We start from the raw sequence: 72,089 nt of genomic DNA on the forward strand, positions 1-72,089 counted from the left end.
GTAGAGCAACCACGCGCACCCATTCAGTGCTCTCATGAGAAGGGCTTAATTACTAAATCAATGGTTTTTCGTGCGCTTACCTCGGAGGCGTGCTGCATGGTTGCAATCCCACACGATTACGAAATCAGTTTTGCACCGAAAAGCCCTCTCCAACGGTCGACGCCTACGCTGACGCCACCGGGCACTTCTGAATGAATTTGAGCAGAGGCCTTGTTTGAGACCTACGTAGTATGCAAATGTGGCTCGGTTTACCGGGTGGGAAGTTGTGCAGTTAAGTATGGTGGTTAAATTCGGACGCCTTCTCGTACGGCTGCAAACTTCCGGTGAAGATATCCTTGAAGTGTAAACAATATGTCAGCTTCTATCTCGAGAAGTTGTTCTAAGAATTAGGGCTTGCGGAGTCGGGGAAAAATATTCCGACTTCGACTCGGACTCGTGCCCTAATTTCGAGCTTAGGTATTTAGCAGGGACGGATGAAAATCGATCGACTCCTACTACTGCTCCTCTAATTTAAAATTAACCGACACTGACGCCGACTCCTTAACATAATCTGTCAATGCTTCAACCAAATTTATGACAAACGTTGCGACACTCATAAATTTAAAACTCATCACAGTTTCGACCACTATAGCTTAGAAAAAAGGAGATATTCCACGACTTATAACGAAATTGATCACAACTTTCAAATATTTTTTCCCAATCAAGTGGTAAAACGTTTACACACAGTTTGCCCCACTTTTAAACCAAATTTCCATTATTTTTAAACGAAATTGACAATATTTCAAGTGAAACATTGAACAACTTTTACCGGAATCAACCAAAAAATTTCACCAGTTTCAGCTCAGCTTTAGAAACAACCGATCATAATGTTCAAATAAACAACAGGACAAACTGTTAATGGGGCTGCTCATAAACAACATAGACAGTTTAGGGGGGGGGGGGGGTGTAAATAATCCACGGCCCATACAAATTAAATAAAAATTGTATGAACAATTATCTAAGCAGGGGGACCCGGTCAAGAATCCCAAAAATACTGTCTACGTAGTTTTTTTTTCCTCTGTTCGGAACCTAACACCACTGCGACAAGTAATTTTATATATTGTAGTATATCCCGTGTCCTTAGTTTAGTGCATTTCGTATTACTCCATCACTATTGAGAAATGATGAAGTATTCAATTTTTTTTACAGTTGCCACTCTTGTATTTATCGCAAGGATCCGACTCTAATTGAAAGGTCCCGCTATTTATACCCTTTGGAGTGTTGAAACACCCTCCGAAGACACGCCCCTTTGTCAGTCAAAATTGAATTCCTTAGCAACAAAATTAAGAAATGACACCGATAATGCTACCATGCATCAGAACCCTAGTCTTAACCACTTCGAACTAGGGAACAACGAATAGAAGATTAGGAATCACATAGATGAAGACTAACTAACTCATTTTATCCTTGTTTCAAGATCATCCTCGAGCGGCGCCGGTGGTGTAGTGGTAAGCGTGATTGCCTTTCAACCCCGGCAGGCCTGGGTTCAATCCCAGTCGGCGCGCCGGGATGTTCTGAGGCATAACATCTCTGATCACGCCTTCCTTCGGATGGGAAGTAAAGCCGTTGGTCCCCGGTTCATGAGTTGATGGATCGATAGGTAGGGTCCAGGTGTGGGAGCTGTCTCCCTGGCGTCGGTAGCATAGGTGCTCAGCACGGAAAACAAGATCGACGGAAAACAAATCAAAAGAAAAAAAAAGATCATCCTCAGTCCAGGCAACCCGAGGACTTATCACTATCAACAAGGCATAAAAAGTACACGGCCAATCATACCAACTCAGCGGCTGAGAATAATTGACTCAGAAATTTACTCAGATTTGGAAGAAACTGCAGTTACTCATAAGCTATGAGTAACTGCAGTTTCTTCCAAATCTGAGTAAATTTCGTATGGAAAGAAAATTCTCTGAGTCAATTATTCTCAGTAGCTGAGTTGGTATGATTGGTCGTGTAACAATCACTAAGATGTGTTCCTTTGATAACTGAAAAATCCTGTTCCCCTAGTTTGAAGTAGTCACGACTAGGAATCAGGCATGGAAAATCATTTGCATTCATTTCATACATTCATTTACATTTATTTGCGTCTAACTTTTTTCATCAACAGCATTCCGCAAAATGATGTATAAATCTTTTGTAGGTTTTGTTATAAGCTACAAGTTTTGCTCATGACTCAAATCTGTATCTCTTATGCTTTACGATCTAGAGCGGGCAGAACTTGTTGCTGTTTTTCAGTGAATGTAAAATACATTCACTGAAAACCAGTAGTGGCTTCTGTTCGCTCTGCTTTGTCATGCATAAGAGATACGGATTTGACTTGTTAACAAAAGTTGCAGCTAATAACAAAACCTACAAAAGCTATATAAATTATTTTGCGGAATGCTGTTGAAGAAAAAAAGTTAGAGTCAAATGAATGTAAATGAATGCACGAAATGAATGCAAATGATTTTCCATGCCTGCTAGGAATCGCTGGTAGATCTTACATCCCGTAACGTACCACGAAAAGGGGATCTACCCACGTTACGGGGCAATGGTCTACGTAGTTAATGAACAGGCCCTAATGAGATTGATAAAATTAACTCCAAAATTGCTCACAGTTTGCAATAGAATGCCGAACTTCTTTTTTTTTTTTTTTTTGATCGCAGGTGCAAAAGAAACTGGTCGCAACATTTATTGAAATTAATCATAATGTTTAACGAAATCTACAGCTTTCATCGAAATTAATCACAACTTCCAACATAATTAAACGAAAAACTGGCACTGGTTCGAAGGATATTTTTTACCATTTTAACGAGCAAAGATGTCTTTGTCTTTGTCACAATTTTCAAATAAAAACATAACAAACCTTGGTCTAAACTAGCAAATTTTATATTTTTTTCGAAACCGAACTGAACTAGTAAAGATGTGCTTTTGAGTGGGATCTTTCCTTTTAATTCCGTTATAATTGCTTTTCATTTGACAGATACGCGTATTTCGTTCACTACTTGGCAACATCTTCAGTACCAAGCAGGGTTGTTGATGCCGTTAACGTCCGTGAATGAGTTAATGAGAGGATTTGATTAATGTCCTCAAATCCACAGGCAAAAGATATGAAAGAGTGCGCGTCTGACTTACTAATATACTGTCTGCGGCAGTGGAATAGTTCTAGCGACGTTTTATCACCAAAAACTCCAAGTGGCATTTTTAGGCGATGGTTTGTTATAATGCAACTCTTCTTTAACCTGCTATTGTTTTGCTTCCAACGTAGTCATCTCGAGGTAGTGATAAAATGTAACTAAATCTATTCCACAGCCGCAGACAGTATACGAAGAAGTCAAACATATCTGTTATTGGTCAAATACATTCGTAGACCATAGGTTCACCGTTGTATAATTGGAAATGTGTACTAAATGGGAATCGAGAGTTCGGCATATCCAAATTTTCAGTTTTGTTATTATTGACCATGCCAATTTAAAATTAGGTGGCAATGGCCACCTAATGTCCGTGAAACTGGTTTCAGAAGTCCACCAGGAAGTGGCCAATCATTGATTTTTACACGCAATCCAACAATTTATAACATTCAATATTAGTTGCATTCCCTATCATCTTCCGCAGCGGATACCGCTGAGAGTAATATAAATTGGCCATGCAAACGATACAATGATTTTTTATCTTTTTGATTTCGTGTTTTGTCTACTCTTTCGTCTAACTGAGGCAAAAGAACGTAAGAATTACATAATAGCCACAAGAAATCGATATGAATTTCATTGATTTGCCTTATGAAAAATAATATTGACAAAAAATGAAGCAGACTGGAACCGAACCATGGACGTTGCGATTACGGAGCCCGTGTGTTGACCACTCGTCTTTCAACGATTGGGAAAATAAAATGGTTAAAGGCGTATAAGAGTTACCTCATGTTAGACGAAAATCATTCATAAGTCACAATTTAAGTCATGCAATTCATATACCAAGTAACGATTTTTGGTTTTATGAGGGTTCTGTAGACCATGATTTAGAATTGTAGCATGCTATTAAACCACTATAAAACTTGCAATGTTACTTGGGATGCGTCGTTCATAAGTCCAGTCTTATGGAATTCTTTTCACCAAGCTTTTTATTTATATCATCGAAGAACGACGTGCACAAACGTGCTTCGATTCTCTCCAATTCTCGTTTATCAGAAAATGCATGCAAAATCAAATGATCGTACTATGAGCGCTTCTTTCACAATAGATCAGAAAAATGGCCGCAGCTAAAAAAAAAAAAAAAAAAAAAAAATGAGCGCTTCTTATTTGCTTTTAGTTAATCCATGTTTCGAAACATGGAGAGAGCAGTGAAGAAAGCACAGGTCTGAAAATCGCAGCGTTCGTGGTTTGAGTCCAGTCAGCACCCTTTGTTTTGTTATAATTAATTTCTCTCACTTATACACTTCACATTTCTAGATAAACATTTCAAAATGTCCTATCTGTATTGATCGATTCTCTTCATCGACTTTATTTTTCGTCAATAATTCAGCTGCAAAACCTGTTGTATTTGACGTTTTGGACGATAGATAAGAACCTCCTTTATCAAACTATGTGGTAGAATTAGCGCGAAATCTGTTTGCACAGCAGTGGTTAAGAAAAGAGAAAGTCGATGAAAAAAATCGATCAAAGCAGATAGGACCATTTGAAATGTTCATCGAGATTTTTCTTTCTCCGTTTTCTTGCAATGGACCGCCATGCATGAATCCCACATAATTTTAAGCATATTTTACATCCCCCGGTTGGGGGGGAGGGGGTGTATAGAATTTAGTCATGCGGCATATTCAGAAAGTTGTAGACAATGCATTCGACACACTGCCAAATGAGCATAGTGACATTAGCCACCCTGAAACAGGTTCCGGTGGTCCCATAGGAAGTGTTCAATCTCCTGTGGTCTTTTTCTGATTTCAACAAAACCAGAGGTGTGGTAAATCGAAATTTTCAGAAATTCCTGGCTTATTCATTACAGATCATGCCGACTGAATAGAGTGACAATGACTATCTGAGGTCTACGGAACTGGTTCTGAAATTCCAGGAGAAAAGTTCTATCAATCTATTTTTACTGGAAACAGGCATGCAGTTTACCATGTAGATTTAATAAATATGTCATTCGAAACCGTGCCAATTTACAAGATTGAAAATGATCATTCGATGTGACAGCATTCGACCAGCAAACATGTTTGCAATACATGCTGATTCTAACCGTGAATTTATTTGAATTAATTAAAATATTGTTATTGTTTTTATCATGACTAAGAAAAAGCAGTAAAGGTTCAACCACACTTGTATAAGTCACTTTGATGTCTAAATAACCGTTATATTCCGTCAAGAAATGCTTTGGACTCCAACTTATCAAAAACATTCTGAAAGCTTTGAAACACATCACGGCCTGAAGAAACTTTTCCAGGGACATTGGGTGGTCGTTGGCATTCTGCTCAGTTGGCATGTCATGAATGACATATCTAAAACATTCTGACATTTTCGATATGGCATATGATCAGTTTTGTTGAATTTAGAAATTGACCACTTCCTCAGGGGCATCCAGAAACTGTTACCAGCACGTTGGGTTGCCATTGTCACTCTGGTTAATTGGCAGGAAGTCTAATGAATTATGACTAGATTTTTAAAAAAAATCAGAGATTGACCACTTCATATGAGGCATCCAAATCCAGTACCAGGGATATTGAGTGGCCATTGGCTTTTTTTACCTTGATTTGTCTTCCGTCGATCTTGTTTTCCGTGCTGAGCACCAATGCTACCGATGCCAGGGAGGCAGTTCCCACACCTGGACCCTACCTATCGACCCATCAGCTCATGAACCGGGGACCAACGGCTTTACTTCCCTTCCGAAGGAAGGCGTGATCAGAGATGTTATGCCTCAGAACCACGCTTACCAGTACACCACCGGCGCCGCTAGTGGCCAGTGCCTTGTTCACACAATTTTGAATATTTTTATATACCACATGACAAGGTTTTGTTGAATTAAGAGATTGACCATTTCCTCTGGGGCTGCCAAAACCTGCTTCAGGAGCATTGTGTAGTCATTGTCCCTCTGCTCAATGGATGGTCAATAAAATTCTGAAAATTTTGATACACCGCATGACCAGATTTTGTTGAAATTGGAAATTGGTAACTTCCTCCGGAGCTTCCAGAACCTGTTCCCGAGCCATTGGGTGGCCATTGTTACTATGTTGAGTTGGCATGGAATCCAATGACGTAGAATGGCCACTTCCTCTGGGGCTTCCAGAACCTGTTCCCGAGCCAATAGGTGGTCATTGTCACAATGTCACATCATAGGCTTATTCAATTTGTATCTCATAAACACTTATGTACGATATGAACCTTAAAGCTTCTTCAAAGGGTAAATAATTTGCCTACTTCTTCTTTTTGAAATATTATTCGATCATCATTTTCTAAATGGATCGGTAAAATTCATTGGAAGTGCATGTCACCACGCCAAAACTGTCCATGTTTCATAAATATCAACTGGTATGGTGAGGGGGGTTTAACCATCTCCTTTCTTCCTTCATTTCACTACAACAGCAAAAGTGACGTAGACGTAGACAAAAAAATCATATTGCCAGACCTCGCTGTATGAAATTGTGTCTACATCCCTGATGGTGGTAAGCTCCAACTGGCATTATCCTCGGATTAAAATCAAATCCTGATCACGAATGTCACGCTGTTATGGTTTCGATGTCGATGTTAATCCTTAACAAACATTTCGCACATCCTTTAATCAGGGCCGGTATTGAAAGTTGATCCTAGTTGGAGCTTACCGCCATGAGAGGGAAAGTGAATGATAGGTTACGTACACTGCTGCCATTTTTCCTGTTAGTGTGTAATCCAATATTAATGTGACTAAAATGATCGTTTTTGTTTTATTTATTCAGTTTTTGATATTTATTCACCATTAAATACATCCACTCATCTATGTTAATGAGTCAATCTTCGCAATCACTTGTTTTAATAAACTTAAATTCATTGCTAGAGGCAATACATCTGGCACCACTGTTTCAATGATACTTTCACGATTGCTAGCAAATCAGTAGTTGAAGTGGTTTTCTTTAGGATAAATTTGGTTTACCAAAGCATTTTGTGAAGCAATCGTTTTGAGTTTCGTTTATTCGATTGCGTGTAATTGTGCTATACTTTGAAGAACACAAGTAAGTAAATACAGTGAATGTCTTTTATCCAGGTAATTTTCGATCTAAACTCATGAAATACATGTTTTAAATTTTCGTATTCATAATGTATGATTGTATGTGTAAACTAATGATGATGATTGAATGATATTTAAAAAAGAAGAAGAACACAAAGTTACTTACCCTTTGTAGAACCTTAAAGCGAAAGATGCAATAGAAATGTTGTGACCAAACTTCCGGTGTTAGCCAGGGTGCCTACTGCCTGAAATAATGTGAAAAACCCGGAATTTTATTCTTCTTGAAAACACCTGGAAGTTTCAGGGAATCTCTTTTAAAATAAAAACATTAATTTTTCCTCATTATTTTCATTCACACATTGAACATTATAGATCCATAGTGGAGCAATCTTCAATAACAAATAAATTTGAAAAAAAAATCAGAGGCTTGAAATGCTTTTTTTTATCTGGTGTATGCATTTTTCCCATAAATTTTAATGTTGAACAAGTTGTTGTAATTCTGGCTCATGGAATTTTATTATAATTTCAAAGTACATCGTGTCAAGGGAGTTCTGGAAAAAAATCTTTGAGAAAAACAAGTGCATTCTACTTATTAAGGTAGATCTGAAGATTTTACGATTCCATTTGAAGCCTGAGATAGTTTTGAGCAGAATTTTAATAAAACCCTGAATGGAATTCGAAGTTAATTTTAATGAAAACTCATAGAATTTTTAAGGAGCAGATCTCCTGTGAACTTTAGTGGAAAATTCCAAGGACAGAATACTTAGAGGGTGAGAGGGATGCTACAAGGAGGATTAGAATTGCATCTGAGCATAACTCCTAGGGATTGTCAAAGGAGTACGAAAATTAATGCCAGGAGAGTTGGGAAAACAAATTATGAGGAGAAATCTAAGGAGGGAGTGTGAGTGCGAGGAGAAATGAAAATTAATTCTAAGGATACTTTCAGTGTGAGTAGATCCCAAAGAAGGAGTGAGATTCAAAAGGAATTCCGACATTATTTCAATAAATGTTCTGAAAATATTTTTCTAACGGTTTCTTACTGAGCAGAATTTTAATGTAATTCAAAGGAAAATTAAAAGAAAGTTGAATTCTGATGATAGTCCCAATGGAATTGTGAAATGTATTCTAAGTTTATATTGGTGATATTTTTTGAGAATTCAGAGAAGCGTTTCAAGTGACTTTCTAGAATAATTTCATGAGAGTTTCGGGAGTACACTTGAGAACTTGAACTGAGCGAATTTTCATGAGAAATCTCCTTTGAATATGGAATGGACTATTCTGAGGTTTTCAGAACTAATTGGTAGTTCCCATTTTTTCTGAACTTAATTCAACTGCCTTGAAGTTCTTTCGCACTTTGAGAAACTAGCCAGATGCGCACAATATTTCTTATCAAATTTTTAAACTTTCCTGAACTTTTTCGGACAAACTAAAGTTTCCTCAATTTTCCCAACGATCATGGATCTTCTCTAAGGTTTTAATAATTCACTGAAATTATCTAATCTTCATTAATATTAATTTGATTTCTTAAATGTAAACGGAACTGCTGTGAGTTTATCTGTTCTTTGCTGAGGTTCTCAAAACTTCTCTAAAGTGTTTGCAGTTCTCATAAAGTTTGTTGTGCTGCCCTGAATTTAGTTGAACTGTCCTGATTTTGTTTTTGCTCCGTGAACTTCTGATCTTATGTGAAGACCTAAATAATTTTCTTAACTCCTCTCTGACGTTCTCTGAAAATCTGGGACCTTCATAAAATTTCCGGCAATTTTCTGAAACTAATCGAACTGAAATCCCTCTGAAATTCTCCCTATTGTTTGAGCTTACTTAACTTCTAAGAAATGCTCCCGCATTTTTTTGAATGTTCATGAAGGTTCCTGAAGTTATCGGATCCTCCCTTAAGTTTCATATACTTATATGTAATTCTCGAAACGTTTAAGAAGACTATGCACTTCTGTGAAGTTTTCGAAGTTTTTCTTAAACGCTTCTGAAGTTTTCGGACAAATCATATAATTCTCGGGCATCCCATAATTCCTCAGAACTCCTTGTAGATCGCTGCAAATGTCTTTACTGGGATTGTTCTGAGGTTATCTGATCGTCCTCGAAGTACTCGGAACTCTGTTTAACATCATGAAACTATCTAAAAATAACTAAATATCTTAGAAGTTCTCTGGAATTTCTCGAAGATATCGGTGGTTGCTGAAAGTTCACGAATTGTTTTAAAAATTAATGGAACTTCGTCGATCTTTCAACTCATCTTTCAACTCAATCTTTACACTGATTCTCTAATCAACTTTGCAAAATTTGCACAACTTTTTGAAGTTCTTGAAATTGCCATGACATATCACCATTAAAATACTCTCAAATTTTCCAGATGTTCATATAAATTGTATTGCGTTTCAGGAATTATCTCGGTTCTTTGCTGAATTTTCCGGAAATAACCTGGCCCTTTGTTTCTCTGATCTATTTTGATGTTCTCGGAAATAAACTAAATTCTCGGGAGCACCTTTTAACTTTCCTGAAATCCTCAGGACTTATGTGATCATCTTAAGGGTTCTCGATTTTTTTCAGCACATCATGAAACTATCCTGAATTTTTCTAAAGTCTGGACTATACTTACGGGAACTACCTTAAAGAACTCTGAAACTCCCCAAAGATATGTAGTCAAGCGTTTCTGAGGTATTTAGAACGTCTGAAAAGTTTCTACAATTTTCCTCAAGTTCTATATATTTCTGAAGTTCGCTTGACACCGGTAATCTTCTATGATATTCAAAGAACTTCTTCAATGTTCCTTCAGTTTTTTGAAAGCTTATAGAACCACTTGAGGTTCTTAAAGCATCCAGTACATTCAAGATGTTAATTTCCCTTATGTTACCGCAGATTATTTATGAAGCTTCACTGAAATACTCAGCATTTTCTTTTTATTCCTCAAAACATCTGTAAAGGACCTATACTAGTTGTGAAGTTATTGGAACGCTCTTCATCTTTTTTAATTTCTTCATCTGAATTACAAACTTGAAATAAAGCATTTATTATTTCCGTAATTCTGGCTCAATTTTCAATACCTTGAACTTGCACATGGAATATAATAATTCAAGGTTGTTTGGATCTCAGACTTACTTATATTATGTAAGTGTTAAAACTCGACATTTATTTAATGAAATCTGGTTCTATAAAACTAACTGTCATATCTTAAAAACGTTTTCGGTAATTGCTGTTGTCGTTTAAAAATCATTCGCCAAAGTTCTGAAAAAACCTGGAAAACTCAGGGAACATTATTAAGTCAACCTGATATAGAAAGGCAATTAAAAGTGAAAAAGCTTTATTGAAGCACAACACCTTCGAATTGTAGAAAAAACTAGAATAAAATGTAGGCATCGATTAATTGGACTATCCTACATGCTGCAAGAAAATTTATCAATCCTGAAATAAATTTACGCTAAAAAAGTTGAAAATACTGGCCGATTATAATAAAAAGTGACCACAATGACTTGACCTTGAAAAATAAGACTTTGTAGTGACTGGCTTGAAAAAAGTGACCATGTCACTAAAAAGTGTATCGCTACCAGCCCTGTCTATATCATTCTTTTCCAACGATGGTTGTTTCACAAGACTGCAACAATCGAAAATTCTAGCAGGCTCAGCGATCTTCTATGTAAAGGGAAGACAAGACAATTTTAAGCTCAAATTTGTATTCTGTAAACGCGTTAGGTTAACGGGCGCTTCTTGTTAGTAGGCATGAAAAGAATCATTCACGTAACGTTCAATTTTAAATCACCAATGTACATTTTTCTGATGTGATAAACAATTTTTGCAACCCTGCATGTGAAGAGTTACACGATCACTCAACAGGAGAAGAGAGAACGTAAACATGAAAAGCTTGACAGTGTTCATTGATGCTTAAGTTCGTCCATTGATTCATTCCTACGTTACTTGCCTCGCATTCTGATTGATTGTCAAAAAGATTCCAAATGAAAACATTCTTTCGTTCGCATAGATTCTTCGAGAAACATTCGGATCGCATAACGTGGCCGTGTTTATTTAGCTAGAAGTGTACTTCTCCTGTTTTTTCACATTCCTGATGAATGTGGGCGTCTTAGTGGAATACCGTCCTTCTTGGCACCTTGTAGTTAGCTACTGTCAATCACCTCCCACATTTGTTCGCGGAAATAAAAGGATTCAAAACACTGGTAGGTCCTCTCTATGAAACCAACGGAATCACTGCCACTCGTAAAACTTTGGCCGGTTTAGTGGAAAACTAAGCATGTACAGCTCGGCAGCTCATATCAGCAGAAAAATCTCTTCAAATGTTTTTAGAAATTCTACAGGAAATTCTATTGGAACATCCCTAAACACTGATTTTCCAATTATCATAAGAATTCATCGACAATTTTAAAAACAATTAATAAAATTTCAAAGTGTCAATATCTATGCCTATATTCATAATCTTGAAAATAGCTACCCCATAATGTAATGATAAAAATTCTCCTTAGAATTATGAATTCATCCTTCATCTAAAAGTTATGATGAGTATTCCCCTCTCTATCTTCAAGTAACACCTAGAGGCGACTACGGACCTTCTGTTAGGTTTCCCAATATCTTGAACTATTTTGTTCAATCTTAAAAATCTTCTTTAAGATGAGTTGCTTTAACTGTTTCAAACAATATTATATCTTACGTTCTGACAAGTTCATCAATAAATTGAAAATATGTTTTTATAAACACAAGTATAGAGTCCAAATTGGTTACGGTAAGACTGGTGCTTCCATCCGTAGGAATCAGCGGCTGAATGGTGGTCTACAAGAAATGATTTTTCGTCCTTATGCATCTGATTTCTATTTGACTCAAGAATGCAATCGTGCATTCATAGATAACAATAAATCGATTCACGTGTGAACGTTCACGAATCAATCCCTGTGAATCCCATCTCGACTAAAGAATGAAAATCCTGCGCATTCATCTGTTTTGATGTCATTCAGTTTCTCGACTCATTCCTTTGGGGGTTCGTCTGTATCCGCGTTCAGGTTAATTCATTTGGAGAGATTTCATCAGTTTGTGAGCAAACGGAAAGTAGCTGTCGAAACAATGAACTGAGTTACCAAGATTAATGTGAGTGAATGACCATTGCCATCCTTGCTTGTGGTCGTAGAAGTAAATTATATTATATTCCGAAAATAACAGTACATCATACAGCTTTAAAATCCATTTAATACATCACATTCCATTCCATCATAAACCGAAGGAAGACCTCGACTATCACTATGAAGAGGTGACTAAACACCACAATCATAACTTCATATGACTGTGGATAATAACCATCCCTCGGCGGCAGTTGCTCAAATTTTGTCGGTCAAAAATGTCTCTTTTTTGCGACTTCATTCGACTGTCGTTCTCCGCAGTCGCAATTATCGCCCAGCCGTTGTCGCAAGAGTGATGCTCCCATTGAAATCGAAAATATCACTTTGGGGGCCAGCGAGCTTTGGAACCCGACGCTCTTACACCAAGAAACGTGACGAGAATGAATGCTGGCTGTGGACGGTTGTGGATAATAGGCCCACCGAAGATGAAGGCAACAATGGCAAAGATGCCTCGAGGGAAACAAAAATGGATCACACAAACGAAAAGAAAAAAATCATATACCAACTCCAAAACTCGATTGTCCCACCGATTGGGATTTAAAGCTGAGAAAGTGAAAAGATGAGCTCTTTATAAGCTTACTTTAAAGAGCTGACGATGACAAAACAGATCCGCGACGCTTGCTCTGGAATGCACACGCGGATGAGCGCAAAATCGACAGCAACAAAAAAAAAGCAGCGTCATATTCAAAAGTGTAGAATGACCGAAAATGACAAATGTCTGTGCAGTTGAATCGTGCCATTTGGCGTAATTCGATACGGGGAACTTTTCCGCGAAAGGAAGGTTGATGTGATTCTTATGTGCGATTATTCGGTATGGGCAAATGTAAAATTATGTTATCGTGAATTAATGTTGTGTGGGAGAGTCAATCGGTTCAACGATCAAATTACTTTACTTCCTTTGATTGAAGGTGGAATCGAGAATACGAACACAAACATTGTGCAGACTTAGCAGAATTGAAGAATTTAGAGAACAATATGGATTTCAATTTATGATTGGCTCACAACATGCAGATCGTTAGATTTAGATAAGCAGCTTATACAGCATGATAGAATTAATGGAAATCGACTCACAGCTTTTAATGGGAATAAACAAGAAGCTCAAAAATTCTTCTTATCACGATTAGTGGTTTGCTTCTATTACGGTAGAATCAGCAACCATTTATCTAAGACTGACGTCAGCTTATGGTTCCGGTGATGGAAGAACCATTCGTGATTAACGTATTGCACTTTTTTGCCCCTTTGATTTAATTCTCTTCCCTGCCATTAACTAAGAAGAGAATTCCTTTCTGCTTCACGGTTAACGCCCGCGACGACCAACTACAGGGAAAAAGCATATAGACTTGACACACCACAACGAATCCGTGGTGCACATTGTGCACATATAGTTGCCTATATCTTACCATTGCCAATCCATCTTCCCGACCCGGTAGCAAGAATTGCCCTTCGTCTTCGGGAAGATATGGTTTCCAGCTGGACCGGCCGCCTGTTTTGATTGCAGACATTGTTGCCAGTTTGATCTGCCTGCTCCATCATCGTCGTCGTTCTGCCCTAATGAATTTCGTTCCATTTCACCACGGCCACATCATGATTGCTCATCGCAGCCAACCAGAGTCGGAGTCGGAGTCGGGCAATTTCGGGTTCATTGTTCGACGGCTGTCGGCCGAGCGAATTGCTAATTTGGCTTTGCGTTTTTTTGTCAGCTAGCCCTTTCTCGCCAACCAACTAGAACCAACTAGAAGCCCATCCAAAACTGAATCATCTATCAACTACCCGCTTCCCAGTGGATAAGTATATGAGGGTTGTGATTAAAACAAACAGCAATCGTCATTAGCGGAATAAATGGCGTGTGGAGAAGATATACAAAGTGCTTCGCTGCTAAACACGGAGAGCGTGCGGTGCTAGAAATGGCACCTAGGGGAGTCATATCCGGAAAGCAATCGAAATGGTACTAATGAGTCGTAATACTGGTTGTATGTTACCTGCTAGGAATGCTGTGAATCACGTGAACATTTGAAAACGCGCTGCGGCAGACCATAGCTATCAATATTTATCGGCATGGGCTGCAGAATTATTGGCCTAGTCATTGGTTCGGGATTGCTGCATAGGTGATAGCACTCGGAGCGGGAATAGCGGCTATGAACTTTGAATTGAATAGTTGAGTTATTGTTCAGCTAATGTATGTTGATTGTTTAATACATTTATGTCAGTGCTGAATGGTCAACGACAGCAGTGAAATTGGATATTGTTTGTAATAACTTATAATGGCATGAATTTGTGAATTATATGATTTAGTAAAATCGTACAAATTCCAATCCCAAAATAATTTTGTATCTGTGAATCGTTTCTTCCAATTTCAGCAGATAGGGATGACAGAAGGTTTTAGAAAAAGTCTTCAAGAAGATCGAAAAATGGTGAGTGGAGAGGGCAGAGTGTTTCAATATCTCATTTTTGAAATTGATGGTAATTTCACAACTTCCTGAATCTTGACCCATCTTCTTCTTTTGCTTTAGTACGTTCCTACTAGAATGCTGGCTCTCAATTTAAGAGCTGGGTTCTCACTGATTTTCCATATTTGCTCCCGACTATCTCAAATCCAAGCGCCCCCTTTAAGGAGTGACATAATTCCGGAGGGATTTGAGATTTGGGCGTAATTGTATTTGTAAACAAACAGGTCAATCGCCGATTTCTCGTGAATAAAAGCTCAATCTTATAAACAAACTATACAAAATGATAGAGGAATCATACCTCTACCTCATAGTGTTATTAGTTTTCAAAATTGAGCTTTTATTCGCGATAAATCGGCGATTGAAGTGTTTGTTTACAAATACAATTAGCATAGCATAGCATAGCATAGCATAGCATAGCATATGCGATTGTACAAATCGTGGGTGGCTATATAATGGTCAACTAATACGTTTTGCAGAAAATATCGAGTGTTGACACAGAAAATATCACTTGGGATTAGTGATTTTCCCCACACGAAAATAAAATCTACAATACAAGCATCGCATTATACACCTGGCCACACCCTTACAATCGCAAGGGAAGGGAGGGAAAGTTAATCCAACATCTACTTAAGAAGGTGCAGGGAACCCATACTACCTTCATAGGTGTCACAGGAAGGAAAGAGTTGTGTTAGTGGGAGGGTGAATGATTTTGCAACTCTATTCGTCAATATAGAGCATTTGATAAATCAGTGACAAAAAATAAAATATAAATAGATAAAATGGAAAGATCTCACCCGATTGGCCTAGAGACTTTGCAGCGTCATGTTTTCAGAAATGCTTTATTTAATTTTCCTTGAACCACCGCAATCACTGATAACGCTCTTCTAGCTCGTACGTACAAAAGAACGCACTCCACGCATAATCAAGGTCATCAGTGTTTGTTTACAAATACAATTACGCCCAAATCTCAAATCACTCCGGAATTGTAATTTGGGGATTTGGGACACACAATTTAGTTACCTCTAACTAAACCTAGGGCACGGGTAAAACTTGACTGCAATCAGCTGGCCATAAAACTTAAAAATGCTTATCTAAACGTTACGACGTTTTAGTTAAAACGTTTCGGTCTTTGAACTTGGCCATTCTCAGGGGACAAAAAAGATATGCCGGCTTTCGTTCAGTGCAAAAAGTTCTACGATCTTAATGTAAAACTAGCACTAATGAAAATCTTATAGCTCATCCCTGGATCGAAACGATGACGTTGGTAAAACTGTGATCAGCGCTTTTTCTTGAAAACTGCTTGAAATGCTGAATCAAAGTTATGATAGATTTTAGTCTATCAAAACTTTTCAGTGCTTCCATGAAGTTAATGGAACAGTTTTAAAGATCTATAATCTTCAATACACATCTCAAAACTTCCCTTAATTTCTCAGAATAATGTAAAAGCTCCCGCAATTTTCCCAAAGTTGATACTTCCTTGAAGCTCACAAAACTTCTTTTAAAATCTTTAAAATTCCCTGAGCTTCTTTGAAGTTGCCTAAGGTTTCCGTTTCTTCATAAAGTTCCCTAAATTGACAAGAAATTCTCGGACCTTCTCTTACGTTATACCAATTTTCCTGATATTCATGGAACTACTCTAAAGACCCCACAGTTTTTGGATCATTTGAGAAATTCTCGTAATAATCTATTATTGCTCAGCCCTTCTCAAAAGTTCCTGCAATTAAATAAAACTAGTTTTTTGGACTGCCCTGAAATTCTCCGACCACCGTATAGTTTCTCAAAACTTTCCTGAAGCTCATGGTGCTGGCCTGAATTTATATAATTTAACATTAACAGATCTTTGGGCTAATTAGTATTCTCGCCCAAAAACTACAGATCTTTAAACTTCCCCGAAAGTCTGAATTTAAGATCTTAATATCTCTGAGCTTCTCCTGAAAGGCCCCTCCGCTTGGCCGGGCTTAATTTCATGCTTTATGGTGGAGTGTTGGAGACGGTAGGTTTATGGCCGGCGTTGCTGGCTCATGCCGCGATAGAATGGCGCCATCGGCAGGCGATGGGGATTACTAAGCTTCCCCTCTCTGATAAACCACTGCATGAGAGAACCAAAGATCTAGTCTAGCAGTGATAGTATCACACTTGTTACTCCTTGGATTGAGAGCCGCGTCGTAGTACGCTTACGTATAGGCACTGACGTTGGGTGTGATACTGGCGAGTTTTGCCGCAAATCACTCTTATTTTATTTATTTTTACGCAGATAGATTTATTTGGGTTTGCAAGGGAATTATACTATTGAAATATTTCAGAAAGTGCCCAACAGTGTTCCTTCTATTTGCTTGACAAGCTTTCATTGTTGTTTTCATTGAAGTATTACTCAGGAAACAATGTTAAACATCATTTTTGTACATGGTATTGTAACTAATCTTATATGTGCTTCATTTTGATTTGGGATAAGTGTTTGAACTATGGCTCGGGATTTCCACTGTGGCGTGCTTCTATTGTGACATACTCACTTATACGTATTTTTTTTTGGTGCGATATAGTGGAAGCGTGTGAGCATAGTTGGAGCATATACCGTATATAATTTAAAAATCAGCTAAGAAACTAACTTCAAAGTGAAGCATTTTAGTCACTGGGTAACCTGGGTCGAACAAAGATATAATAAATAGGTATAAGCTAAAATCAAAAGTACTCGAAACACGTTTAACTTTAGCTTAGAAGCACAAGTGCAAGTACTTAATAAAGCATGGGTTATGATTGATTCGGTGAATTAGAGATTTCAATCTTTATTAAATTAGACTAATGAGATATCATAATCATCAAACGAACTTAAATAAGAAAATTCAGAAAGTCTAATAACATTAGGTAGATTAACAAAAGAATTAGCAACTAACCTTCAAAGTTGTAGAATAAATCTTCCTATTTAGTCTTGAACTTCAATAAGAAAACGCAAGCAAACCAATAACATTTAGCAAATTAACAAGGAGAGGTATAGTTTAGGAAAAAAGTAAAAGTAGAGGTATGTGACAATTGATAACTTTTTATCTTTTGTAGGTATTGTTTTCCCCTGAGTTTATTGTACTTGATAACTATATTAATCTCTCAATACGCGAAATCTCTGATATATGCGGTAAAAGCATTTCAGTTAACTTATTTCTTAGTGTTCAAGTACATACATTTGTAAACAGCAGTCAATGTTAATCTATGAACAAAACCCTACGTGACTGTAAAATCGATCTTTTCTTGTGTGGTATTGACGCATCGATGCATGTTTAACTTTTCGCGGTTGTCGGATTCAACGCGCCTACGTCTACGGAGCTTACGCCGAAGTGATACGCAATTCGGTAGAGCTTGCCAAAAGTGTTTTGAGCTTATGTAGTATAGAACTTGTTCGGTGCGGCCGCAAAATCTTGAAATGATTGATACGTTCTTTAAATTAACTAATTTGATACAAAGCTCAGTAGTAAATAAGTAGAATATCTAGGGAGGAAACCAAAATTAATCAACTTGTCAACATAGGCTATCACATTTATTTTGGTGGCACTCTTTAAATGATAATAAGCCTTTTCTTCTCGATTCGATTTTCTCGCACGGCTTTCGGAATTCGCTATCTTGAAACAATACACACGGAATCCAGTGTCCAAGCTGCCAACAAAGGCTAGTCTTTCTGCTGTATTGTCAAAGATAGAAGCAAAATGTATTCAACTGGGTCAAGTCTTGAAAACTATGCTGTCACGCAGCTCCAGCTTGATATCCAATAAAAAAATAAAAATAAATATATCTGAGCTTCTCCTGAAAGTTTACACAATTCTCCTAAAGTTCTGCAGACTTCTCAAATGATTTCCTCACATCTCTGAATGTCCCTGAAGTCATAGAACTTCTTAAAATATTCCTGCAGTTTCCTTGGAGCTGATGGATCCACCTTGAAGTTGAAGATGATATGCCCAAAATTTTACAGAACTTCCCTTATTATCCCACAGTCAGTTCATGAAATTTCCCCGAAATCATCGGAAGATCTCTTAACTTCCAGACGTTTTCTGAATCTCTGTGAAGTTTCCAAAATGTTTCTTAAGTTCTCCAAATTTCCCTGTTGTTTTCAGTAATTTTTGAAACTCCTACGTTCCCACTGGATTTCAAAATTCAATTCTCAAAATCCCAAGCTGCACACTTCCAACACAATAAGTCGATTGTGGATTCCCGATAATTCCCTCAATTTTCCTGATAATCAAGGTCTGAGTTCTCAGAACTACTTGAAGCTTACCTTACCATCCCAATCAGGCTGTCTGCTGTCCGATGAAGTCCTCTCCACTCTGCTCAATCCATGGCCACACATCGCCAGCCTCGTAGTCTGCGAAGGGTCCGCAGGTCGCCTTCTACTTGGTCGACCCACCGTGTCCGCTGCACGCCTCTTCTTATTGCTCCTGTTGAGTCACTTTCGGGAACCATTTTCACTGGGTCGTCGTCCGGCATTCTTACTACGTGCCCAGCCCACCGTAGTCACCTGATTTTTGCAATGTGGACGATGGATGGTTCTCCTAGCAGCTGGTGCAATTCATGGTTCATTCGCTTCCTCCACGTTCGGTCATCCATCTGCACTCCACCGTAGTTGGTACGCAACACCTTCCGTTCGAAAACACCAAGGGCGCGTTGGTCCTCCACGAGCACAGTCCAGGTCTCGTGGCCGTAAAGGACCACCGGTCTAATCAGCGTTTTTTAGATAAGCAGGCACGATTCCCTGCCATAACGCGTCTTTGAATTTCTCTGCTGGTATCATTTTCGGCGAACACCAGTGAGCCAAATACACGAACTGGTCGACCACCTCGATTTCGTCACCGTCTATCTGAACTCGGGGTGTCCCTAGAACCCCTTTCTTTCATGTATATCGTCTTCGATGCGTTGATGGCAAGTCCAATGCGCCTAGCTTCAGCCTTAAATATGATGTACGTTTCCACCATCGTCTCAAAGTTCCGTACTACGATGTTGATGTCATCAGCAAAGCCAAGAAGCTGGATGGACTTCCTGATGATCGTGCTACTTGTGTCTATCCTAACCAGTGGTGAGATTTGTCATTGTCATTGACAGACTTTTGCGCGATATTGACAAAATTGTTCGTCACATAGTCACTTGCAGACTTGATCCTCAAAAAAACCTTCGTCAAAATCTCATTCATGTTTTCGTCAATGACAAAGATACACCTAATCTAATCTAATCTAATCTAATCTAACACCAACACAGCCAGTTCTTGAAAGCATCCTGGAAAATAATGGATATACCTTCATAATTTGTCCTGTCTATTTGACATATGTTTCACGTCGAAGATGCGTCACACATATCAAAACGGCCAGGCCTACTGTGCAGCATTTAAAGGGCAAGATGATTCAGAAAACATCGGGCCTGTTTAAATCGATTATTTAAACACGATGCTTCAGAATCCAATAAAAGGATAAAACGTGGACATCTCGTGCCGTACGTTCCGATTTTGGTAATTATATGATTGGTTGGTCGTTGGAAGCATCAAAGCTAGAAAGGTTAAGTGATGCTCCATTTTCTTCTGACGGTTGGGACATGAGCACTAACTCTTGTCCTAGCCTTTTATGGATTATGGCTATAGTATCATTACTCGCTTTCTGAAAAGAGAAGAGGGAAAGGAAAAGGAGAAGGACAAAGGGAAAAGGATTATATAAACTCTATGAACATAATCAATATTTTAATTTGAAATATACAATATAGACTTGCATATTAGCGGTGGTCACTACCAGGGCTTGAATAGGGAACGCATTCTGCCTGTGACTGCATGAACTTGTACATTTTCCGCATCATCATTCGCAGTGATCGGCATTCACTGAACCTGATGAAAAAACAGTCGCACTGAATGGGATCTAAAAACAGTCAGATTTCCTTTCTACGCTGCATTGTGCTTTGTGCAGTTGCTTTGCAGATGCCGATTTTTAAATTCATTCCTTCTGCTCTGGTCAAGTTGATTGCCAACTGCGAGAGCTGTAAATTCAGACGGATTACCTATCGGCTACCGCACGGAAGTATTTCGCACACACATTATTTTCCTTTCCAGTGTGAGATAGCAGGGCTTGGAATATATACGTATGATACGATTCATCTCGATGATATCTTTTTTTATATATCGGCAGTCATATTAAGCGGGTTAAGCGTTGGAAAACAGCGATCCGCGACGCGAATTTCGCGTAAATGAAGGACTCCCGCACGATTAGGCAAACAATTAAACTTGTCAAATACCACACAATATGAGTATTTTTTGAACCGGTGTGACATGTAGATGCAGGAAATGGAAGTTTGACGCCATTTTGGAATCCAAGATGGCGACCTATGTTTGCTATAAAACTGTGAAAACTCGTCAAACATTATGCAATATGGGTATTTCCGGAACTGGTGCGGAATGTAGATGCCAGAAATGTATGTTCGGCGCCATTTTGGAATTCAAGATGGCGACTTCCGATATTCTAGAATATTATGAATACTGGATAAATACCATACAATATGGATATTTCCGGAACCGGTGCAGAATTTAGATGCCAGAAATGGGTGTTTGACGTCATTTTGGAATCCAAGATGGCGACTTCAGGTATGCTAGAATACTATAAATACTCGTCAAAAACCTTACAATATGGATATTTCCGGAACCGGTGTGGAATGTAGATGCCAGAAATGGATCTTCGACGCCATTTTGGAATACAAGATAACGACTTCCGATGTACTAGAACACTATGAATCGCAAATACCATACAATATGGATATTTCCGGAAACAGCGTAACTTGTAGAAGTCGGAAATGGATGTTTGATACCATTTTAGAACTCAAGAAATCTATTAAAATATTAATATTTACGGAGCTAACGTGACTAAACTCGTCAAATGTCATACGATGATGATATATAAGAACTCGGCATGACATTAATAAGTCAAAAAATATACAAACATCTACTCTTCTTCTTCTTCGCATTTCAAGCTTATTGCTTATCGCATATTAGCTTATTGCGTGCTCTCAACTTAGTGTTCTAGATGCACTTCCACAGTTATTAATTGAGCGCTTCCGATGCCTGTACCATTTTTGCAGTAGTATAATTGTGTGGCAAGTCTAATCATACTCTATGCCCAGGGAAGTCGAGAAATTTTCCAACCCGAATAATTCCTAGACAACCAGACCGGGAATCAAACCCAGCCACCTCCAGCATGATCTTGCTTTGAATCTGCTCCTTTACCGACTGAGCTAAGGGAGGCCCCAAACATCTACTCTACTACTTGTTGAACTCAAATAATAGAAGTAATGGAAGGGTGATGATTTATTGAACTTCAGGGCAACGTGCAATCATTTTTAACAACCAGAGAAATAAAAACCTAAGTAGAGTAGACTTCTGGTTGGTTTATTTTGATAGTGAGAAAATCTTCTAGGGTGTTTTCACCCAAGGATGTGCGCTGATCTAAAATCGTTAACGCCAGAGCACTGAAAGCACGTTCCACTGATACTTGCGTCGATGGAACGGCGTAAATTACAGCAGCTGTACCCAGTACTCCCAAACGTTGACATGGTGTGGTTGTCGCAATCCAACATTCAACACACTTAACTGTTCTGGAAGCGTTTTGTTTGGGATACATTTCGGGTCTCCGCTTGAACCTGCTAGACAGCCTCCAAACATGTCCGCTAAAAAACTGTCCAGTTCATCCTGTTGAACAGCTGGCTCAGTAAACGTGGCATGCTGAGTGCAAGGTCTGAAATCCGTGCAAATGTATTTATGATGAATTTCTAAAAGGTAGAAGTTAATAGGTTGACAATTTAATAAAAAACTACAAGGGACAGCCCAATGGGGTTGTACGCAATGATGACGTAGGACTACGTGGTATGATATAATATATGTTTTTGTTAACTGCAGCAGGAGCTTGTGTTTTATGTAGGAATAGGAATTTTAGCGGGGTTCTTTCTGTTTATACTCTTTAGTATGACTATGATTGCCCTGAAAAAAATCTTTTGATATGAATTTTAGTTGGGACATGTGCAGAAAATTAACTCTTTTGGAAAATGTTGGTGGCCCTGAAAAGGGCCGATGGTAGTACAGGCTTAAAGCCTTTGCAAGATGATGATGATGGCCGCAGCGAAGGAAACCTCAACCTCGCTACGATGAATGGACATTCGGAAGAGTCTCGGCGCGGCTGCTGCTGGACACGGGTTGACTAGGTGGCTGCGACGGGTTGGAAGGACGCAGTGAAGGATACCTCAACTTCGCTACGAGAAATGGGCACTCAGAAGAGTCTCGGCCGGTTGCTTCAGGATTAGAAGCTTAGTTGCTACTGTTTTGCTGGTCCCTCTTGCTGATCGTCACGATGGTTCTACTTCCACACAAAGGTTGTTGGTTATGTGACTAGATGAGTGAAAATGAAAAATACATCAGAGATTTTCGAAAATGTCATTGAGGTTTAGTGTTTACCTATGGTTAATTGATGATTAAATAAAAATTATTGCAGAAAGTAGGGGCACGGTTTGTTGGTTGTGAGGTGCTACGATGAATTAGCACTTGGAAGAATCTTGGCCTGGCTGCTGCTGGACACGGATTGACACGGTGGCTGTGACGGGTTGCAAGGGCGCAGCGAAGGATACCTCAACTTCGCTACGACAAATGGGCACTCGGAAAAGTCTCGGCCCGGTTGCTTCAGGATTAGAAGCTTTGTTAATTTTGCTGATCGTCGCGATGTTTCTATTTCCACACAGGGGACGTTGCTTTGTTGGTTGTGACTAGATGAGTGAAAATAAAAATGCATCAGATTTTCTAAAATGTCATTGAGGTTTAGTGTTTACCTATGGTTACTTGATGATTAAAAATAATTGCAGAAAGTAGAGCACGGCTTGTTAGTTGTGAAGAGGCGGTTGGCTGGCGACTGCAGGAAGTAGAGCTATGTGGCGTTTTGTTGTTTGTGAAGGGGCTCGTTTGTACCGGAGGAAACGTCGAGAGACTCAACAGGCAAAGGCAACAGGATGCTCGTATTGATATTTTCAGAACAAGACAGAGCTTAACCGGAGGAAGGCCGAAACCCTCAACCGGCAAAGGTGACCCGACTGTGTGAAAATTAGTGCAACACGAATTGGCAGCAGACAACAATGTGAACAACAGCCGATGGTACGAAAAGTACGTGATGTATCTTTTCTGTGTAAGTGGAGCAGTATCCTTTGCAAACACCATATCTATACACGAGCCCTTCAACGTGGTTGGTTGCTGGGAATCCGAGACCAAGTTCAAGTTCAACAGGTTTGCAATGAATTCGATGAATTTGATGTTCTCTGCCTTAGAGACGTGTGGCGTTTTGTTGCTTGTGAAGGGGCTCGTTTAAAGCGGAGGAAACGTCGAGAGACTCAACGGGCAAAGGCAACGTGATGCTCGTATTGATATTTTCAGAACAATACAGAGCTTAACCGGAGGAAGACCGAAACCCTCAACTGGCAAATGTAACCCGTTTGTGTGACGTGTCTCACTAATTTGCAGCAGACAACAATGTGAACAACGGCCGATGGTACGAAAAGTACGTGATGTATCTTTTCGTTGCAAGTGGAGCAGTATCCCTTGCAAACACCATATCTATACACGAGCCCTTCAACGTGGTTGATTGCTGGGAATCCGAGACCAAGTTCAAATCCAACAGGTTTGCCATGAACTCGATGAATTCGATGTTCTCCGCCTTAGAGACGTCGATATTGAAGTCCCCAGCTACAATGATTGGAGTTGGAAAATGTTTGTAGAGGGTCAGGCTTCTAGCCATAACGCTTTGGCGAGCTTGATCGGTGTGTTCGGTGAAACGTACACGCTGAATAGTACCATTTTGCACCCATCAACTTGAATTTCCGCAGCGCAAATATCTCCATAGTTTGCGGCTTCAACGAAAATGGGATCATGTCGTTCACCCAGCTGAACAATCGTGTGCGACGTTGATACTGGTGAAATTGATGCCTTCTCGTAAATGGCCACGCCTCCTGCCCTCACATTTTCTCGCTTGAATTTCGCTATGCATATGTAACCTAGAAAAAATAAGCAGAATTATATAAAGTCAAACAATTGAAAGAATTCATTTACCTGATATTTCCGAAGACTCATTGTCGTCCATCCAAGTCTCACTCAGCGCCAAGAAATCGGCTCTGGTCATGACATGGTCAGTCGACAGGTCCTTGGAATGCGCATTCAGGCTCTGGATGTTCAGGGTCATCAGTATAACAGAGTGATCAGCGTTATCGAAGAACGCGATCAACTCGTCACTGAGCGTCAACAATTTGTGGTTTTCTAACCGTTGCATCTCGTCACGGAGTTCCTTCATCTTGGGGGTGTTGCTGCCCTTACCGTGATGAAACACGAATGAATTGGCGGAGTTTGTCATGTAGAGCCCCTGCACTGAACTCACACGTGACATGGCGACGTATACCAACTGCTGCTCCTGGCTCTTGTCATAATCGATAACAATTTCCGCGAAAGTAGCTCCTTGTGACTTGTGAATTGTCAACGCACAGGCACTAACGATGGGAAATTGTATTCGCTTGCATTTGATTACACTGCTTAGCTTGACGTTGACCGATCGCTTGTAGATCGGTGTCCAGTCTTGTTGCAGTACGCCAGGTTTTGAAAATACAAGCGGCCTGGATTTCACCCGAAGTTTCGCACCAACAGCGTCGTTATCAAATTTGAACCACAAGCGACACGCAGACTGCTGGGGGCCATCATCGGTGTGCTCAATGTACCTGAGTTCGCCGATTGCTCCATTGACGAGACCGTCCTCTACTTCTACGTTGGTCGTTATCATGTATGACATTCCAACAACCAATCGTAGAAGGTATGGAAGACAACCTGTTTCAGCGACACTCATTTTGTGTAGTTTGGTACGAGCACTGGTTAGCTGAGCAGCGTCTTGGTATCCGCTGATTACATCCTCGGCAGTGCAATCCCATCCATCACGGTTGCTCAAGGCACCATGATTATACGCTTCAACAGCGTTATTGCGATGGTATAATCGTATTGCGTTCGGAACATTCTCCATGCACCATTCGACTGTCCGGAACCTGCTTTCTACCAGCTTGGTCTCACAATCCGACAACCGCTCACCATTTCCGATCTTTGTTAGAATGGAGGAAAACTCAACATCGGTTTGTCGCATCACTTGGCGCAAAGGGAAGTAATCCAGCGTTTGCCATAGTGCTACACCACCGATGGAGTTGTTCGCGGACTTAAAAGCGGGTCTCGCATTCACCGGAGGAAGCTGTCGGAAATCGCCACACATGATTTCGTCTTTTCCGCCGAACGGAAGATCGTAATCACCGGTGATGCTTTGAAGCCGCGTGTGGATTGTATTGAAAATGTTTGCTCCGATCATGCTAATTTCATCGATTATTATTAGCTTGATGTTGGCAAACGATTGTCGATACAGCTGCAGGAGTTCGAACCGGAGTTGCCCATGGTGTCTTCGATCCATGGTTATGTGGAACGCCGAATGGACAGTTGTTCCCCCGATAGCCACGGCAGCCTTTCCTGTCGATGCGCAGGCGACATAGGCGTTATTAAGTGCATTATGTTGCTGGCTAAAGCGATTATATGTCTCCATCAGGACATGGAGCGTAAACGTTTTACCGCATCCAGCCGGCCCGGTAAAGAACAACTGGAGAGGTTTTCTGCTGTCATCAAAACAATGCAGGTTGTCGATTACTTGCAGTACAAGAGCTCTCTGTTCAGCATTCGTTTTGCGAACCAGAGCACAGTAATCCTGCTTGCTCATAACGGTCGTCCGCTGTTTTATGACGGCAGATAGAGCGTTCGTGGGTAGTAAGCGGATGTCATCATCGTTGGGTTCCATCACGATGGCTCTGGTACATTCATCACCCTTTTCTGTTGCTACCGCCTCCTGTGCATCTGGAGTTTCCTCAACGCTTACCCTCAGGTACTCATCGATTATCTGCTCCAGGTTCAGATCACAGTCGTACTCTTTACGTTTCGCAAGGATTGCCTGTTCGTGCTGATCGTATAGCTGCAGGAACTTGTTTTGGTCGAGAATATCACACAGCTCATTGCGAAACGGGACGAAGAGGAGTACCATTTCACGCTTGTAGTCCGAAAGCTTCGACATGTCATAGCTACACCATTGCAACACTCGGTGAAATTTCCGAGCCCTGTAAGAGTTGCTGCTGCGTTGCTGCTGGTAGAGGGCTGCGAAATCGGCTAGACACAGATCTTCCAGGTCGTTACGAGCTTCATACTTCTGTATGATATTCAAAGTCCATACATCAGTCGAATCGTCACTGATGCTTTCGTCGTCCATTCGCTGATTTCGTTTTCTGGACTTAATTCGCTCGTGCGGCCACATCGTTGGAATGAACTGCGTCGCTCGGCTTGCTTCCGACATCGGCTGACGTAACAAATACCACGATGCTTCTTGAGCAGACATCTCCACAGAATTCAGCATCTTGATGCTGACCTTTTTCAAGAGAGCGGTGAAGTCTTGATCAGGGAACTCTTCTTGCAGCTTGATGAGATCCCGCTGGAGACAGCTCACTCCACGGTTGGTCTTATTTACGTATTCAACCACGTACGCAGCGCAGGTGTACTCGTCCAGGATGAATTGCAAGTCCATGTTCGAGCCGAGGTGGCTTGCTATCCACGGGTTGAATGGGTTTGTCCATAGTTCATTCATGGATCGCTTGAACAGGACTGTTGGACGGCGAATTGATACTCCAATGACGGCTAGATAACAATCAGGAGTGCAATTACAATCGCTAAGAAATGCTTCCAATGTATCATATGTTTTCGTTTCCAGAGCCTCTCGCATTATCTTGGCTTTCCGGGTGAGCCGATCCCTGCGGCTATCATCGGACGCAATCGGAAGCAAAAGTAGTGTCCGATCCATCGGGCAGTACGGAATATTGAACCGACAGTGGTTTTCGTTCCGCTTGAAACATGTGAAAGTATGCTTATGGACCTATAATAATAAAAGGTTTAATAAATAGATAATTTTAAACTAATATTAAATACATAATAACATTGATCTTACTTGATACCCGTAAGTATTCAGCAAATCTCTGACGCTAACGGAACAGAGATCTTTAATCAGCTGTACGGTTTTTGGCATATTTTCACTGATTGCTTCCCGGGGATCCTTGTTCAGCCATAGCAAGATGTGCGCGTGAGGACTTCCACGGTGCTGAAATTCAATCCGCTTGAAATAATCGGCCACATAGTGCTTTCCGAATGGACTGTAGTGCCGCGACATCAGCAGGAGCATGATAGTGTCAACCAGCTTGTTGAAGTACACACAGCACGTGACTGGATCGTCATTGACCAGAGTTGCTCTTTGTAATGCAGTCAATTCCTGGATAGGATCTGTTAAGTCATTGCCATTGTGTCCCTCTGACAATCGATGTAGGAGCTTCAACAAATGGGGCCACTTCATCTCATTTGCACTGAGTGTGAGGAACATCGTAGGCTTTCCCAATTGTCGCATCATGGCGAACAAATCTCTCTTCCTTTGTTGCCAATACTGTACTGAATTCGGTATTGACTTGAGGAAGGATAGATTTCGATCAATGCACTGCTCCATGAATTCGCGGTCCTTAAGGTTGGCACGTGTAATATTCGCGGTCCCCATGCACTTAAAAGTGCATTGCAAGCCTTCGGAAACTCTAAGGCGAAGAACTTTCATTGCCATATACAACAAATGTTGTGGTTTGGCCCCACGCCTGTCTCGGCGACGAGTTTCACTGGATGCCATCATGAAATATGTCACCCGAACACCTGGCTTGAATTTCCGTGGATGGCCGAAATATATGGCAGGAAAAGCTAGCTCTTCACCGTGCTCGTCGTAAATCAATGACAGAGGAACCCTGTTTTGCGCGGGAGCGATCTCCAGGCATTTGTCCTCATTCCAAAGGAGCGTTTCCTGTTGCCCGAGCAGCAATTCGGTCTCGTTATCCACGGCAATGGTTTCCAGCTCAATTTGAGGATCCACTGCAGGGGTTTCAAGATCATCTATGGCGATCTGATCAATTGTGATCCCGTAGTGGCGATACAGTGGTGTCGTAATCAAATAAGAAAGCCACGCTTTAACCGTAGTTTTCTTTATAAAGCCGGACAAGTACGATGACTTATGGATTACGTGCTTTTTGATGAACACGTTGAAGGCCTGATCATCATCGAGCTGACGGGGAAGAGAGTGTACCATTTGTGCAACATCCACGGGACAATTGATCACTTGCCCGATAATAGAATAGCTGCCTGTAATTGAAAACATAGTTGATAAATTATAAGTCATCAAGCATTGCAATTTCATTTTACCTGCTGCAAATCGCAATCGGCGGATTTGCATGAATGGCAACCGAGGGGATACCAACCGTTCCGTGACGACATCAAGTGGTGGCAGTCCAGATGGCTTGTCTGGAAATGCGAAACCGTTCGATTTTGCGAAAGCCGGAACTTTTCCTCGCTTCAGATTGCTTTGGCAAGTCTGGCAAGCCAAAATTCCTTCAACGGATTGAAAAGATCCACTGTCAACCAACGCAGCCGCACCCACTTCTGTCAATGGTTTCAAATCATTGGTAAACCATAGTCTGTCGCATATGTCGCATACAGCACCGAACACGTTATCCATGAACCGCTTCGTGAACTCACGATTAGCGCGATCAAAATTTGGTGGTAAAATAGACTCTAAAAAGGAATAATAACAATAACATAATTATTTTATATGCACGTTGACATTTTCGCCTCAATTACGTAACGAATGCACTTGAGATTACTTTTCGTCAAAAATCTATGAAGTTTAAGGTTTTACTCACCCTGACTTGAATGCTCAGGAAACGATGTATCGATTTCCATAGTCTCCAACGGCGTGGCAATATCGGCTTGTATTTCGAAACCGGAAAGCGATGGAGAGATAATGACCGTATCGGGGAAATGTTCCATGACTACAGCATCACCGGCGAAAGCAGCTTCATTGTTAAACAAAGTCGGCAGAATAAAACAATTGTCACCTGGTTCATCGACGATGCCTTGCACTCTGTTTGTTTCTTCAACAACAGAACGCGGCGGAGGAAACACTAAAACACACATTTGAAAAAGCAACATTCCTTTGTCCTAAACCCTCAAATGGTTTTAAGTACAAATAAAACCATTTGAAATTACAAATCCAACTATTTGAAGTTCAATATATTAATTTTGTCGAACCTCTTAACGGAATCCCTTTATGAAGAGCTTTTGAGTGTGTTGATTTATTTCCTTTTAATTCCGTTATTAATTGCTTATGTTTTGACAGATATTTAGTATTTCGTCTACTTCTTGCAGACTTCATCAGTGCCAAGTAGTGTTGTTAACTTTTCATCGAGTACAATCAGTAGATAAGTAAATTTGTTTCCTTTGCGTTAATTCTTGCTAAATTTTATGACCATTTCCCAAAAACCGCCATTCAAAAAGTAAAAAAAAAAATGAAAGTGGTGAGCGGGGGGTGAGCTAAAATTTTGAGAATCCGTAGAATTACTACGGCGCTATTAAAAAAATCCGTAGATATCTGGAAAATCCGTAGAATGTTATGGTCAGTTTGTAGATCCGTAGGAAACCTAAAAATCCGTAGATCTACGGATAAATCCGTAGAACTGACCACACTGGTGCCAAGTGAAGTGGTGTTGATCACTTGGCACTGATGAAGTCTGCAAGTAGTAGACGAAATACGCGTATCTGTCAAAAGATAAGCAATTAATAACGGAATTAAAAGGAAATAAATCAACACACTCAAAAGCTCTTCATATTTGAAGTTGATAAAATATTCTGTGAAAATGCATATTCTATTTCGAATATATTGCTCATAGTGTAAATATAATGTTGTACAACCAGCACATGGGCGGTCGCGAGGGGCGCGCACTTCCAGGTATGAGTGCGTGATATTTAAAATACATCGCAGTAATTTAAATACTTTGATGACAGTAATAATTTGAATTTAAATACTTTTAGCGGTATTGAAAGTAATCAACAAATAATTAATGATAATGAATGTAATTGAAAATAATTTAAATGTATTGAAAATAATTTAAATTTAAAATTCTGCTGGTATTTATGGAAATTAAGAGTGTATTTAAAGTAATGAATGCAGTAATGGCAAGATTTTAAATATTTTGTCAGCAGGCTGCGTAGTATTGATAGTCTAGTGCGTGCCCCTCGGGCGGTCGTGTATAACTACATTGCAAACCACGGAGATAGAGAATAAATCAAATGTCGCAGCCTATTTTTTTCCAAACACACAGCAAAAAATAAATTTTAATATTACATCCATTAGGATACGCTTCAATCATGTCGAAAATCTCATGTAATTTTTATGGCCACAAAAATAAACAAATGCAGTAAAAGCAGCGTAATGTCAGTTCATGTACTGTATTAATGATAATTTTGCCCTTTTTGGCAAGTATTATTACACCATATTTTTGAAACGATTGAAGTGCATCCATGTGATATCAAAATTAATTTTTTGCTGTGCAGTTTATTGTAATGACATTTTAGCTGCAAGCTTGCATGTGACAGTAAATAACCAACTCCCTTATTTACGCTAATTTTAACATCTATGCTTATGAGTGGTTAGTATTCATTCTCATCTTTTAATTCCATTCAATAAACATCAAATAAATGCAGCAAGAAATCAGCAACATTCTACTTGACATAAATTTATGTCGCGCCCGCAGCCGGTCTTGTCTGCTTCTTTGTGCAAAAATGTTCTGTCGCTGGCAGAAAACAGTTTAGAAATAAAACAGTAAGTAAAGGTTATCTTCCATTTGATTTTAAGTGGAATCGACACTGATGAAAACTGCACATTGTAGTCGAAATACGTATCTGTCATGGATACCAAAATTAATTAAGTGGAATTAAAGGGAAGATAACCTTTACTTGCTGTTTTATTTAAATCATTCCGCTAACAACCCAATTTCATTGCTTCAGTTAAGAAGCAATGACATTTTTGCCGCTTGCCAGTTCGTTTGAGTGTGTCGACACAATGGTCATTGCGAAAAGTATCAAATGTTAAGGAAAAAAAGTCAAACTCCATGACTCGTGTCACCACTGATCGAAAAATAACTATTGTCACCGGTTTTATCCAAAACGCTTTGCGCTGTTAGATAACTCGACCACGGAGCACAGCATATAGATTATGAAGTATCAAGAACATAATTAATCACACTGCACCTATTGACAGATTTGACAGATAAATACAGATAAATTTCAGTTGGTGACCCATTTGTTTGTACAAAAAAACTTTTCAACATCATTAAACAAATCATTTTCGCTCATTCACTTGATGAGAATTCAGTGCTTTGGACGATGGCAGATCGATAACTAATCTATCTTCTTTTCCAATTCCCTTAGGGGCTGTTCATTAACTACGTAGACAGTTTTTTGGTATTCTTGACCCCCCTCCCCATGCGTAGACAATTGTCCATACACAATTCTTAAAATTTGTATGAACCGTGAACAATTGCCAAACCCCCCCATACACTGTCTGCGTAGTTTATGAAAAGCTTCTTATAAGTGGCTGGATAAAATTTTTAAATGAACCTTTTCAATATGTATCGAATATATAAATCGATCATTTCTCAATAACTATGCATTATGAATTATTAGTAAAATGCAGCAGAATCCATGAAAAATCGAAATAAAATAATTGGATTTTCTCAGCTGAGGCAAAGTGATACTTGCGACCTATTGAAAAATCACTCCAGAATATTGAACTTCACTGTAAATAACATCCCTTCTGTTGATAATGCTTCATAACCAAGGGGGGGAGGTGGCTGTCATATACGAACAATCGTCGCCTACCTCGCATAACTGGTTCCGAACGTAAACAAGCCATATGAAACCTACAGGGCTTGTTTACGTTTGGAACCAATTTCATACAAGAATGAGCAGTAGGCTGATTGGCCATCACCTCCCCCCCCCCAGTTCATAACAAGAAATTTTATTGTCGGAGCTGTGATTTTGACATTTCCCGGAATGTCTTTTCTCGGAATAACCCGGTTTCCTGAACATTCTTTTACCAAAAACATGAAATGTAGACGGCATGAAACTGGGAAAAAGATCATTCAAAACCAATGTTGGATAAATGTTATAGTTATGCTATTGTCAGGTTTATGTCGGATTTAGTTAGGGCTGATATCAGATTACGTCAAGTTGAAGGTGGGGTAATGCTGGGTTGAAGAAAAATAAACGGTTTACAGTATATTCCATTTAGACGTTGGGCTGACATTATTTTCACATCAAAGTTTAATTAAGAACCAATGTCGACCTAATGTCAGAATAATGCTGAGAACTAAATGCGTCGTTCCGTGAAATGACAATCTTACAATAGGGTTATCATCCGAATCAACTACCCGGGAAGCGAGATATCCGTGCAATGATTTCCAGGAAATAGTATAGAATCGTATCTGATATAATCACATAATCGAATATTGTTCTCAAGTAATTTATAGGTTCGCTGATCAATTCTAGAAATTAAAATCCATACTTTCTTTTGTTTATCAATATTGAGAACAGTAAATAACTAAAGCTTGATTGCATCGAACATTTAAAACAATGTTTAAATCACACAGAAACGTTACTTTTCAAGTGCAAGAGAGGGTTCATCAAAAACAGCGATTACTAACAGCTTAAAAGTTCATTCGTGAAAGGGTTACTATAATGATCGCAATACATTCAACAAATAAAAGGTTGATATGATGCCAACGTCGATGTTTATAAATTAAATTGTAAGAAGACATTTGCCAGATTCTCCAAATCGGAATGGTATTGAACGGTAACAGAAGTAGAACTTTGCTACCATAAATACATATTTGTTACGGCGGCTAATAAATAATCAAGATTTCCTACCTCGAGTTGAAGACCCTTCGCCAGCGTCCCAAGCGATAGTTGATGACGCATTAGATACAGCTGTTTTGTTTTTGGCCCGAAAACAGCGAACTCGTTCGGCAGCAGTTTTGGGTCGCTTCGGGATATCCTCTGCTCCTTGCCCCCTCAATCGCTTTCGAAGATTGCGCATGTACAGCGCAGAATCGTATTGCGACATGGCACAGTTTGATTTTCTCAAAAATATCCAGCTATTCCACGATCACACACAGCGAGAGCGTAATCAGAACTGATATCGATTTCCCTTTGCCTACTGAATTTATACTGTGCGTGCGCACATCTGATAGCTACAGGGAAGTAACAACATAATGAAGTAAGACGCAAAATATTCTAAAAGGGAGGGGCTTCATTGGCTATTCTGCGAGTATAAAAGAAACTGTTATCTAGCGCGCGCCCACAGTTGCAGACAAGGCTTGAAAAGGGATCGTATGTCGTCCTGTTTTGTTATGCATGTTTTTACCATCATCCACATCCAGAGGGCCAGTCACTTTCGGATGTATGGGAATGGTAGGAAACCATTTGGAAATGCATGAAAATTTTCAGTTTTTATTCATTATCGTCTTTATGAGCAGTATTAGATGCACAAAAATTGCACGAGTACATTACTATGGTGATAAGGTAAACACTCGTTGATTTATTTTCATCTGTGAAAGCATGTTTAGTCACAAATCGTGGATTTTCTGATATCCTCCATACTGCAAAAATGATTTTCCTACCAATGAAGGGGTGACATCTCTCGAATCTTCAGTATAGCTACTACTCAAATCATATGATTAATTGCGTGATCTTGTACGTTTTATGCATTAACATGTACAGCAGCAGAGATGCCAGATTTTTTTTTCAGAAGTCTGCGAAAAATGTTTTTGAATTTCAGAAATGTATAAAATTATTAAATTAGCAGAAGTTTTGCGTGTGACGGGGGGGTCATGAAATAGATGTGAAATTTGAAATGTCAGTAAAAGTCATGTTCAAGCAAAACAGACCTGCTTTTAACGAATTAAACCTAATTGGAGTTGGGAATGCATCCATTTACGCGTATACGTTCAAAGCTATTAATAAAAAGGTAACTAAATTTTAAATTTTTCCCTTCATTTCAAAAGTCTGTAAATATCTGTGAAAAAACTAAAAAGTCTGTAAATGTCTGTAACGAAAAAAAAGTCTGTGAAAAAAATAAAAGTCTGTGAATTCACAGACATGTCTGAATCTGGCATCTCTGACAGCAGCGACGGACGTTTCAATGTTTCATTCTAGCTTGTTTTGGTTGTTTGCGCTGTGCATGCCACAGCTGCTGCATAGAAGCCGATTTTCCCATATTCCTGCATATTGAAATTCCAGAATGAGCGATAGCGAGAATCGATGTGACTTTTGTCACTAGTGAAGTGAGAGAAGTCACGTCGTGGTGACGTGACTCTCTGTGGAAATCAAATGGAGAGTAACGTCACCACGACGTGTCTTTTCTCACTTCACTAGTGAAAAAAGTCACTTCGACTCTTGGAAAATAACCCCTACTTTATTTTTTACTGCCCAAGTTAGAAGCAGCACAAAGCACCAAAGTGACTGCGATCAGTTTGCTGTTTTTGCAAACGTTCACAGCTGAAATCGGCGAAGGGAACTTGGTCGAAATCAGAATGTGAACGAAGTCAAAGCAAAAATGTGTCGTGTGTTCGATTGGCGCTCTGTCGCTGCGTCCCTGTTTGGGAATTTACGTTACATGTTCCATTTTCGGTTTTCACAAAGTGTACCCCCATATAGAAATCACAGACGTAGTCCTACGTCAAAAAAATATATTAAACAATCCTATATGAAAAGGCACTATGGATTCATTCAAATACTCTCATTCTGATAAACAAAAATCATATTGATTCTTGAATGTTGTTATTCAAAAACCAAACATTGTTCTTTCAAACCAACATATTATTTTTTAGCATCAAACACACCAACCACTTTGCTCAATGAATGCCGTTCATTGACTGTTTTTTTGGACATTCCCAACCCAAAACGAAAAAAGGAACCCGAATGAAATCAAAATGGGAATGAAACCAGAGCAAAAGGGAGCGACTGTAAGGGAGAGGATTTTGAAGAAGAGAAAGTGGGAATGCTTTTTGGTATCTATTAGGTTTTGCACCGTCGGGGTTAACCTCAATCTGATGACAGTTTAGTGGTACTGTTTACGTGGACTTAGTCGATTTTTTCTTGGGTGGATTTTCTCGATAATTTTTCAGACTGCAGTGAGATGTAAACCACATTTCTGCAATGTTCACGAGCAAAATCCTTGCAACGCGCTGTTCCTCGACAATTTTCAAGTTAAAATTCGGAAATTTTAGAATTTTTTTTTTCGAAAAAACGACTAAGTGCTTGTAAACAGTACCACTGAACTGTCAAAAAGGTTCAGCCGATTAACACTGAGTTCATTTGTGACGTCACGCTGCAGAACCTAATTCGCTTTACTGTGCATCGGTATGTATGAATGCAAAGCGTAGTGTGGAGGTATTGAATGGTATACAAAGTACCGCACATAAGGGACTGGTGAAATTGAATTCATACTGCTGCTGCCGTTCGCCTGAAAAAAGGAACGATCAGATGCCCTGGTCACTACAGCGGTGGTGTATTGTCGAGATTTTGCAGCACTGATCCCAGCTCTTCTGACACACCTTCTAACGCGATGTTGAATAGCAGACACGAAAGTCCATCACCTTGCCGTAATCCCCTTCGATATTCAAAAAGACTCGAGAGTGTCCCCGATACTCGAACAACGCACATCACTCGATCCATCGTCGCCTTGACCAATCGCGTCAGTTTATCTGGAAATCCGTACTCGTGCATAATCTGCCTTAGCTGATCTCGATCGATTGTGTCGTATGTGGATTTGAAATCGATGAACAAATTATGTGTGGGCACGTTGTATTCGCGGCATTTCTGCAAAACCTGCCGGATCGCAAAAATTTGGTTCGTGGTAGCGCGGGCACCGATGAGTCCCGCCTGGTGTTGCCCCACGAACTCTCTTGTAAATGGTGACAGGCGGCGGCATAGAATTTGGTAGAGTACCTTGTAGGGGGCGCTCAGCAGTGTGTTCGCGCGGTAGTTGCAGCAATCCAATTGTCGCTCTTTTTGTAGATTGGGCATACGACACCTTCCATCCACTCGTCCGGTAATATCTCCCCCTCCCAAATCTTCACCACCGTATTTTAATAGCTCACTTGGTAGTTGATCTACACCAGTTGCTTTGTTGTTTTTCAGCCAACCGATCTCCTCCTCAACTTCTTGAAGATCAGGGGCTGGTAGCCTGTCGTCTTCTGCGCGTGCTCCAAGATCTGTTGCTGTGCTACCTTCGTTTTCTGCTGCTTCACCGTTGAGGTGCTCGTCATAGTACTGCTTCAACCTCTCAATCACCTCACACTCGTTCGTGAGAAGGTTACCGTCCAAGTCCTTGCATATATCGGCTTGCGGCACGTAGTCTTTGCGCGAACTATTTAGCTTCTCGTAGAACTTCCGTGTGTCGTTTACGCGGTACAGACTTTCCATCGCCTCGTGATCTCGGTATTCCTGCTGACGCTTCTTCCTTTGGAAAACCGAGTTTTGTTTGTTCTGCACTTGTCTGTATCGCTCCACATTCAATCTCGTGCGGTGTTGCAGCATTATTTCCCTTGCTGCATTCTTCTTCGCATGCAAACTGCAACTAGGTAGTGGTCCGAATCTATGTTCGCACTGCGGTACGTGCGGACGTTGATAATATCGGAGAAGAAATTCCCGTCGATTAGAACGTGATCGATTTGGTTTTCTGTGTGTTGGTCAGGTGATCTCCAGGTGGCTTTGTGTGTATCCTTGTGGGGGAAAAAAGGTAGTTCGGACTACCATACCCCGAGAGGCTGCAAAGTTCACGCATTGTTGGCCGTTGTCGTTCGATACGGCATGCAGGTTGTTTGGCCCGATTGCTGAACAGCCGTTGTACACCTGCTTCAGATGCACATAAGACGCTTCTTTCTCGTCGTCGGGTCTTCCTTCGTGTGGGTAGTGTACGTTGATGATGCTGTAGTTGTAGAAACGGCCCTTAATCTTCAGTTTGCACAACCTCGCGTTGATCGGCTGCCAACCAATCACGCGTTGGGGCATCTTACCCAGCACTACAAAGCCGATTTTAAGCTCGTTGTAGGAGCCACAGTTCTGGTAGAAAGTAGCCGCTCGATGCCCGCTTTTCCATACCTTTTGCCCCGTCCAGCAAAGTTCTTGCAGTGCTACGATTTCAAAGTTGCGTGGTTGAAGTTTGTCATAGATTAACCTATCGCAGTCCGGGAAGCCGAGCGATTTGCAGTTCCATGTTCTGAGTTTCCAATCGTAGTCCTTATTTCGACGCATAGGTCTGCGCCGATTGTTCCGATCCGTATTTATTTCTTAGGAATTCGCCACTTTATGTTTTTTTCCCGGGCGGCTTGTTGGGCCTGCTCCTACCCCCTGTCGCGCCGAAGCACAGTGGCACAAATCTTAATAAAGACGGTCAAAAATATTTCCTACCCTTTTGCAACGTTTTAGAGACTAGAAGAAGTTTCTCAAAATTATATCCTGCAATTTTTGAAATACATTCCTGAATAATCTTTAAGCTAGTATTACACATCCAAATTCTAACTTTTGCCAGTTACGAGATAATGGTTCCATGCCTTGGACAAAGTTGCAGAGCAGTTGATTTTATGAACATTTGCTCAAGACACCAAATTTCTACATCTTAACTCTGTAGAGCTATAATTGATTTTCTTTAAGACTACCTTAACATTGGTTTTTTGAGTTAATAAGTGTTTTTTTCAAATTTGATTAATTTATCATGTTCTAAGAAATTGTTGGCATCATACAAATACACAACTTTGCTCAATACACCAATGCTTTTTATTGACATCAATGTGGTATACAGCCCATCAAGCGTTTTTGTGACGTCATATTCAATGTCTCAAAAAGAGGGTGGGCGGGCAGTGGTGGGGTCTAAAACTGGTTGTATTTTGAAGATTGCCTTATAAAATAGTACTTTTGAAAATTTCAGCATAGCTGTTCAAAGATCAATGTTTCGAATTAAAAGCCAAAAATTCCTATTTCTGCCAACACTGCCGGTGTACCAATGAAAGTCAGACTCCAAATTCGAAGTTAATTATTCTATCCTTTTGGTATGTTCAGATGAAATATTCAAAAACAATTCGACAGTGAGCATGCATAAGGGCGTATACGCGATGATCGATTCTCTTTATCGATTTTCTCTTTGCATTGCTACAGCTAAGCGAAACAATTTTGTAGAATTTGTTCAATGTAGAGTTATAATAGGTTGTATTGGCTATCAAAAGCAACAGCAAACGCACCGACAAACGTTAAATCTAGCGAGTTATTAACAAAAGAGAAAATCGATGAAGAGAATCTATCATCGCGTATACGCCCTTATGAATGCTCACTGTCGAATTGATCGATCTTATATGCGTAGTTGGAGGGGGATGGGGGGGGGGGGGTCATTCATATCAATAGAAGTAAAGTTTCAAACTGAAATAACTTCGGAGTTTGTTCAGATGAATTATTCAAAAACAATTTTTCAATTTCATAGGCATATTAAGAGATGAACGGGGGGGGGGGCTAACTACACCTCCACCCCCTCACTCATATAAATGGAGGTAAGGCTTCAAACTGCAATAGCTTCAGTGTTTCTGATCTTGTCAAGTTGGTATGTTCAGATGTATTCAAAAACATGTGCTCCATTTAATAGGCGTAGTTAGGAATGGGGGGGGGGCTTACTGTATGCTTTCCGGTGCTCACTTATATCAATGAAAGAAAAGATAAATACTAAAATAACTTCGGAGTTTCCCATCCATCGAGTTGGTCGGATGGGTTATTTAAAAACATTTGCTTAATCTCATAAGAGCAGTTGTAAAGCGAGTACTACCATTCTCTTCCCTACTATTCTGGTACAATATACAATTTCAGATGTATTCACACAAATGTCATTAGATTGTAATGATTATATTTCATATGGTACTCTTTTCGACGCTCTTCTGTCCTTAGAAGCAAATATTGCTATTGAACTAGGTCTCGGGTGGATTTCTTGATAAGTCAGAAATTACCTTCACCCATCATTCAGCCATATCGTTGACAACCATCAAGGAAGCAACTCGTTGTATCGCATTGAAATAATCGGTATCATTATTCCACTCGTTTGCCGATTTTTGCATGAAGCCGGTCGAAATTTCGAAAAGGAATCAGCACCGGCGTGCATAGGGTGTATTTATAGATGTGTATTTCCACATTTCCAAATTATGATATAAAATAACTTGATTTCTTGATAACTTGATTTGAAGGTAAATAAATTCATTTCATACTATAAGGGCACTGAAAACCTTTTATTGCGTCAATTCCTTTGAGACGGTGTCTGAAAATTGCAGCACAAAGGTGCATGAAAAAATTACATTTTTTGGTCAAAAAATTGCACCACAGTGGTGCATATAAAAAAAATCTGCTTTAATTTGTTTTTTAAAAGTGGTTCATGGAGGGTTAAAAGAAGAGGAAAAATTTAAGGTTGAAAAAATTCACCTTTGTGGTGGTAAATTGTAGAAAAAGCTTTTTATTGAATAATTCTGGTGTAAAAATATCATCAATGAATAATTCTGGTGGAAAAATTGAATCATGAAAAAATTTTAGAGGTGCATATTTAACTGAAAATTTCTGGTGGAACGTTCGCAACACTTGTAGAAGCATGGTTTATTCATATGCATAATTTGCATCGTTCTGATGAGTGCATGCTTCATTGAAAATTTATGGTGGAAAATTTGCATAAAGAGGCAGAGCCTGAAAATTGCACCACAAAGGTGCATGGTGAAACAAACTTCACTGACAATTTTTGGTGCATCGTTCTGGTGAATGGAAAAACATGCTTTTTCTGGTGCTAAATTTGTATAGCTATGATAAATGAAATGAACAGAAAATTTCTGGTGGAAAACTTGCACTGTTCTGGTAAATGAAGGCACAAGCTTTATTTAAATTAAACTATATTAAAAACTACTGAAGGAAAATCTGCACCATGAAAATTCTGCGAATAATTTCTAGTGAATCCTGCAGATAGTTCCAAGATAATTTCGAAAAGAATACCGAGAGAATCAAATTTTGAATGAAATTCCAAAGGGATGTTGGGGAAAATTTCAAGGAAATTCCGAGGATAATTTCAAGTTCATTTTGGGAACAATTTCTGGAGAATACAGAGGAAATTCTTCTGAAACATTAGGGGAATTTCAGTTCCAAGGTGTTCTGAGAAAAAAAAGTTCTATAATATTCCAAAAAGAACCTCATGGATATTTAATTCTTAGGCCAGTTCCAAAATATTTCTGGAGAGAATTCAAAGAAAATTCTGCGGATAATTTATAGTGCATCCTGCACATAGTTCCAAGATAATTTCGAAAAGAATACCGAGAAAATCAAATTTTGAGTGAACTTCCAAAGGGATTTTAAGCAAAATTTCAAGCGAATTCCGAGGAAAATTTCTAGCGCATTCAGTTTCAAGGTGTTCTGAGAAAAAATCATAAAGAGTTCTAAATATAATTCCAGTGGACTTCTGAGAAGAATTTCAAAAGAGCTCTTAGGAGAGTTCTAAAAAAAATCCGAGAAGATCCTCAAGGATTTTGAATTCTGAGGACAGTTGCAAATAATTTCTGGGGAGTATTCCAAGAAAATTCTGCGAATAATTTCTAGTGAATCCTGTTATAGTTCCAAGATAATTCCGAAAAGAATACCGAGAAAATTAAATTTTGAGTGAAATTCCAAAGGGATTTTGAGGAAAATTTCAGCAAGTACCGATAATTTCTGGCTCATTCCGGGAATAATTTCTGGATAATACTGGGGAAATTCTTCTGAAACCTAAGGAAATTTCAGTTCTAAGGTGTTCTGAGTAAAGGTCAAGGAGAGTTCTAAAAATAACTCCAGAGGACTTCTGAGAAGAATTTCAAAAGAGCTCATAGAGTTCAAAAAAAAACTTTTGGATTCTCTAATTGAAAAGTGGGTATTAGTTTGCTATTGAACCTTGGTCGATTGTTGTCTTACTAAAAAATCGTCGAAGAATCTTTGGTTATGGTTGGTTTGTTTCCTTTTAATTATGTTATAATTGCTTATCTTTTGACAGATACGCATATTTCGTCTACTACTTGCAGTCTTTATCAGTGCCAAGCACTCCATATCACTGATCAAGATTGGATTGATCAAGAGCAATATACTGTTTGGTCACTGCTATGAGCACTGTTTGAGCCTTGTACTTGTCGACGCAGTGTGCATGCGAAAGGAGAATGCGATTCTTATTGGTCATTCATCTAGGTTTGTCGATGCTATCACCACCAATTGACGTGACTTCAGCTAAATTCAACCACCAAGGCAACAACATTGCAGCAAATGTATAATTTCGGATACAGCCCTACTATCGCAACCATTTGACGAACCGATCATCATCGACATCGTCGATGGGATTAAATTGTCAATTTCCATTGGCTGTCTGAAAGTAGTTTGCATTGAAGAAGATGAACGACCACCGGAGCAAAAAATAAGTAAAGTGAGCTAAATTGAACAGTAGGGAAAAAGTGGTAGGAGGACAGCACCATCTACGACGTACTTAGGAGTACTCCCCATCCCCAGATTAAATGCACCAAAGAAAAAAAAATTGCCCCTTCTTAACAAGATTCCTGTGCACGCTAGTGGGAATCAGCACTGTTAGAAATGACGTTTGACTTGGGAGCCCAACTGAAACGTAGCCCACTTAAAGTTAGCCCACACACTTAGATTATTTTACCGAAACCTCAACAGCTGAACGTTCGGTAAACAGTTCGGTGATTTTTCACAGATTTCCTGTAATTTTACACAGATATTCGGTATTCAGTATTATTTCAGTATTTTGGCAGAAAAAGGGATTTGTGGTGTTTAATTCAAACCATAAATATTTGAATATATATAACTTTTTTTGGATACATTCTAGCACCGTACTTTCTTTGGCAAAGTTGTTAAGTACTTCTTGGACTATACTTGTACATAATTAGTTGCACGGTTCATGCAAAATTGTGGTCTCTAGGGATAAAAATGCAAAAAAGTTGGTTTTCCTATAATAATTTCCATACAAATTTCAAACGCAATGCGGAAAGCGGAGTTACAACCAATCGTCCACAATTTTCGCACAGTTGTTTGGGACTCCAAATGGAACCAAAAATGGGTTGTTCTCGATTGGTGCGGTAAAGTTTGCGATTTTCCATATAACGATGACCCACTCTAATATGTAGTAAAGGGCGAACACGAAATTATTGCGACACCGAAAATGTCATGCCAATTTTCTTATAATGTTTAGAATCAAACCAAAATTTTAGGATAGTTTTATACATATATTTACTTCAAAAATCAAAAGAAAAGTTAATCGATGGAGCCTTGAGTGTAAAATTGAACGCATTTTCGCTTGATGTCCTCCTTAAAAGTCTTTACAGTGTCATCCGGTACCAGTTTCTCAGTTTTTTTTTCCATTTTCTTAACATGTCCTTCTCGTCTTTGACTGTCTTCTTGCTCTTCCGAAGTTCCCGCTTCATTATTGTCCAGTACTGCTCCACCGGGCGCAGCTCCGGACAGTTTGGCGGATTCATGTCCTTTGGAACAAAATGGACAGAATTGGCCTCATACCACTCCAGGACACTTTTAGAATAGTGGCATGATGCCAAATCTGGCCAAAATAGCGGAGCTTCGTCATGCTGCTGCAAGAACGGCAAAAGGCGCTTCTCGAGGCACTCAAATTTGTAGATCTCGCCATTTACTGTGCCCTTTGTCACGAAAGGCTCACTCCTCAGTCCGCAAGAGCAGATGGCCTGCCAAATGAGATATTTGGAGGCGAACTTCGACATTTTCTTCTTCTTAAATTTGTCGTCCACATCGAACTTGCTCTTGCCGGTGAAAAACTCCAACCCCGGAATTTGCTTAAAATCGGCTTTTATATACGTTTCGTCGTCCATCACACAGCAGCCATATTTTGTCAGCATCTTCTCGTAGAGCTTCCGTGCCCGAGTTTTAGCCGTCGATTGTTGCCGCTCATCGCGGTTTGGGAAGTTCTGTACCTTGTATGTATGTAGTCCAGCTCTCTTCTTTGCATTCTGGACGTAGCTCTGCGACATGCCGATCTTTTTAGCCAAATCACGGCTTGAGACGTTGGGATTTGCTTTAATCATCCGCTTCACCTTTCCCTCCGTCTTTTTGTTCTCCGGTCCCGGTTTTCTTCCAGCTCCTTTGCCGTGGTCCAACGTCAACCGCTCCTGGAACCGCTTCAACCCTCTGGAGACGGTTGAATGGTGAATGTTCAACATTTTTCCCAACTGCCGGTGCGACAGGTCAGGAAATTCCAGGTGTTTGGAAAGAATTTGTTCTCTCAACTCGCGTTGGTTCACCTCCATTTTCGTTGAATCGAAAAACACGACTTCGAGTTTGACAGCATGTACACAATACACATCAATGAGAAAGTGTGCAAAATTTGGTTGATTTTTACCCAATGGTAAAAAAGTTATGCCCTGTTGAATGTGTCGCAATAATTTCGTGTTCGCCCTTTATATCTAGAATAATATATAACATCAAAAAATTATGCAAGCGTTCAATCGTTATGACCATTTTTAAAAGTGACTGATCGAGCACAGATAGGACCTGATTTGAACGTTCTGATTTTATAATTAAAATGTGCTGAAGATTTGGGCCGTGCTGCCATGGCGAAGGCAGATGCTACTATACAGTTAATTTATTTATTATACATAACATAATGATTAAACCAATTGAAAATTACATATACAAACGAATGGTGACATCTATTGGTAAAAACAGAAACTATTTCATTACTTAGGGAAAAGTCGGTAAATGTCGCTTGCACGAACAGTGACAGTTATTCCGAATCACCCTGTATAAAATGTGTATCAAATGTTGGGATGTAGATAAACTCAATAGTGAAGGGATAATTTTATTTAGGGCTTGATTACGATTCTCTTGAAGATGACATTCGGACTTTTGATATGTTATCAGGAAGCTGGAATTGCTAATAGTGGGGCAAAAGTTCGAAAGCATTTGTTAACTTTAAACAATCATAAATAGAACAGATAAAAGCCTCATCAAAATTGCGACCCTATGATGGAAAACCACTATTATCGTTGATCGCCGTGTTATGACAACATCTGGGCACAAACATGTGATTGCACCATTATGAGGCATTCAAAGATTTGTAGGGGAAACACTTCTAAAAAACTGCCAACTTTGCGAACTTTTGCCGCATTGCTGAACACTCTTCCGAACAAATCTTACAAGCTTCGAATGGATTGAAAACTCATCAAAGTTCTGTTAGAGAAAGTTGTAATCGTTGAATTAGGGATCCTGTGCAGAAAGTAATGTTGATTCCAAATGCTTTGAGTTATGATATATTCTAATGTTGTCAACTAAGATCGAACATTTTCCCATCTTACAGGCATTTCTGACTTCATCCATGAATATCATCTATCATTCTATAAGTGCTTCTCCATCAATTGAGAAACAACACTTTCCTTCGCATTAAGATATCCGATATCTAGTTAGCAGAAACACTGAATCTATCATTGACTGACCTTCGTTCGATTTTTTTTTTCATCGATCTCCTCCTATGCTAATAAATCCTACTCCATATTTACTTCTCGTGAATCTCATAAATCTCTTCCACATCGTTTGCTCCGCTACTAAGTGTCTACCGCAAATCGTTTGCGGAGGAACGGTTAAAAGAAAAGAAGCTAGATCGGCCAACACAGCACATCTATACTACGACGGCGGCGGCACTACAACTCTATCCTATGTTACCGGTTACGAGGCATAAGATGGATCATAATAGACTTCGGTTGCCAATTCATGGGCGCTATAGCTGCTATCCCAGTGAGGTGGAAGCGATGATTTATGATCCAACTATCGCAATTTTAAATTCACATTTCTTGCCTTGCTATTGCTCGCATCCCATGTTCTTCCGCGTTCTTTGCATCATCTTCTCACATCACGAAGATCTACAGTAGTGGATGGTTAGGGTTCAACATCTGCTACATCCAGCGACAACTCAATCCACAAAACCGATAACCGCTCATATATTGCAAAGGGCTTGGGAAAATGATATCATCGTGTCACATTCTTACCACACACTCACAGTGTATTATGACTGTCGCAATTCTTCTACCAGTCCGTCATCATCGTCGGCGTCGTCGTCGTCGTAGTCGGTATTTCCCGATTTTTTTTATCAAGGCAATTTTCTAAACTCGCGATGATATGTAGCAGATAATGTCAGTTTAGTCAGCTACAAATTGGCCGTAAGGCGAAAGGCGTTTGCCCTCTGTCTATTTATCGCAGTGCTCGGGATGCCCCCGAGTTACGAGTGTTCCGACACGATAGTAAATCTTCTGCATTGTATTATACTTTGAAGTTACTCAACGGAAGCGGAGTCTCAAATAGGGAAAAAAAATCTAAAATTTGAGAGTACGTGTTGAAGTCTCTCTTAAACAATTTAATTCATAGTAAATAATTCCAAAATATTGAAGTTTTTCATTAATCTAAATTATAGATGGACCTGCCGCATTTACGAGACACACTTCTAATGATGACAGATAGTGGTGGTGCCGATCGGACTCGAGTGATGCATATTTTTTTTTTTGCCGTCATATTCAAGTGAAAAGCCGCAGAATCGTGTCTGCCAACAGCACGACACTGGAGAAGAGTTGAAGGTGATGGTTCTTACAAGCTTTTCCCCGGACGTCAGCTAATATTTTCCGGGACGTTCGTAACAGATCTTCTTCATCTAGGCTGTTAGGCTCCTGTAGTGTTTAGTCGTCTCTCAACTTAGTGGTATAGTTAGGCTTCCACAATTATTAATTGGGACCGAGAATCGAACCCGCCGCCTCCGGCATAATACTACCATGTCTTTAGCGACTAGGCTATCGGGGGCCCCAACAGATGCAGTTAGCTAATCGCACCTTACAGACCGTGTTAGCAACAACAGCAGGCAACAGGTGGTCAACAAATGTCGTGTTTTTCGTTTATGTATCACCCTGGAGTTATTTTTCTTTGGTTCCGTCATCACGGCTCAGACGACGAACAGGACAATCTGCTTTATGCGATTTCCCAGCATTGTGTGGTTTACTGTTTTGTGGGACCCGTTGATGGTTGCTTGTTTTTCTCGGTTTCCTTTTGGATGCGCTGGTTAGTAAATACTATGGTGGAGAGCTCGCGTTTCTAAACCCAGACCATTCGGACTAGTGTATTCAGAGGGTAATGGATGATGTTGTGGTGCAAAATTTTAATCATAAATTATAATGTTACGCAACTCTTCGTTTAAAATTGTACAACTGGAAAAATGTGTAGATGTTTTAACTGCTTGTGTCGTTTTGTATATCGACTACTATAGTAGTGTTTTAGAAAATAGAGTCATCTACTTTTTCCAGAATACAGTTTATACATTTAACCTTTTTGCCACGTCGTGCCCAGTTTACTGTGAAATATCAAGGAATAATGCTCAAAGCATGGCAAACGCTGACTAAAAGTACATTGGTACGCCCCTCATGCACCGCTAGCACGCCTCTAGTGTTGGGAATCGAAAATCTTTGACAGTGGTTTGTTTACACTTCTACAGAAAACAACTGGTGCAAGTTTGATCGAAGTAGTCGATCGCGTTCAGAAATAACGTCAAATGGAACTCGAAAGAAGAAAAAATTAAGGTGCACAAACACCTGGAAAATCCGGAATGGTCCGGTTCCAAGCTAGCCATAGTGCTGAAGATGCCAAAAACAACAGTGTGCACAAAACCTAAACGGAAACCCTGAATGTGGAAAGGAATCAGCGGACCTACGAAAAAACTGGAACCAGGGATCGTCAGCTGCGCACCAACATGTTGAGGTGCGTTGAAGCCAACCCCGGTCGTTCGATCCGAGATGTGGCCAGAAAATTCAATGCCAACTTTCAAACGGTGCGGAAAATCCTTCCTAGGGAAGGATACAAGTCGTACAAAACCAGTAAACATCCGAACCGGCATTATATCAAATAATTCTGACTAGAATTTCTAGAAAATTTGGGAGAAATTTCAATTTTTTTTTAACTTCAACATTAGCTCGCTTAGGCAAGTATCTCAATTATTTGAGCTCGCCGTTGTGTGATGAGTTTTCCCGCATCCAGGTACTCACGAATCCCTCGAGGCTAAACGATGCGTCTTCGCTATCCTCGAATGGTCCATCTGCTTATGCGGAACACACCGTAGATGAAAACATTTTGGGAGTCCCCAGCTCCTCTAGCTCAGTCGCACCTATTGCTGCCTGCGTTCATTCAAGTCGTCCTGGCCCTCCGCAATAGCCGCATCATGACCATGCATCCATCCTGCCAACTGCCAGCATGAGATATCCGCCTCCTACCAGAATGTCGGTGGTATCAACTGTGATGTCGACGATTTTCGTGAAGCTACCTCGGATCTTTGCTACGATATCATTATTCTCACGGAGACAGGGTTGGACTCACGCACGCTCTTTCGTCAGGTGTTCGGCAACGGCTACGAAGTTTTCCGTTGCGATAGGAATGCTGCTAATAGCCGGAAAGCTAAAAATGGAGGTTTATTAGTGGCTGTAAATTCTAGGTTTATAGCGAGGTCACTAGAAAATAATGCTTGGATATGCTTAGAGCAGGTGTGGACGTCGATCAAACTGGGAGATCGTACCATGTTTCTCTGTGCCGTGTACTTTCTTTCCGACTGTAAACGCGAGCGTGACTTCATCGAAACCCATTGCAAATCGGTTTTCTCTGTTCTGGATACCGCTAAAGCAACCGATGAAGTTATTGTGTTTGGTGACTTCCCGGGAATTTGTTGAAAAAAAGATCGCAACGGCTTCCTCTATCCTGATATGGATCTCTCTGTCATCCATTCCAACGCTTCACTCCTTCTGGACAGTAACAGCTCAGCAACTCTTTCTCAAATCAATCATGTTAAGAACAACCGCAGTTTGGATCTTTGTTTTGTAACCGCCCAGGACAAAGCTCCTTTCTTATGCGAAGCGCTCACTCCTCTGGTGAGACTGGATCGGCACCACCCCGCCGCTACTGGTGACGCAAAGTACTAAGCTGATGCATGATTTTAATATTTCACCTACCACCTTTTCCTACGATTTTCGCAACGCCGACCATGGTAATATCATAGAGGTAACTCTAAGGCCAGAAGGTCCCGAAGAAACGTGCTCAACTTATTGGCTCAGCTCTGCTACTATCTTCGGTCCCAAGCTAATCGATGCACCCCTCGAAACATAGGGAAATCCACGAACCCCTCATTTTATTTGTCAAACTTTCATAGAGAATCAAAACAAACATAGTGTAGTACTAGAATTCCGACTATAATGGGATACGTTAATCGTTTGCTTGGCACCAATAGGCTAGTCAAGTAGTGAGCCAATTTAAAATCGTAAGTTTCGAATTGATTGTTGGTAATATCGCCGAGTTACTCTCCAGTTTAGATTCCCAAGTAACATTTTTGGTTTTATGGGCATTCTGTAGACCATGAGTTAGAAATGTAGAATGCTTTAAAACCTCGATAAAACTTGCAATGTTGCATGGGTTGGGACGACTTATTGGAGTTGTCCCAATGTCTTGGCATATGTCATCGACAGACACGTTCCGAAAAAGATTCATCATCATACGACCCATCCACCATGGCATACGAGCGAATTTCGTCGACTGAAATCCAGAAAGAGAGCCGCTTTTAGGAAATTCACCCAGCACCGCATACTATCCCTTCAACGTCACCACGTCAGGATCAATCACGAACACAAACGAGTTGCGAAACGATGCTTTCTTCAGTATCGACGTGAATTGCAGAGAAAGCTTAAGTCACGTCCCAAGCAGTTTTGGAAGTTTGTCAACGAACAACGTCATGAAGCTGGTCTGCCGTCGTCTATGATACATAATGGTAACGTGGCCTCATCTACGCAAGATATCTGTCAGCTGTTTTCTGAAAAATTTGCTAGTGTCTTCACGGACGAGAGACTGAGTGACGACCATGCCCGACTGGCTGCCAGCTACGTTCCACTCACATCTCGTTTCGGAAAATTCGTGCAAGATATTGATTGCTTGGTTCTCCCGAAACTCATAGTATGCATCCATGTTGATATCTAGCAGTGGAGCATTCAACGTAATTTACCATTAGCAGATCCAAAGTTTAATATTTGCCATGGAGTCGATATGAAATGGTTTTGGCTGACAATTACCCTATTTTGCAGAAAACTGTGGTCAGTTACGTGGTCTGTGGAAAATATTCAACAAGCGCTATCAGAACGGTGGCATGTCATGTTGCCACTGAACAAAATTTAAATACTCAACTAGAGAAGATGTGGGAGAACGAGAATTTCGATGTCGGAAAGACTCTCACCCAGGTAGAACAGGATGTCGAAAAACACTTTCTTCAAACCGTGTCACGCGATGCTACTGGGCGTTACATTGTAAAGGGCGAACACGAAATTATTGCGACACCGAAAATGTCATGCCAATTTTCTTATAATGTTTAGAATCAAACCAAAATTTTAGGGTAGTTTTATACATAGATTTACTTCAAAAATCAAAAGAAAAGTTAATCGATGGAGCCTTGAGTGTAAAATTGAACGCATTTTTGCTTGATGCCCTCCATCAAAGTCTTTACAGTGTCATCCGGTACCAGTTTCTCAGTTTTTTTTTTCCATTTTCTTAACATGTCCTTCTCGTCTTTGACTGTCTTCTTGCTCTTCCGAAGTTCCCGCTTCATTATTGCCCAGTACTGCTCCACCGGGCGCAGCTCCGGACAGTAAGGCGGATTCATGTCCTTTGGAACAAAATGGACAGAATTGACCTCATACCACTCCAGGACACTTTTAGAATAGTGGCATGATGCCAAATTTGGCCAAAATAGCGGAGCTTCGTCGTGCTGCTGCAAGAACGGCAAAAGGCGCTTCTCGAGGCACTCAGATTTGTAGATCTCGCCATTTACTGTGCCCTTTGTCACGAAAGGCTCACTCCTCAGTCCGCAAGAGCAGATGGCCTGCCAAATGAGATATTTGGAGGCGAACTTCGACATTTTCTTCTTCTTAAATTTGTCGTCCACATCGAACTTGCTCATGCCGGTGAAAAACTCGAACCCCGGAATTTGCTTAAAATCGGCTTTTATATACGTTTCGTCGTCCATCACACAGCAGCCATATTTTGTCAGCATCTTCTCGTAGAGCTTCCGTGCCCGAGTTTTAGCCGTCGATTGTTGCCGCTCATCGTGGTTTGGAAAGTTCTGTACCTTGTATGTATGTAGTCCAGCTCTCTTCTTTGCATTCTGGACGTAGCTCTGCGACATGCCGATCTTTTTAGCCAAATCACGGCTTGAGACGTTGGGATTTGCTTTAATCATCCGCTTCACCTTTCCCTCCGTCTTTTTGTTCTCCGGTCCCGGTTTTCTTCCAGCTCCTTTGCCGTGGTCCAACGTCAACCGCTCCTGGAACCGCTTCAACACTCTGGAGACGGTTGAATGGTGAATGTTCAACATTTTTCCCAACTGCCGGTGCGACAGGTCAGGAAATTCCAGGTGTTTGGAAAGAATTTGCTCTCTCAACTCGCGTTGGTTCACCTCCATTTTCGTTGAATCGAGTTTTACAGCATGTACACAATACACATCAATGAGAAAGTGTGCAAAATTTGGTTGATTTTTACCCAATGGTAAAAAAGTTATGCCCTGTTGAATGTGTCGCAATAATTTCGTGTTCGCCCTTTACGTCTTCCTTTTCGGGAGTCCATGGTCCTGCTGTTAGGACACTCTTACGACCAAGCAGTACGACGTATTCTGCTTATGGAGAAACGGTTCGCTCCAGACAACGATCTGCGTGACGATTACGTGAAGTTTATGGACGACTATGAACGATTAGGGCATATGGAAGTTGGCTCTGGTGTCGCGGGTCCGCAATATTACCTCCCGCACCATGCGGCAAATTCATCGGCCAGAAAGCAGCGCGACAAAAAACTCGGATTGTCATTGACGCTAGAAGCGAAGGATCCTGTGCCCTTTCTCTTAACGATATTCTTCACACTGGCCTCACTGTACAACCACCACTGCTATCCAGCGTTTTGAATTTCCGGATGCCGCAGTACGTCTTCACTGCGGACGCGGAAACAATGTGCCAAATGTGGGTGCATCCTGAAGATCAACGGTATCTAAAGATCGTATGGCGTCGGGAACAATCGGTGACTTATGGGCTTGCTTGTTCGCCGTACCAAGCAGCTCATCAAGCTTTCCGAAGACGATGGTCACCACTACCCTCTAGCTGCGGATGTTGTAATCAAGCGCTCTACGTTGACGACGTTCTAGCTGGAAGTGACAGCCTAGAAGAAGCCACAGAAATTTGTCGTCAATTACGAGAGCTACTCAGCCTGGGAGGATTCTCGTTGAGAAAATGGAGCAGCAACAACCAGAGTATCTTAAATCACATTCCTAGTAACCTGTGGGCCCAAGTAACAATTCAGTTGCCATTTAGCATCCACTCTGATTTATGATGGTTTTATAACGGCAATGAACAATCCAATTAGTTTAAATATAGCATTTCAAAGTGTAAAACATTCCTGCTCAGTAATTCAGCTTTTTGCTGTTTTAAAAACCTTCTATAGTCTGGCAAGAAAGTCAAAAACTGTCTTGTTTTAAAAATAAATTGAAAACAGTTATCAATCCCTCCTTAAAACTGTTCTGTAATTCAAGCATAAACGTCATTAGCAATTGTTTATTAATGTCATTATAAAATACTTTATAAACGTGTTCTATCATTATAAAAGCAACCATAAAACAATTAGGTTTTGCATTAGAGAAAAAAGCATTTATTGTTGCTTTTTAGCCTTTTTAAAGTGCACCATTAACTCCCCAGTTACTTTGTTTACAAATTGAGCTTCAAAGATGGTTCCTCATAGTTAATAAATGCCAAATTTATGACAAGGAAATCTCGAAGGATAGACGAAGTAGGATGAAAAATCAAGTCAATTTCAGATAAATTTACTCCTTAGAAGAACCAGCACACCACCAACGACTGACCATCTGTCGGAGAAGAGTAAAGTGAGCGGGGCCCTGGAACTCATAAAACATTGTCTAAAGTTGAAAAACATACCAGCCTTCTCCAGATCTTGCGATGAAAATCGAAATAACAACCGACAGCAAACCACTGAAACTGTTCGTTAGTGGAGATCAGCTGGTTTCCGATCCAAAGCAGCGATTTTATTCGGCGAAAGACCCTTCGAAAATTTCATTCAACTGTACATCTCTGCATCATTGGATGATGCACTTCTGTAACCATCCAGAAGAAGGGGATCTTTTCCGCGAACGATTGCGCTTCCTGTTCGAAATGCGAAATGTTGTAGAACAGTATCGCAAACTATCTGAGTAACTGCTCCCAATCCATCGGGAGAAAACCGTCTGGAAGAATCCTGGATCTCACAGCGCAACTATTGAAAGATAAACAAACTTTGACGTTTAACTTTTTGCAGGCAAACTTTGCCTCCATAAATGCTGCCATAAATCTGAACGGGTTAGGATCACGCAAAATGACTTTAGATAAATACAATTCAGCCTGCAAGTTTTCTTCATAAAAGCCATTTTAAAACCTTATTAATTTGTTAAGGAATTCTTGAAAGTAAAACAACTTTTTCACAAATGACCCATGAAAATCAACTTTTATGCCACCGCCATGTTACAATTAGTTTGCTTGTTTTTAACAATCTTCGATTTTCAATCAATATATCCTTAGATATAACTATATTTTGGTAAATTTAGCAATGAGCAAACATTTAAATGCGAAAATAATAAAAAAAAATCTCGGTCAAGCTCGATCTGAAGAATATATATATATATATATATATATATATATATATATATTTTTTTTTTATGTTAAATAATTAGTCAAATCGACGTTCTACGAGGGTGGACTTAATTTTTTCGATGTTTTCACGTACATTTCACATAAAATTTAATATGGCACTTAAAACTTGGCCACATAATGAGAACTATTGTAATAAATTTGGATATTCTACAAGATTTTTATACCATTAGTTTCTATTTTAATTATTTTGATAAGATCGGATTCATAAATCCTTTTCTATCTTGATTGATGCTTTCCTAGTGGATTCAGCATGCGGCTAGGGGAAATGGCTCGGAAAGGGTTTTTATTGTTGCTGAATAGCTTTTATTGTAGCTTTCAAATGGTTCTCAATGCGTTCGTCATACAACCTTTCGCAGTAAATCAATCTTGAAGAGCTTCGAGAATACACCCTTCAGAACCTTCTCCAGGGTGGGCCAACTAGACATATTCTAGTCATAATGAGGTTTTGGTGGATGCATTAATGACAAAATAGCCTTGACCAGGGTTTTATGAATGTTGTTTTATAGTTGCTTTGTAGTATTTTATAAAACTTAAAATGTTACTTGGGGGAAAGCGCCCCTCAGATGGAAATTTGTCGTTCGACGGTGATGGATTTAGGTCTTCTGTGGAATCCACATAGTGACAGTTTCGGTTTTAAGGTTCCGCCACTCCCAGAACTGCACAACGTAACTAAACGCATTGTGACATCTGAAACTGCTCAGCTTTTTGACCTATTAGGGCTCCTTTGGTCGATCGTGATTAGTGCTAGAAATTCAGCAGCTTTGGGCAAAAAATATCCCTTGGGATGAGGAACTTTCCACCGAGGAGAGTGTATGGTGGAAGGAATTTCGAAGTGCTCATCCAATAGCTAACCATTCCTCGTCGAGTTCTATCAAACCCTGATCGAAATTACCACCTCCATTGTTTCTGCGATACATCTGAAAAGGGCTATGGCTGTTGTGTCTACGAGGTGGGTCCAGATGGTGGAGGAAAAACCACCAGTCATCTCTTGGTTACAAAGTCTCGAGTAGCTCCATTGCGCGGATTGTCGATGCTGCGACTTGAATTATGTGCAGTGTTGGTGGGCAGTCAGTTAGTGGACAAATTGCATAATGCGACAGACTTTTCGGGACCCGTTACGTTCTGGACAAATTAAACAGTGGTGCTCTATTGGTTTTATGCCTCACCGACCAGCTGGAAAGTGTTCGTGTCAAATCGTATAGCTGAGATGCAGCGGATCACCAAGGGTTTCCAATGGCGACATGTTCCGACGGAACTCAACCCGGCCGATTGCATTTCCCATGGGATTCGTCCTAGCCAAATAAGGGACGATATCTTGTGGTGACATGGACCGCAATTGCTCGAGCATCCCGTTACCTGCTGGTCTATTGCTTTACCCAAATCTACACCATCATGGTTTTAGATATGGAGCCCGAGAGACGTCAAACTGTCGCTTTAAGCTGCCTGCAAGTCGATGGTTCTACCGTATGCGTGATAATGTTTGCACCATTGAGCAATGTCAAAATTTAAAAAATTCTCAAAAATTTCGTTTTCGAGTTTTTTTATTTATTCAAAGGGGGATGTTTATCAGAGTCTTAAACTATGTTAATCAACGATCGAGTTTCCACTTGCTTCAATTACGGCCTCCACACGCTTCCGGAATGCACGGCAGGTTCTAGTTAATAATGTAATCTGGATTCATTTCTCTCCAGGAACGGGTCAATGTTTGTCTGAAGCTTGCTGTACTCGTGTGGCGTTTAGAACAGGCCTTGGCCTTCATGACGCGCCATATTGAGTAATTCAGCGGATTAACATCGGGGCTGGATATCCTTCGCCCAGAACGGAAGATGTTCCTGCAACCACTTCTGAGTGCGGTTCGAGGTGCGGCACGGAGTCCCTTTTTGTTGAAATACAACATTTGGCTTCGGACCGTACTGTTCTTTGATCCACGGAAGAACATACTTACTTAAAATCCCGATGTAGACCTCCGTGTTGACCTTGTAGCCTTCTGGAATGAACACCGGGTTAAATTGTTTTTGCCATCGGAAGCCACCAATCCAAACACCATAATGCTTGCAGGATGCTTGGTCAGATACACGTTCTTGTGCTCTTCGGCCACGTCTTTTACCGAAAGAGAACTAATATACCGGTCGGTTCCGGAATTTGATACGGGATTGACGGTAAACATGCTCTCGTCGGTGAACAGGATTACCGGATTTTTTCGCTTAAGGAAGTTCAAGATTTTCTTGCATCGTTCGACTCGTAGCTCCCGGATGCGGTTGGTAATCATGTGAGTTTTTTTCCGTGCCCTTGACTTCGCCCCGCAATCTTCCTTTACGATCTTCCGTGCCGTAAAGTCACTGATCCCGTGTTCCTTTGCCATTTTCCTTATTGCACTGGATTCACCCGAATCTTCCTTTTGATAGCAGTGGTAACCCTCGGAACCCGAGCTGATCTCAGACGACCTGTGGCCACCTTCGCGGATAGTTGTCCTTTCTTTTCTCGGTCTAAAACTCTTTTGACGGTCCACCGGGACACTCCCACGGCGATTGAAATGTCTTTTTGCGATATTTACGCGTAAGACAAATCACGAATACTCTGCCACTTCGTCATGGTGCAACTGTCAAACTAAGTAAATCATTTTCTTTTATACACAGCCTACTACGGTATGAGCTATAGGTTACGTGCATGCAAAAAAAAAACAAGACATTGTAAGCACAGGTAAAATGGGAGCCTTATTTGTAGGATGGTGCAAACATTATCACGCATACGGTATTTTCTCCAAATTCTCCGATTTGGGGAGACTCTTGAAGACAGTCGCTTGGTGCCTGCGATTCACCAACAACATTCGAAGCAAATCAGAGGATCGTATCCTCGGAAGGCTGACACCGGCAGAAATCGAACGAGCTCTCAAATCACTCATTCGCCTAGCAAAGGTAATTACTTTTTTCATTGAAATTCATCAACTAACATCCTAGAAATTTCTACCAAATCGTGATGTTGTCATTGATTCCAAGTTACCCATAAAAAACCTCAACCTTTTTCTTGATGACAATGGGTTACTTCGCTTGAACAGTTGTTTAGCAAACAAAGATGGTCCATATGACACGAAGTTCCCCTTGCTGCTCATTTGAGTTGGTTGATAGCTAGGTCGTTACATCTACGTACTGCTCATTCGGGACCATCTCTACTACTTTCAACGATACGTCAACCTTATTGACCAATACGAGGAAGAAAATTAGTGCATCGAATCGTTCGTACCTGCGTTACGTGCCAAACAAAAAAGACTGATGAATGGGAGTAACACTGCCTCGACTGGGGTATCACTTTCAAGTTCATCGCGGCACGGTCTCCACATTTCGGGGGATTGTTGGAGGCCAGGGTAAAATCCTTCAAGTACCATTTTCGACGGATTTTCGGTAATTCGTCATACACTATCGACGAGTTAACAACAGCAACTGCACACACGAAAGTATCCTCAACTCCCGGCCTATCACCCTTCTTACGGATCATCCAGATGACCTCTCCGTTTTAACACCCGGTCATGTTCTCATCGGAGAGCCGATGTTTTCCAATCCTGAGCCCGATGATTCGAATGTAGACTCTCTCGATTCCAGGAAATGCGCCTAGCTTTACATGGCCTCTGGGAAAAGTGGTTGACACCTTTCCCGGATCTGATGGGCTAGTACGCGTCGTGTTAGTGCGAACGTATCGTGGTCTCTACAAGCCAACGAAAAGGAACCGGTTATCGAGGACAGTGCGTCCAATCACCAAGGTAAGTTGGACCAGACTGGTTCAAAGAGACCCGGGATGTCGAGAGCTTAAGTTTGTTATACTTATCGAAACTAACTTATTGAAATAATACTCATAACAATAAGTTTCCGTGTAGGGAAAACGCATCGCTATAAAAATGAAACCAATATAGTTCGCGTTGATCTATTTCCTTTTCGTTTCGTCAGCTACACATATTCACTGATAAGATAGATAGGAGAACCAAACATTTGTAAAACGATTGAACTTCAGTATGAATACAGCCATCAAACTCATCAATTCCAAATCCGATGAGGTCGAACAGTCCGCCGCGTTTCGCCTTCGAGTCAGTTAAATTCACTCCGCCAAGTTTTAACTGTCGTGTTTTTCCTAAACTCCTGGTACGCCGTCGTTTTTTGAGAAGTTCGCGAATGCGTCACGAACACGGTGGTTTACAGAGACTCTTCAATCTCCACACTGTTTGACTTTGATCTGACAAAACTACAAGGGACAGCCCTATGGGGTTGTACGCAATGGTGACGTAAAACTGCGTGGTCTGATTTAATGAATCTTATTTGTTAACTGCAGCAGGACCTTGTGCTTTGTGTAGGAATAGGAATTTGAGCGTTTATACTCTTTAGTATGACGCGCTTGACATAGATAGCTCACCGCGACTAACGAAGAGCTCGCTGCTTGCAGGCAGCCTTTCGTTGTGTACTGGAGAACACCACCACTCACCACACGGTGATTGAATAAACACCGTTTGGTGATACCGAATTGAATTCAACTTTGAAATCCGTGTTAGGGAAATCACTTTTCACTGACACTAATTATCATAGCAACAGTTGCACATTTGTGCAATTTTCAATCGCGACATTTTGAAAAATGATAAAGAAATTTTAATAGATGCGTAGAAATATTTCTAATCAGTTGGTGATAAAATTACTGAAATTGGTCCAGGGGCAACTGAGTTATTAACATTCACAATCTTTCATAATTTTGTTACATGTACCATTTTCGCTTTTCACAAAGTGTACTTCCATATAGAAATCACAGACGTGGTCCTACGTCAAAATTCTGAGAGCAAAAGAAAATATAGAAAAGAGTTCAAAGTAAATTAAAAATACTGTCGAGCGATTTCGGGACGACTTTATAGCAGCGATTCTACAAAAAAGACGCAGTAAATGCCAGATTTTTCAAGCCTAGATGAATAAGACTCTATTTTCTGGAGGTTCAAGAAAAAAATATCAAAGTATTGTTCCACGGCAACGTTAGAGTGGTATGAAACTGCTCGAATGATGTGATCCATTAGATGAGAACTCAATGGAGAACTAGTGCCCATACTGGTACGCTTTTGATATTAAATTTAAATTAAGGTGAAAGTAGACAGAATCCACAAATGACCACTATTTAGGTTATTTTGCCTTACCACCTCGAATTTTTGATGGCACGAATCTCATGGGATTACTATTTCCTACGTTCTTCGTAGTTTCTGAGATTCGTGTTATCAAAAGTTTGTAGATGCTATCAACGTTCACCTTAATCCTATATCCTAAAAGGTTTCAAATAATTAACAGCAACTCCGAATTGAGACTCCCCTTCTTCAGATATTGTCAACCCAAAAATTACACTCTATCACTGTCTGCATGCCAACATGCACGCGTTCTCTTGAGATATGAAAAAAGGTTACGATACAAACCATAAAAAGAGCACATCGAACGTGAGTCAAAGCTGACAAGGACAAATTGGGGAATCGAACAAAAAGTGGAAACCAAAACCCGGGCTTCCAGTGTGGAACGAAACCGGCAAAATTGTGTGACACGACCGCAAAAGGCCATCATCAAAAGGCACACACATACTGAATGTGAATACCGATTCCAATGACGATGATGATGACAATCAACAATGACGATGATGACGACAATGTAAGCCGAATTTGATGAAAAATTATTCATTTATCCCACGCCACGCATTTTCCGAAGACGTGCCGTACTCATTGTCACCGCTTTGTCGTCGTCGTCGTCGTCTTCGCCATCTTCGTCGTTATGTGAAAGATGCGACCTATGCCATGCCGGGTCCATCACGTGTGTTCTACTGAAAAGAGGTAGCCCTCAGCGGTGCGACAAAAAAAACCTAATCAAAAGCGAATTAAATTGAACGATTGCGACTTCTTTTTTCCCCGACCGAGCTTCTGTGGAAAGATCCGAACCAAGCGATATCACCGATCCCTCATCATGGGCCACATACGAGCATGAGAAATTCCTTCGAAGGCTGTGACCAAGCTGCATTCAGGTTGTTGAGAAGGAAACTGGTGCGGTTCCCTCTTTCGGTGATGTGAATTTTCAACAGGTCGCACTGAGCGGAATCCCACCTCAGGGTAGGTACTTTACTCTTGATGAGCGAAACCCTTCACCGCAAAATTCCAATAACCGGTTGCTCCATGTCGGCCGATTCGACGGCTGTCTGTGATGTGTGACCACTTCCTACCGAAGGGCCCGCGCGGGGATCAACACTGGCTGACTCCGTTCGTGGACCGTAAAGCAAATCCCCCTCCAGATAGAGAGACAGTATTTCGGTCGTCTGTGTGGCTAAACCACAGTTTCACCTTCGGTTTTTGTTTCTACTAAACCAACGACCGCCGCACTGCACAAATGACTGGGATCAGGATTTATGCACGGTACAGTGGAACATCGTGCGTTGCTTTGCCGGAGGGGAGGGTAATGCACCATGGTGGTTTTCGAACATAATCTACATTCGAACCCGTTGTTGTCATTGTAACGACTTTTTGGCGGATGATGCGGTGAAGAAAGGAGCTCAGCCAGGTCGGACAAGCAAACCGCGTGAAGGTCGGCGAAGTATAGCAAATAGCTTGTAGAAGAGCTGGTTGTATTTTTTTTTCGGTTCAGGTTGATTTTGTGGCTAGGCGTCAACGTTTCGATGGGATACTTTTTGGCATTTATGTTTTTTGTGCGTCCAGGAAAAGGCATTCAGATACGAGCAGGTATGCACTTATGGCAGTAAGCTCCAACCGGTATTATCTTCGGATTAAATTCCGATCAAGAATGTACGGCTGCTTTGATGTCGATATCAGTGTTAATCAACACGACTCTAAGTAAACATTTTGCAGATCATTCAATCGGGGGTATTGAAAGTTAATCCAATTTCGAGCTTATCGCCATTAAAGTGGGTACTGCTAGTATATACATTGAATATATGTAGATCAGATATTGGTTTTAGCTGGAAGGATTTTTTTAGTATCATGAATGCTGTGGTTTTAACTGAAAATGTGTAGGGAAGGGTCTTTAAATTTTCGATGAGTTGTGTTCTTTTTCTGCTTAAACTGTACCGCCCCGATATACGGTTCATGACAGGAAGGAATTTTGCAAGAAGATTTCAGGATTCTCAAAAAGTAAAACGCATTTGCAGACACTTAAACTAGCTGCTGCTGCTTCTGCTTTATCGATATCCGCTTCAACAGTACGCTGAATGATACAATCTGATCGGTCATATTTAGCTTTTGTTTTATTAATTAAATACATCAGTTAAAATCTTTAAATAAGAATCGGACAAGATAACTGAATCAACTTTGACACCAGTCGCAGCTCCAGTTATTCAACTAGAATCAACTATTCCAGCAGTGCTGAAGGTGGCAGAGTTGACAACAAATGACGCAAAAGTGCTCCAAACTGGAAATACGCTGAGGTTTCTGAGGCTCTTCGTGTAAATTTGTTATTCTAGTGTAGAAAGGACGATCAAGTACCATCCTCAGCACTCTATTCTGAGCGACCTGGAAACAGGAAAAACACACATCCGTCTCCGAGGGGAGGAATGTCGGAAGTGTAAATTCTGTAAAGCAGGGACCCAGCAGACTGCCTTGCGGGACTTCTGCTGGGATGGAAAACGTATCTGAAAGACAACAATTCAACGATACCCTAAACAAACTTTGCTGGAGGTAGTTACGGATGATTTAAACAAGATGTAAAGGAATGTTGAAGTTACAAAGCTTGTATTAGAACCCATAGTGCCAGACATTGTCAAACGCTTTCTCAACGTCTAGCAATGCCATGGCTGTGGACTTGGATACAGCTTTGTTACTTCTGATGTTATTCATCACCCGTACTAGCTGATGATTGTTGGAGTGCCCCTTTCTGAATCCAAACTGTTCCGGAAGGGGAATGTTGTTTTCCTCGATAAAATTGAGCAAACGATTGAGAATGAGTTTCTCGAACAATTTGCTCAGCGCTTAAAGGAGGCTGATTGGTCTGTAGCTTGAAGACAATGTTGGATCCTTACCGGGTTTGCGGATTGGTATGATTTTAGCTACTTTCCAGATGCTTGGAAAGAAGTGCAGTTCCAAGCATCTGTTGAAGATAGCGGTTAGAAGAGACTGCACTTTCATGCTGAGTCTCTTCAAGATCAAGTTGAATATACTGTCAAACCTGGGAGCCTTCATGTTCTTGGTGTATTTCAGCGCTGAGCAAATCGGTTGTACTGTAATCGTATACCGGAGGCACGGCACAAGGGGAGGCATCAAGGTTTTGAACGCATTGCGCAACCTGATCATCGAGCGGACTTTGGATAGTCGAGCCAAGCAAATGCGATGAAGCGACATGCTCGCCGATCGCATTTGCTTTCTCCTGTGGGGTAATTAAAAGCCGATCGTCATCATTTTCGACTTTGAGAGGTGGAACGGGTTTGGGATGATTTTTAAGGACCTTGGCTACCTTCCAGAATGGTCTGGAGCGGTCATCCAGATTCTGGACAACACGCCCGAAACTTTCATTTCGGAGTGAGTCCATTCTGGAAGCAATCTGCCTATTCAGATCGGCCATTTCACGTTTTTTACCCAGGTCTCCAGTCCTCTGAAACTGGCGTCTACGAACATTTCTCAACCGAATCAGTAATTGGGTGTGGGAATCAATAGCAACAAACTTACCCCTCACAGGAACTTGTCGAACGTATGCCTCGTCAGCCATGGATATGGCCTGTTGGAGCCCTTCCAACGTCCGGTCGATGTCATCTACGGTGTTGAGCAGTGGATTTTCATCGATGTTGCTGTCCATCATTCGTCCGTACTGCACCCAGTTGACATGGTGGTAGTCTTTACGCAGGCAGCTTCTAGCAGGAACCACATTGACACCGACTTCAGTCACCACCGGTTAGTGGTCGGAGCTGAGATCGTTGTGCGCCTCCGGCTTGGATAGTCCGATGTTTGACAGGAAAAAGTCCAGCGTGGAGGGATTTCCCGCCGGAGAGATGAAAGTTGGTTCGTCCGGAAACTGCACAGTGTACAGCCCATGTTGTGCGTGGTCGAAAAATAGACATCCATTCCGATTCCGCTGGTAGTTCCGCCAAGCTTTATGGCGGGCGTTCAGGTCGCCCCCAACGATGAATCGGGAGCTAGTACGGGTGATGGCGGTCAGGTCGTTCTTGAATTGAGTTCCTAGTCCATTGTTGGCGGTGCACTGGCGTGGGCAGTAAACAGCGATAAACCGGACGTTTCCAGTTGGTGATTCCACCTCCACACTAACGGCCTCGATGATAGAAGTGCGGACGTGGGGCAGAGTGCAGAACTTGATTCCCTTTCTGACGATGACCGCTACACCACCCCCCCTGGAGCTGGTGCGATCAAGCCGGATAATATTGTGGTCAGGCAACCCGAAGCTGTCACCGGAGTTTAGGTGGGTCTCGGTTAGAAGAACCACGTCGATGCTATGCTTGCGGAGGAAGTCGGCAAGCTCAATCTGTTTTGCTCTTACAGAGCAAGCGTTCCAAGTAGCGATGGTTAGCGGTTTAGACGCCATACTGGATGATGAACTTACCGAGCACTTGGATCTGTTCGGGCTTATTGCGGCACTTACGTAGAGCACCGGTCATGTTGACGAAAATTTCCACCAGTTCATCCGCTGAAAACAGATCGGGGTTGTTGTTTTGCGCTGGTGGTTGTCTCCAGAATCCAGGGGGGATGGAGAGCTTTGGCCAGCAGAATCACCAGAAGTTGCTTGAGCGGAATGCACCCGCGAATTTGCTTGCCTTTGCTGAGGAGCACGAAGAGGCGGGAAATCCTCCGTCCGAAATGCCGGGACTTTGTCCTTCTTGCGTCCTGGTTGGTTGTTAACTGCCGCCTGTTTTCGGATGCGTTTGAAGCGCTCGCGTTTGGAGCACTGTCTGTCGGAACCTTGGTGAGCACCACCACAGTTGGCGCATTTTAACGCCACGGCTTCATCCGCAGGGCAGTCGGAAGTGGCGTGGTCTTGAGCGCAATTGCCGCAGCGTGGCTTAATGTTACAGTTGCGGGTGCCGTGTCCAAAGTTCAGACACCGTTGGCACTGAGTCACATCGCGATGGCCGCCACGGTATGGCTCCCAGCGGACGATGATGCAATTAATGGAGCGGATGGCTTTCAGCGCGTTGAGCGTCACCGTTCCCTTCTGGAAGTGTACCAGGAAAAGGCAATCCGGATACGCCTTCACATTCTCGTCTCTTCTTGTCATCCGATAGACGGCACTTGGGGCCAGCTTGTACCGGTCTCTGATTTCAGCTTTAATAAACTTCGGGTCGAAGTTTGGTAGGCCCTTAATGACGACCTTGAATGGCTTCTCACCGGGAATGTCGTGGGTGATGAATTCCACCTTGGAAGTCCTCAGGTGGGCGACGACCAAGTCATACTCCGCTTTGGTACGGAGCACCACCTTGGTGCCGACTCTGCCCAACTTGTATTCGGCTTTAACGCCCAGCGTCGCTAGATCTGCGATGAGCTCATTAAGATGGGCATTTTTCACTACCAATGGAGGTAGCTTCACTTTTGCCGCACTCGGGCCGGCAGAAATTTCGTTGCCGATGGCGTCGCCGAAATCACCGATGTCGCTGGAGTTTGTCGCAGTGACATCGGACTGGCCTCGATTATTCTTTCTCTTCTTGCTGCGTTTTTCCAACACAGCTGGCTGGATATTCTCATCCATGGGGAGAACAGCAAACCTGTTCGAGGTAGGCACACCGGAGCTTCCTGGACCTTCGCCGATGAAGCATGAATTAGAATGTTGTTTGCTTTTATAGTCTTTCTTCGGCTGCGTCAGCCAATCAGGATGCGCCATTCGATGACGTCGTTCATTTTCCTATTGGAAGCGTTCATCGCGTACAACATCAGAAAAAATCCTTAAATAATAATTGGACAACTTTGACACCAGCCGCAGCTCCAGTTATTCAACTGGAATCAACTATTCCAGCAGTGCTGAGAGCAGCAGAGTTGCCAACAAATGACGACGTCAATCTATCCAGCGGGACAAACTTGACGAATTTCAAAGTTGATACGTGTTTTGGAATGCACTAATAGCGTACAATAGCGTACCTTCAAGGATTTTGAACGTACCTCAAAGCTTCCGGGAAAACCCGTGTACCGCTGGATAGACTACGATTTCAGCAATGACAAAGTTGATCGACCAGATTTCTACGGAAATGTGATGTACCAAATGCGTACTTTACGAATCTGTAATTCATTTTTAACGTACCTCTTATATCCACTTAAATGCTTATACTAAACTTTTTAAATCATTTTATATATGAATTATGGGCACGGACTTGGATTCCTCGGAAAATTCTAGCCCGAATTCATATAAAATAACATTATAATTAAGTGCATTCTACCCAATTTGAGGACCAAAAATATTTTTTTTTTGTTATTTGCCTCCCTTAAAAATATACTAATTTCCAACAAAACCGTAAATTTCATGAATAATTATGGAGACGCACGGTGCTGCTTGGAAAACTCCATCATGTGAAATGCCTTGATAACTTTCTGATCGGTCATGACCAACGTACCTAACTGGAATTCACTTTTTGATAGAATTTACCAGTGATTTAAATAAACATTAATATTATTTTAAAAATTCCATTTTTTCGATGATACATTGGAGAAAACCTGATCAAATGTTCAGATATCTTTCAGAAATTATTCCTGAATATCCCTGAAATACTTTCTGATCGGTCATCACCAACTTACTTAACTAAAATTCAGTTTCTGATAGAATTTACTAGTGATTTTAATAAAAATTAATATTATTTTAAAAATTCGTTGGTCATGACCAATCAGAAAGTAGGTATTCCAGGAATATTCAGGAAAAGTTTCTGAAAGATATCTGACCATATGATTAGATTTTCTCTAATAAAAAAAACAAAAAAATTGAATTTTTAAAATAATTTTAATTTTTATTTAAATCACTGGTAAATTCTATCAAAAAGTAAATTCCTGTTAGGTACGTTGGTCATGACCGATCAGAAAGTTATCAAGGCATTTCACATGATGGAGTTTTCCAAGCAGCACCGTGCGTCTCCATAATTATTCATGAAATTAACGGTTTTATTCGAAATTAGTATATTTTTAAGGGAGGCAAATAACAAACAACTATTTTTGGTCCTCAAATTGGCTAGAATGCACTTAAGTATAATATTTTATACATGAAATTGGGCTAGAATTTTTCGAGGAATCCAATTCCGTGCCCATAATTCATATATGGAATGATTTAAAAAGATTAATATAAGCATTTAAGTGAATATAAGAGGTACGTTAAAAATGAATTACAGATTCGTAAAGTACGACATCACATTTCCGTAGAAATGTGGTCGATCGACTTGGTCATTGCTGAAATCGTATGTCTATCCAGCGGGACACGGGTTTTCCGGGAAGCTTTGAGGTACGTTCAAAATCCTTGAAGGTACGCTATTGTACGCTATTTGTTGGTTAGTCGGTCCTTACCTCCTTCGATGTTTGGCAGTGGAGATTATCCGCCGACTCCAACACTGATTGGGAAGTACCGGTTGGCTTAATACCGCCCGTGTGTTGCTGCTGATGGCGCCTTTTTTGGGGGAAGCGAGGTTGCGGGGAAACCAATTGTTTGGTGATCATATCCTAATGGAGTCACAGTTGAGTCCGGATATTTCTGGCCTTAATAATTACACAAACAACACTCGCGGATTGGGTTTTTAACAAAATTTACACAAAAATAAACTACATTTATTGTATAAAAAAACAACACTATATTGACTATACTAACGAATTTAATGGTACATTAATAAAATGGAATTCCTCATCCCCGATGGGATACAACCGTTTTATGCGGTGACCGAAAAACAACTGGCTATCGTCTTCTCATCTGGTCATCGCTTGACCCGTGAAAGCGTAGACCAAATCTCCCTCTCACGTTCTCCGTCCGATCGGTCCAACTTCGTTTCGAACAGTTCTTCGTTGGTCATCTCAGCTGCTGCTCTCGATGTCCGCCGACCGTAGATGCCTAGATGACGATGATCGCTATCCTTTACGCGTTGAGTACCGAACAATAGGCACATTTGTGTTTTGTTCAAGATCAGCTGTAGCGGCGATGGTGATATTCCAGGGTTGTAGTGTTCTGGGTGGTTCAGTATCGTACACTATTGATGCATTCCAAAACACGTATCAACTTTGAAATTCGTCAAGTTTGTCCCGCTGGATAGATTGACGTGTATCACGACTTCCAATTTTTTGGATGATTTTACTAGCTTGACATATAATTAATAGTGTAATCTAACATCACGCATCACAAAAAACTAAAAAAAAAACTACAAGGGACAACCCTATGGGGTTGTACGCAATGGTGACGTAGGACTGCGTGGTCTAATATAATAAATCTTATTTGTTAACTGCAGCAGGAACTTGTGTTTTGTGTAGGAATAGGAATTTGAGCGAGGTTCTCTCTATTTATACCCTTTAGTATGTCGCGCTTGACAAAGATGACCTACAGCAACTTACGAAGAGCTACTGATTCCGATCAATAGCGGTGCGGCTTCTTCCTCCTTCTATGAATGCTCTGCAGGTCGCTACTTGCAGGCAGCCTTTCGTTGTTTACTGGAGAACAGCACCACTCACTACGCGGTGATTGAATAAACACCGTTTTGTGAGACCGGATCGAATTCAACTTTGAAATCTGTGTTAGCGAAATCGCTTTTCGCAGTTGCATATTCGTGCAATTTTCAATAGTGACATTTTGAAAAATGATAAAGTCTTAATTTTAACAGATTCGTAGAAAAAATTTCTATCGATTGGCGTATTAAGAATTAAAATCCATCATCTCTGGATCAAAATCGGACCAGTTTCATGCCGCGATCGACTTTGGTTTTTAGTTGCCTTAAAGTACATGGTATATTAGATTCATGTGGGCTGCAGCTTGCTGCTTGCAGGCAGCCTTTCGTTGTGTACTGGAGAACAATGTTCAACGCCACGCTTCGAAAGCAGTGATGCTGCTGCAGCTGATGTCGACGACCGGACATCACCACACACGGTGATTGGAACTGAATCCGATCAGCGGTTGAGGGCAGCCTTGACAGCTAGCTGCTTGCGAGGAGCCTTTTCGTTGTGTACTGGAGAACACCACCACTCACCACGCGGTGATTGAATAAACACCGTTTGGTGGAACTGGATAGAATTCAACTTTGAAATCTGTGTAAGGGAAATGGCTTTTCGCTGGCAATCAGCGATAATTTTAATTATCTTAGCAACAGTTGCATATTCGTGCAATTTTCAATAGTGACATTTTGAAAAATTATAAAGTCTTCTCTTTAACAGGTGCGTAGAAATATTTCTGATCGATTGGTGATTGTCCAGGGGCAGCTGTGTTATTAACGTTCGAAATCTTTCAAAATTTTGTTACATGTTCAATTTTCGGTTTTCACAAAGTGAACCCCAATATAGAAATTACAGACGTAGTCCTACGTCACAAGAACTGAATAGTATTTTTTTCTCCGCCAAGCAAATTAAGCCGCTTCTGTCAAATTCTGATTTCACATTCACTGATGTTCGCTCTTTTCCTCAAGCGTCTCTCTCGCTTATGCCACCCAGAAGAAAATATTCACTAATTCTTCAGGTACCTGTTTTCTGTTGTCTGTCTGTTTAGTCTCTCTTTTTTCCTTTCGTTTTCACCCGTGGGAAGAAAAGAGCTAGACGAAAAAAAAAGTGACACGCAGATGAATGAATGCTGCTGTTTGAAATCTCGTTTGTTTGGTTTGCTTGTTCGAGTATAGTCCATTCTATGTGCGCGAGTATTGATTTTTTTTATCTAGTTCGTTTATTTGGAAGGCTCAATCGCGTTAGCTTTACGGAGCCGATAATTCATTGTTCACTGTGTGTAACAAAATTCACCTAATTCTATGTCTAGTAGGAGATGGGCCGATTACTCGCGGCTTACTCGAGGTTAGAAGGGTACATTTTCGAAGGATAGGATCAGGGGAGGAGCTTGGGGTAGGGTTTCGTTGTCTCATCAGAGCGTTGTCGCCAGTATGAACGGTAGTGCTGTTCTAGCTTCGTCCGGAGTTCGACCGGCTATGGTGGGTGACCAGTGGGCGACGATGAGACTCATCGAGACGGGGGGACAAGACAAACAAAAACTAATAAAGAGAGACAAAAGGAATTAAATTCTTATACTAGACATTTGAAGAAAAACATAAACGGACTGCATATAGCAGAGATCACGGGTTGCCAACACGTCTGCGCGAGTATTGATAATCCAAAAACGAGGATAACAATAACAAACTAACATTTTTGGCTGGAGCGAAAGTGAGGATTACAAAGTTTGCATTTGAAAATGGGATTACGCAAGTGTGCGTGTTGTAAACGTCAGAAAGGTCTATTGCAACTTAGGATACGTAAGAACAAATAGCGTTTTCTCTATTTCTACGCAATCGAAAGTGTAAGAATATTTTTTAACAATAATTTGCAATTTTAATCATTGTCATCTTCCTTAGTGCCATGTCAATAATGAGTTCAAGTGTAGCAAGTACGCTTTATGATTAGCACATTAGCAATGAACATTTACAAACTACAATCATAGTTATGCTTTTTATAAATTATTTATTCTGTTATATGTTATTTATTAATTAAAATATGAAATATCGTTTTTTCAAATAAATCTTAAATGTGTTTACCGCTAAGGAACACCCATTATTAGAATGGGTAAAAGAGTTACCCTAGCCATAAAACTGTTCAAATGAGTTCCCGTACACGTTAGCTATAAGCGCAAAGCACATGTCCCGATAGCCTGTTGAGCGTGGCTTCTTGTTCACATTACCGCGTCGATTCGCGTGCATCGACCTGCGCCTAAAACAATTAGGAATGCATTGACCTTTCCTGTTCGGCTTTGCACTTTCCCGAACTCGGGAGAGGAATGTGGCTGGACGATTAATATTCGTTCGGTGGAATGAGATGTCCCTATTTCTATAGGAATTGTCGCATGCTCAATTTTGAGAATCGGTTTCGTGATTTTGGCCTTCGTCTGAAATCACGATTACCGGGGACAAAGGTCACCAAGCGTGGTATCTGAGGACACACTTAGCCCTAACTCGTCCACTTTGTACTGATACGTGGAAGAGGCAAGAGTGGTCAGTTTTTGATCCGTGCCGTGGTGTGTGTAAAAAGGTGAATTGTAACATGTGGTCTCGATAAGGTGTTAATTTATACTAGATTTTCCTTCCCCTAGTTAACAGTAGTGAGCGAAGCTATATTAACTATTTGGCGGTTAGTGGTTAGCGTGTGACTTAGAGAAAACGGTAAAGTGCAAAGTTTGTAGATGGTGCGTAAACTAAGAGGAAATATGCGTCGTTACATCCATAGATTCGTGGCAGCACAGGTCGTTTGCCGACACACCACCATTTCGTTGGAACCACTCTTTGACCCCACCTATCCGTTGCAAAGATTCCCTGGGTACATCGTCAAGTCGTGCCCTGGGCAGGCAGGCCATTCGTCGAAGAGAGTACGTTCAGCCAACGTACACACGACCGCTTGTACCACGCTGTCGCGTAAGCACGCGAATCGGTGAGGGAGACACATCATCAGCCATTGTCGCATCCGCGATCGTTTCTGGGCCGGAGTAGTGCACCAAGCAGCTTCGGTACCGCCGCCAGTCTCCTCACCAAAGGACATCACGTAAAACCTAGGTCGTGAGTAGAAAATGCATGCATGTTTGTTTGTGTCGTCCATGGCCATGTGACTCGTTTGAGACACACTCAAATACAGCTATCCCGTAAGCCGTCAATGAACGGGAGTAGCCCTTAGAATAACCAATTAAAGAAATGTGAAGACGACCATTGAAGCAATCGATCGCTGAGTTACCGCAGAGTGCACACAGGAGGAGTACATGGGACAGATACAATAATTGCACACGCTAGGAAAGATAGGTAGTACGTAAGAGGAAAGGATGACAAACAACTAGGCCTAGGCAATGAAAAGGGGAACAAAGCTACGAGAAATAAAGTCTTTGTAAACGTTTGAATTTCTGTGCTTTGAGCTTTATGGTAGAATAGAGCTGTACAAATGTTGATCCCGCTTGGAATAAATCAGTTTACGTTACACTGAATGTTTTCTGTTGTGCACCAATGAGAGATAGTTTGGTTAATGTCTTTTGAGGTTTCATGTTACTTCGCGTTCGTTTTGTAGTTTTTGGAATTTGATGTTTATTGGGTAGTCAGCCCGAATCTGACTAATTTTTTGGCAACTCTGGAATTGGAAGCGTTTCAGTACAAACGGGGACGATTAGGGCTAGGCCGGTGATGATAACCCCCGTTCACGTGTTCCTAGTCTTTGGCCGATTGTCGGAGTTTGAGTTGCGTAAGTCTTATAGGAATTAGGGATATCTTGCGCGTCTTACGTGAAGTACGCCGAACGCGTGTTAGTCAGCCAGTCAGCTTCCTACCCGAAATTCGGGAAACTTGATCCTCTCCCTAGGAAGGTCTCAAAGCCGGGCAAGCTACCAACTGTTGGATGGTCTCCTTTAGGAGTGGCGCTTAAGCCATCCTTCTTTAAAAAGGGAAGCTCGACGGGCTGACGCGTTACACAAGTGCGATTTGGTATCACTTTGTTCGGAAAGACAACGGCAATGGGAAATTTGCAGGAACATGCCGCTACTCAAAAACAGAAGTCTGGCGTTGTCGGGAGGATCGACGGGAAATCTGAGGCGTCATCTATCTACGATTCATCCAACAATTTCCATTGACAGTGGACAGTCAGCGTCTGGTGGAAGGTCCGAATCCAGTGCAACACAGGAATCAACAAAGACTCAAGAAAATGATGTTACCGTAAGTGCTTCATCATCTGTACCACCACTGTGCGTCCAAAATCGGTTCCTCATTCGTTAATAGCGAATTTTGTTGAGATTACTAAACCAATGTCTGTCCAAAAAAGCAGATTATTTGACATTCACTTGCTCAAGATGATCTGCAAGGAATTTCACCCCTTCTAGCTAGTCGAAGGCACAGAATTCAAAAAATTGTAGGAAAGTCCTTGCTATAAACTTCCCAGTAGAAAATCACTCACAAATAGCCTGTTACCGACTGTTTATAACGATCTCCTATCCGCAGTGCAACAGTTACTCGACGATGCTCCCGCAGTTTGTATTGCAGGTGATGGTTGGACCAGCATGATGCGAAGCTTTTACGCGTTAACTGCTCAATTATTGACTCTAAAACGGTTCTCAAATCTGTTTTGTTGGAATGCTCGGAATTTCCCGGCATACATACGTCAAGAAATATTTCTGTATGGATCACATCAGTCTTGACTAAGTTTTTTATCAATTCCAAAGTAGCAGTTCTCGTACCTGATAATGCGTCCAATATGCAATCAACTGCCACACTTCTCGATGTACCTCATTTAGGGTGTTTTGCCCATTTGCTCAACTTTGTCGTCCAAACTGCCATTTCAACATCTATGAAATCTGTTGTTGACAAAAGCAAAGCAATCGTG

At 40.9% G+C, this 72,089-nt stretch overlaps 1 protein-coding gene across 1 annotated transcript; it reads right to left on the reverse strand.

The window, feature by feature from the left end:
* Positions 1–24,536: 24,536 nt before the first annotated feature.
* Positions 24,537–37,802, reverse strand: LOC135703630 (uncharacterized). Its single transcript, XM_065224908.1, has 6 exons — positions 37,550–37,802; positions 29,097–29,333; positions 27,817–29,036; positions 27,537–27,744; positions 24,864–27,476; positions 24,537–24,808 (listed from the first exon to the last, which is right to left on the reverse strand). The coding sequence occupies exons 1-6, from the start codon at positions 37,800–37,802 to the stop codon at positions 24,537–24,539; spliced, it is 4,803 nt and encodes a 1,600-aa protein (XP_065080980.1).
* Between the last annotated feature and the right edge of the window lie 34,287 nt (positions 37,803–72,089).

The sequence above is a fragment of the Ochlerotatus camptorhynchus genome, unplaced genomic scaffold (assembly GCF_037179485.1).
Source record: "Ochlerotatus camptorhynchus isolate MF236.1 unplaced genomic scaffold, CSIRO-AGI_Acam_v1.1 ptg000217l, whole genome shotgun sequence".
NCBI classification, from domain to species: domain Eukaryota; kingdom Metazoa; phylum Arthropoda; class Insecta; order Diptera; family Culicidae; genus Ochlerotatus; species Ochlerotatus camptorhynchus.

Coding starts and splice junctions, on each gene's coding strand:
- LOC135703630 (XM_065224908.1), bottom strand. CDS start 37,802: ATGCCCCAACGCGTGATTGGTTGGCAGCCGATCAACGCGAGGTTGTGC. Junction 29,037..29,096: donor CCGATTGCGATTTGCAGCAG/GTAAAATGAAAT, acceptor TTTCAATTACAG/GCAGCTATTCTATTATCGGG. Junction 24,809..24,863: donor TGAGTCTTCGGAAATATCAG/GTAAATGAATTC, acceptor TATTTTTTCTAG/GTTACATATGCATAGCGAAA.